This window comes from Colias philodice, chromosome 8 (assembly GCF_061535455.1).
Source record: "Colias philodice isolate Cphi_HAF_F1 chromosome 8, ilColPhil1 Martin Lab GWU primary, whole genome shotgun sequence".
Lineage (NCBI taxonomy): Eukaryota > Metazoa > Arthropoda > Insecta > Lepidoptera > Pieridae > Colias > Colias philodice.
The window spans coordinates 10,759,542-10,831,630 of NC_143093.1; the positions used below are offsets into that span (position 1 = coordinate 10,759,542).

General features: G+C 33.9%; 1 protein-coding gene across 1 annotated transcript; it reads left to right on the forward strand.

Annotated features, from left to right (window-relative positions):
- Positions 1-3,997: 3,997 nt before the first annotated feature.
- LOC149486806 (uncharacterized) lies at positions 3,998-43,473 on the forward strand. The gene is made up of 12 exons (XM_089697899.1): positions 3,998-4,025; positions 5,037-5,142; positions 13,796-13,907; positions 15,888-16,054; positions 16,502-16,585; positions 22,092-22,190; positions 22,986-23,104; positions 26,347-26,502; positions 27,830-28,064; positions 36,329-36,541; positions 39,075-39,327; positions 40,208-43,473. Exons 1-12 carry the CDS (start codon positions 3,998-4,000, stop codon positions 41,426-41,428), a joined length of 2,793 nt encoding a protein of 930 aa, XP_089554025.1. The 3' UTR covers positions 41,429-43,473.
- Positions 43,474-72,089: the final 28,616 nt, after the last annotated feature.

Here is a 72,089-nt window from a genome sequence, read left to right on the forward strand (position 1 = left end):
TTTAAATCGAGAGACAATTCAATTTGTCCCCTTAATGTACCCTTATGTTGAGTAATAATCAGACGCACGTGCCTAATGAGGTATCGAGAAACTGAAGTACTTATTAAAACGAATCGTAGTTATTTGCTACGTATTTGCTGAATCATTATGTTATTTTAAATAAATGTGCTCTATTTTCTGCGTTGAAATAATACTGAAAATAGATGCATAGATGAAATAAATATCTGTAATAACTGAAGTTTACAATTATTGTTATTTTCAATTTAATCTAGTATGCAGTGTTTCGGGATATTATTTTGTTCCTATAACGTATTCTAAATATAATCTTTTTAGTTTTGTTTAACTCAACAACAACAAGTCGAAAATATATTGTATGAAATTGTTACTCAAAAGTGTCAGACAAGCTATCATGGACACATTCAGTAAGTCGATAAAAGCATAGACGTACAATTATTTAGCTTACCCGGGCAAATTAATTGAAATCATTTTAAAATTTTAATCAAATCAAACAAAACCATTCTAGTATTCAAACAAACGTATTTCAAAACATGATTTAAACTAGAAACAGTACTAAAACTCAAAACATAAAAAATCTAGATTTCAGACATTAAGATGACCTAAAACATGAGCGTGTCTAACTCGAGGAACGTGTGTCAAGTGCGATGCTTTCTTCTGAGCCACGTGTGTGAAAATACAAGGCGTTTTATACTTACTCAAAAGATGTGCTCATGATGTGCTATAATTTTTTAGTTTTAAACACCTTTGGTTAACGTTGGTCTTAAAGACATAATCCTTCCTTCCTTATTAAACTAGTAGTGTAAATGTGAAAGTATGTTTGTTTGTCTTTTATTCACAAGAAGCACACGTGAAGAACGTTTTATGATAATACTAGCTGTGCCACGCGGTTTTACCCGCCTTGCTCCGCTCCTGTTGGTATTAGCGTGATGATAATATTATATAGCCTATAGCCTTCCTCGATAAATGGGCTATCGAACACCGATAGAATTTTTCAAATCTGATCGGTAGTTCCTGATATTAGCGCGTTCAAACAAACAAACTTCAGCTTTATTATATTAGTATAGATAGAATATGTTTGCGTCTGGAGATAGTTATAAGAGGCTAGGGAGTGATAAAGATTATACTTTTTCTGAACTCATTTTTATGGGAATTTCCTTTATCGCGGTCAAAGCCGTGGGCGTAAAGCTAGTTTATTATATTTACATATCTAATCTACATAATATAACATAAATCAGTTTTTTTTATTCTATCAACAATATAACGTATATAATTTAAATTGAATACAATTAATTAAAATTTATTATTAAATTATTAATTATTTTAACGTGGTAAAAAACGAAGAATATTAATCTATGAAACCTTATAAAGATCTTCTCTAGAAACTTCTCTTGAATAACTAAAGACAATATTATCACATGGAGTCAGAACATTATTCCCCTTTTAGCGAATATGTCGCTACTCGCTACAACAACGCTACAGTAAACACGTGATAAACATTGGACTGATTTATTAGTTTGTACGCTCGTACACCGGGAATAACTAAGCAATTACTGCTTTGGTACGTTATTTAGTATGTTTTATATCATACGTAGACAAGTACAACAAGAAATTGGGTAGAACAGAATGGTAGATAGTCTTCAGTACTTCAAACGTAGAATAACTGGTGTTACTTTTGAATTTATGAATATATTTTATTTTTTAATCACACCTCAACGCAAAACAATAGTAAAAATCTAACTGCATCACAAGTGATAGTGTCTCATGTCAATTTATTTATATAATAATTACCACAAACCTTTAATTAATACTATCATCCTACCAACTTTAGCTATCCATAACAAAATATTACTTCAATTGAATACCATTAAACCATTTCATTATGTTTATACAGACATAATAGAGCAAAATTATCCACCATTGGACAAATACAGTTCATTTAAAGCCGATTCGCTAATGAAGTTTCATATATCTGGAATAACGAGCAGTTTTGGTGATAGTAGGTATAAATCCAGCAAGGTAAACATATTTTTGTACTTTTGTATATTTTTGTACTGTTAAAGTAACTGTTAAATTTATAAGGAAATCTTAGGATTGCTGTAGAAATCTCTTTAGTTACAAATAAAATCATATCTGAAGCGGATTTAGCGTATATGAACGGGCTAGTCATTCAGTCAAATAGCAGATTTAACCAGATGACGGCGACATAAAATACATTATCTGAATTACGAAGATTTTTATCAAGATTAAAAGTATTACTTATCTAACTGACAGACATCCTTGTACACTGAGCACAAAGCATTCCTCTCAAACTGATTGAATAAAATTTCAATGCCGAACGAACTACGACTAAGTTATTTATCGAATTTCTAAAATAGCAAAGAGAACCGTAAATATTTGTCCGTCTAGGATCCATTTACTGCTCTGTGAATATTTGAGACGTGATGAAGTACAGTTGGAAACGCATTACATCTGCTCCCGTACCATGTGTATTTCTATCTGTGCCCCGCGGTTTTACCCGCATTGCTCCGCTCATATTGGTCTTAACATGATGATAATATATAGCCTATAACCTTCCTCGATAAATGGACTATGCAACAGTGAAATTATTTTTCAAATCGGACCAGTATTTCTTCAGATTAGCGCGTTCAAACAAACAAACTCTTCAGCTTTATAATATTAGTGTAGATAAGACTAAACATTATATTATATACAAGCATAGTAGTACCTTTTTTTTTATGTCAGAGCAAGCAAAGGGGCAGGTGGGCCACCTGATGGTAAGTGGTCACCACCGCCCATAAACACTTGCAACACTTCTAGTGTTGCAAGTGCTTTGCCGGCCTTTTATGGACAAATAAGCTCTTTTCTTGAAGGCCCCAATGTCGTAGTTGTTCGGGAACACCGCAGGTGGCAAATCGTTCCACAGTTTCACCGTATGCGGAAGGAAGTTGCGGGTGAAGCGCCAACCATCCAGATGGTGCGGATGGAACTGATTTTTACGGCGTGTGGTCCGGTGGTGGAACTGTGCGGCTGGTAGTAGGTGGAACAATTCCTCAGAAACCTAAAATTTGTCTTAAATTATACACACAATAAACCAGTTGGAATAAAATGAAATCGCCCTATATTCTATTTATAGAGCATCTCTCTAGAACAACCCTTTTATAAACAGGTTCAACATAAAATCGATAAATTTTAACACGATTCGCTAAAAGGAAAAAGCTGCTCACAATTGTTTACTTATAACAAAATCTAGTTATAACATAGTATACTGTATATAATCTATACTAATATTATAAAGCTGAAGAGTTTGTTTGTTTGTTTGTTTGTTTGAACGCACTAATCTCGGGAACTATTGGTCCGATTTGAAAAATTCTTTCGGTGTTAGATAGCCCATTTATCGAGGAAGGTTATAGGCTATATTTCATCACGCTACGGGCAACAGGAGTGGAGCCCCGGGGGTGAAACCGCGCGGAGCAGCTAGTGGCTTTATATTTTCCATTACGCTTCGCTTTTCTTTTTAACTATCTCTCTATATTATTAACTCCATTGTCGAGCTAAAATTATGGACTGGAAAATGGGAGTTTATAATTTTGTTTCGCAATATGGATCGTCAATATTATCACTATGAATACAAGCTTGTTCTTTTCAGTTTTATGTTGCTTTTATATTTTATGTCAGTTATTGGTTATTGAAGCTTTAGATTGAAGAGGATGCATTTTAAAACTACGCCAATAGAGTCAGTTTGTTTATGAAGGACTAGTTATGCTCCGCGGTTTCAGCCGCATTGCTCCTCTTGTTGGTCTTAGCGTGATGATATATAGCATATAGCCTTCCTTGATAAATAGAACGCGCTAATCTTAGGAACTTCTGGTCCGATTTGAAAAATTCTTTCGGTGTTAGATAGATAGAGATAGGTGTTAGATATCGAGGAAGGCTATAGTCTATATAATATCATTATGGTAAGACCAATAGGAACGGAACAATGTGGGTAGAACCGCAGGGCACAGCTAGTAATGCTATCCTTCCTCCTAATATTATAAATGCGAAAGTTTGTGAGGTCGGATGTTTGGCTATATATCATCTCGCTAAGACCAACAGGAGCGGAGCACTGCGTACTGGTAAAACCGCGGAGCACTGCTAGTCTGATATAAATGCGAAAAAATCATTCCGAAAAATGTTTTTCTATAACTGTATACAGTTGAAAGTTGCCCAAAAATATTATATGAAAACATCAGTTGTAGATCAGCAGTTAGTAATCTATCAATCATAATGTAAATTGTTAAACCAAATTTATACATAGGTACAAACAAACAATTGAACTAACTCCTTTTAATGAACCTACAAAACGAAAACAAGGATAAAGACTCATCTTTTTGCACACATAAAGTTCTCAAGTTAATCATCTCATTACAACACAAGCTGCTAGCTATAAAATGGCTCATAAAATCCTTCCTCAAGACTATTAAAGTACATCGCGACAAATACACACATGTACACACGTAGCAAATTTAGTGTGTACGTGATGTTGCACTTAGTAAGATTTTCCTTAAATGTTTTTGTTTATTAACACAATATGTTGTAACTTGTAGGGTAAGAGAGCTAAGAACTGAGTTAGAGCAAAAATAAGAATTGAGAAAAAATGCGTGTGCAGCAATTAATTTATTTTCACTAGCTGCGCTTCGCGGTTTCACCCGCGTGGCTCTGCTCCTGTTGATCTTAGCGTAATGACAGTAGCCTATAATAGCCTTTCTCGATAAATGGGCTTCCTAACACTGAAATAATTTTTCAAATCGGACCAGTAGTTCCTGAGTTTAGTGCATTCAAACAAAAAAACAAACATACTCTTCAGCTTTATAATATTATAGTATAGAATATAGATTATTCATATCAATACTATCCTTCTCATCTTCTAATGACTTTTTTCAAGTTTATAAATTTATTTTTTGCCTTGTTCAGGCACCAATCCTAATCACGTTGCCAACTTATCCATAAATTATTAAATTTAATTTCCATTGTTTCAGATTCAAAGCGAGATCACTGCAACAAGACAGTTGAGATATATGAAGATGTGTCGTCTCCGCCCGTCACAGCAGAGAACTTTGGTCGACCGCTCACTTGTACATATAGGTATGATGCTAAATTTAATATTAAAACAATTATATAGGAAATTAATTGAAAATCAGTCAATAGAATGACTGGTTACATAGATTGTATGTTCTTGAGTTAAGGTTGATGTTCCGACCGTCCCTCCATACATTTTTGATTACCTCTAAACACTTAACACAGACACTATTTCTTTAAAACTAATCATTTTATCACTTCTCTATAATGAAATGTGTGCGCGTTCGACCTTTTTAATCAATAATTTACAATATTTACTTAGAAAAACAACAGTAAAATACCGGAAAAATTTGACACTTCTACAGTAGTGTGCGTGACTTTTGCCAAGCGAAACACGACATAAAGCACGACATCTAGCGCATAGACTATATACTTATTACAGATCTAGCGCGTCAATGTCTAAACGAAAGGCGATGTTTAGACATTGACGCGCTAGATGTCGTGCATTCGCGTTCGTTATCTTATGCATAATGAGCATAATTCTAATAAATCAAAGTTATGTGTAAAAATTGAGTAATTTCATTTCCAATCGTTCAAAGAAAATAACAATAAAATAAAATAAAACTAATGACCTTAGAAACTATGTTTTTTTTTATTTATTACTCATTATTGTTCGTCCGTCGTAGGTCTGTAAACTGTATTGTACACTGAAGGTAAATGGTACTGTAGGTACTTTAGTTCGGCGTCGTCGCTCGTCGGCTTGATATAAAATTACATTCTTGATTTCATTGACACGCGCTATGATTTGCGCGCGGAATTTCTTGTGTTGTGAATTTATTTTTGTATGCTATGCATTTTAATTGATTCAAATTGCAATGTTTCTCTAGTATGCATTTGAGACTATATTGTAAATTGTAATAATTGATCGTGGGTATAGTAATTAATTATTCTAATAACGCAATTAGTAATATATGTATTTTCGGTGGGATTCAAAACAAAAAATTGGCCCGTGATTTTTATGAAATTTCACCACATTGCAAATCACATCAATCATAGTTCATACACATGTATGACGAAAGTGATTAGTATTGTGGCTAACATTGACTCATCAGTTCATCACTGAAACCAGTGATAAATCAGTACCTATATCATATTGTGTTTGAATATTTTTAAACAATGATATAAGTATACAATTATTATAAATCGGTAAACTATCAAAGTAACCACAAACTTGCAAACATTGGTAAAATGTCCAGTAGTTTATGAGCCTATTCATTACAATCAAACAAACAAACAAAGTTTTCCTCTTTATAATATTAGTGTAGACAAACACTATGAATACGATCACGAATGCAAATTCGGGGATTTTCTAATTATTGCTAAATAATAATTGAATTCGTTTTGAAATACTCTATAATTTTTAGTGTATAAATAGACATTTATAATGTGGTGCTCATTTTTTTTGTACTGCTAACGCTATTGTAGGTACCTATTTTCGTTGTTTTATTTCAAGTGAACACGGCCATACAATTTTGTCACGAGCCGCCTATGATTGTAGGTACTTTTGTTAGGCTCCTTCGTCGTCCGCGTCGGCTCGAAAGTTCTTGATTTCATTGTCACGCGCTATGATTTGCGCGCGGATTTTCTTGTGTTGTGAATTTATTTTTGTATTATTATTATTTTTTATTTATTTTTTTATTTTATTGATTCAAATAAAATATTTCACTAGTATGCATTTGAGACTATATTGTATTATGTATAATTTATCGTAGGTATAGTTATTCTTATAACGCAGTTATATTTTCGGTGGGACAATTTGACCCGTGATTTTTCTGAAATATCACCACGTTGCAAATCACATCAATCATACACACGTATGACGAAAGTATAGTGGCTATAATTGACTCATCAGTTCATCACTGAAACCAGTGATAAATCAGTATATCATATTTTATTGTGTTTGAATATTTTTTAAACAACGATATATACAATATTATTATAAATCGGTAAACTACCAAAGTACTTCCGAATTTTCAGACAGACAAACAAGTAGTTTGAACACGCAGTTTTCTTATACTAGTAGCAAAAATCAAAACCATAATATTATGTTTACCTACTATATTTTACTAAAAGTCGAGTGCGTCGAAATCGTAAATAATAATATGTTTTTCACCTTCCTGGTTATTTTCCCATAGTAAATAGTGTTTTAGGTTTGTTGTTGTAGGTAGGAATAATAATAATTATTCTTACATGTTGGTTATGAAATGTATATTGAAATAATTTACTTTTACAAATCATTAGTGATATTAGTTTTGAGTGAAAATGCTTGGATCAGCATAATATTATATGGTACTTCAAATACATGTTTTGATAAAAAAAACAATAGTGTAATAAAATAAAACTGCGTTTTATTGTAATCAATGTTGACAATTTTAAATTCCAAAATTATTGATCAATAAAATAGTTTACACCAACAAATATAACTTTTATTTTTATAACAATCGTTCATAATATAAACCGTAGCAGGTGGCGTTTTGAAGTTCTGTCTACTCATACAGAAAAATGGAAAACTTGTTTTTTTTGTAAACAATTTATTACTCATGTTGTTTGGCAACTCGAAGCGTGGTCGTCCGTCGTAGGTACTTTTGTTCGGCGTCGCGTCGTCGTCCGCGTCGGCTTGATATAAAACATTCTTGATTTCATTGACACGCGCTATGATTTGCGCGCGGAATTTCTTGTGTTGTGAATTTATTTTTGTATGCTATGCATTTTAATTGAATCAAATTGCAATATTTCTCTAGTATGCATTTGAGACTATATTGTAATAATTGATCGTGGGTAGGTATAGTAATTAATTATTCTAATAACGCAATTATATTTTCGGTGGGATTCAAAACAAAAAATTGGCCCGTGATTTTTATGAAATTTCACCACATTGCAAATTATATATTATACAATTACAATTACAATTATTATAAATCGGTAAACTATCAAAGTAATTACAGACTTGCAAAATACGCTTTTCCGAATTTTCAGACAGACACACAATTTTATTAGTTTGTTTTAGCAAAGTAGGTACCTATACCTATACGCTTACGTCGCGCGTCGCGTCGTCGAAAACGGTGCGCCCAGAAACAAACATACCTAATTCAGTTACAATCCTTTTTTTGTTCCGTAATTTATTGTATTTATTCTAATACGATTTTTTTTATTCGTCGGCCAGTTCTACTAGGTATAAAAAGATAAAATTGAAATATAATTATTGTAGCGACAGCCATATTATGTTACTATGTTTTCGTAAATATGTTTTTCACCTTCCTGGTTATTTTCACATAATCTTATCTTCTTATATATAAAAATGAATCGCAAAATGTGTTGGTAAGCGCATAACTCGAGAACGGCTGAACCGATTTCGATCATTCTTTTTTTATTATATTCCTTGAAGTACGAGGATGGTTTTTATGTAGAGAAAACGTAAATATTATGTACCACGGGCGAAGCCGGGGCGGACCGCTAGTATATATATATAAATGAATCGCAAAATGTGCAGTGTTGGTAAGCGCATAACTCGAGAACGGCTGAACCGATTTCGATAATTCTTTTTTTATTATATTCCTTGAAGTACGAGGATGGTTCTTATGTAGAGAAAACGTAAACATGTACCACGGGCGAAGCCGGGGCGGACCGCTAGTCTAATATAAAAATGAATCGCAAAATGTGTTGGTAAGCGCATAACTCGAGAACGGCTGAACCGATTTCGATAATTCTTTTTTTATTATATCCCTTGAAGTACGAGGATGGTTCTTATAGCTAGAGAGCTAGTTAGTTTAGTTTTAGTGCAGTGGCAGTGTAAATGTTGTTGTTGAGGTTATGTAAATTTAACACTTTAGTTAACTACCAAGATATAAAGAAATGAGGATAGGACACAATAACTATTGGTTGAGGTATTTATAAACTCATAATATACTTTTAAAAAAATCACGTTTTAATAAATTTCTAGAATTAAATTAGAACAGCTGATTCAAAATAGCCTAAAAAATCTTAATAATAATAATTACGCTTCACAGCAAGAAGAAATGTACCATATGTACCCGCACAAAGTCGATATTGTGTTGCCTACCGTTCGACTCAATGGCTAGGGTTGTAACTACCTTTAATAATTATTACCAAACTAATAAACCGAGTGATGCGAAATAACCATAATTCTTTTAGAGTTTGATAAAATGATCAGGCAGGTATTTTCTTTAATCCTCTGAATTCTCGGTTACTAAATTGTATCGTTGAAATTATTCTTAATCGCGTAAATTTAATAAATAATCATATGGAAAACACTTTTCATTTGTTTTTTTACTTTCACGCCCAACTACTATACAATAATTACGTTGTTTCGGTATTTTGACGAGAAAACGCAGGAAACATCCGTTGTATCATTTTAGATAGATTGTATATTTTGTATCTGTAGAATTGAAATCAAAGCTATGTATATGTTGTCTCCATTCTTTTCTTATCGGATTGTTGATCCCAATGCGAATGCGTCACTTAAATTTTATAAAAGACAATTAAGAACATCAAAAATAAAGTGATACGTAAATATTTCACAGTGCAATATATTATGTAATTAATAATAATTATATATTTATGAAAAAATAATTACATCAGATTTAATAATAGCAATTGTTTTGAATGTACATAATATGAATAAATGATTACATCATGATAGTAATAATCACAATTGTTTTATTTCCCATTTGTTGCAACCCTAGCATATTTTCATGTAGCAGCAGAAGTACCTACACTGGCGGCGCGGCGGCATCGTGCGACATCAAAGGCATTGCCTTACTAGGTAAGTTTATAATGACTCATTTCTTTTATTATATAATTTACGTTTTACTTTTACAGAATCCGATTCAATGGATTATGAAGACGAGTCACACAACGCCATACGATAGTGATGATGAATGAACATTTCAATAAATGCATGCGTGTTTTTTTATGTTGTTTTGTAATTGTTAATTGTTTCTTAAATAAAGAAATAAACTAAATATTTAAATGATGATTTGTTATTTGCAACACAACTTTATATTTGAGATTCTTTACAAATGTATATTTAGTTTTGTATCATCAAATTTATAAATTTTATTCCATAGTTTTCAAAATTAAATGTAAATGACCATAAAAACATTAATAAAGTAAATCATTGATGTAAGGTCAGGGAACGTAATACATATATACATCTGACCATGTAGAAGCTAAGTTTTGTTGACTGCTGAAGTCTGTAAAGTTTTGTTGTCTGCTGAAGTCTGTACGCAATGAAAATGTCTGCCGTTTCGAAAATAAGTTTTTAAGACCCTAATAAATAAAATATATGAATGGCAGATCTGGTCAAATACTTTCAAAATTGTATTTTTTTCAGCACTTTCATAAGTGTCTGCCAGAATGTTATCCGCGTGATAATGGTCTGCCATTGTTATTTTCCGATAGTAATAATAATCTATTTTCAAATATCAAAATGGCAGACGTGGTCAAATGGTTTCAAAGTTCGCCAAAAATTTCCACCTGTCTTACCTAAGCGCGCGCCCCGTCCACCACTCTGGGCTTAGTGACTCCTCATCTCATGTATAGTAGGTATAGGGGAATCAACACACAAAAATCCAGGTCTGGTCAAATACATACAGGTAGCTTTGCGCTAGCTCTCTAGCTATTACTTCTTATGGAGAGAAAACGTAAACATGTACCACGGGCGAAGCCGGGGCGGACCGCTAGTAAATAATAAAATAATAAATAGTGTATTAGATTTGTTATTGTATCTTGTATACCTACGAATAATTATTCTTACGTCTTGTTGGGAAATGTTCAAATACCTACCTATTGAAATAATTTACTGTTACAAATCATTAGTGTTATTAGTTTTGAGTGAATAGGCATGGATCAGAAATTCAGAATATAATATGCTACTAACTACTCAAATACATACATGTTTACACAACAAACACCACTGACCTCTATAACTATAAGTTATAGAGGTCAGTGACCGTCAGTGACAAACACTATGGATACCTACGCTCGCGAATGCAAATTCGGTGATTTACTAATTATTGATACCTAGTCATTGAATTCGTTTTGAAATAGCCTGTACTTTGTAATTTTTAGTGTTATAGACATTTATAAAATGTGGTGCTCATTTTTTTTTGTAATAAATTATCCTGCTACGCTATTGTATTTTCGTTGTTTTATTTCAAGTGAACACCCATACAATTTTGTCACGAGCCGCCTCTGGCCTCTGGGTGAAATCAACCAGTCAAATGATTTTTGTTCTAATTGTATTTTGGTAGTAGTTTGTTTAGAATTTACATTACCATTGTTTAATTTTTATTTTGTATTTGCAGTAAAATAAAAAGATGAAAAACTTCATTAGGTATATTGTACGACACCTCACTCTGAATCGCGCTAGCGAAATTTTTTCGTTACAGAGCACATATACAACTTTCGGACAATCTTCATTGAGGCCGGCCGGCAAATCGAGTATGTCGAAAAACTTCACTTATTCGATGGAGGTATTCTACCTTCCTTCCTCCACAGTTGTGGGACCCCGACGTGCATTGAACACGCAGCTTACTGATACTAGTAGCTAAAATCAAAACCACAGATATGTCTGTGATCAAAACCATAATAATATTTTTACCTATTATTTTACTAAAAGTCGAGTGCATCGAAATCGTAAATATGTTTTTCACCTTCCTGGTTTTTTTTCCATAGTAAATAGTGTTTTTGATTTGTTGTTGTATGAATAATTATTCTTACTTGTTGGTTATGAAATGTATATTGAAATAATTTACTTTTACAAATCATTAGTGATATTAGTTTTGAGTGAAAATGCTTGGATCAGCATAATATCATATTTGCTACTTCAAATACATGTTTTGATAAAAAAAAAACAATAGTGTAATGTAGGTAATAAAATAAAACTGCGTTTTATTGTAGGTAATCAATTTTGACATTATTTATTTCCCAAAATTACAATAAAATAGTTTACGCCAACAAATATAACTTTTATTTTTATAACAATCCTACTTCCTACTAATGCGAAAGTTTGTGAGGATGTGTATGTGTGTGTTTCACGCAAATACTACTGATCCGATTACAATGAAATTTAGCACACATATAGAACGTAACTTGGACACATTGAATAGGTTTTATCCCGGAAACCCCACGGGAACGGGAACTATACGGGTTTTTTTTTGAAAATGCGGGCGGAAAGCTAATCGTTCATAATAATATAAACCGTAGCAGGTGGCGTTTTGAAGTTTTGTCTACCCATACAGAAAAATGAAAACCACAGGAGATTGCCCAAGTGACTATGGCACTTGGTATCGCAATCAAACTTATTGTGTCAAGATGAAATATAGCTCAATTTAAAGCTTGATGTTAGTACTTTTAGATATGATTAAAGTTTTTATGTAAATAAGCCGCAGTTCGCGACAATAAAAATAAAACAATAGTTTTATTCAACACTTCAAAAAACTACTTAATCGAGTTTAAACTAACGATGAACGTTAAGTTTTACATTTATTACATAGGTAATATTTTAATTTACAAGACAAATGTGAAAAGTAAATCGTAATTTAAACATTATTTCAAAATAACATCGAACAATGCGTCGAACACATTCATTTGACATTTCAAATAGAAACTATGACATATGACGTTTGCAAGAGAGATAGATATAGGTATGTGTCAAAACAAAACTTTTACTTTTATTTCTATTTATTCGGTATAATTACAACTTAATAGTGATAAATATGATCATTATAAATACAAATAGGAATTAACAATATCACGAACACGTGACACAACTAGTATTTTACCGATTCCATACGTAGTCATACATGTTTCAAAAGAAAAACTTTTACTTTTACTATTATTTCAATTTATCCGGTTTAATTAAGACTTAATATTGATACATATGATCATTATAAATACAAATAGGAATTAACAATATAACGAATACGTGGCACAACTAAAATTTTACCGATACCACCCGTGGTCATTCTCCTTTGTGGGTCATTTGTAACAGGATGGCGGTTCTACAGCGAAAAAAGAAAAATGATGGTCAGAACGCTGATACCGGATACCTTAAGATACTGTAATATAAAATATTACTAGATTAGATAAAATATTATAGGTAGTATCTTCACCGTGTGTGACGCGCTTTACATTCACGCCATCTAGAGTTAAATCTTTATCATTTTTGTATACGTCTGTGTGTGTCAACGACCCTGTATGCAATGACAGATGTTAAAACGCATAATTTTACCGAATTGGGTGGATTTTAAGGCAATGATATAACATATTTCAATAAAATATAATATTCAGTAACCGCCATGACTATTCCTAGGTTTGATGACTATTCCAATTACGCAAAAACTCAAATAAACTAGAAATGTAGAATTCAGCGCCATCTAGCGGGATATTGGCTGGGAACAGATCGTAGCAATCACCTTAATGAATTAAAACCAATCACTTATCGCTGCGCTATTTTTATGTATGTTTACCGATTAAGTTTATCTTGAAGCTTAATATTACTGAATTGTTTTTCTTCTAAGTCTATAACCTTGTACGAATTCCCAAAAAGATATTTTAAGACTGACCAGTCAAAGAAACCGTTAGTATCTGTCCTATTACAAGGAAGGAAAAATATTTAAACATGCTATTTTTGCAGGTTTAGAGCATTCCGCGGGTCACCAAAAGACTGGATATTAAGGATACGTTTCAAGAAGTTCAAAGTGGGTAGTTTAATAAATGGCACCACTTGTCACAAGGGATATATGCAGGTGAGTTCTGGAACTTCGCAGACGTTAAGTGTCGCGTCAGATTAGAGCTAATAGCTCTGAACTGCACAAACTTGCAAGTTGCTATTCACAAAACATTGTACGATTAGAGACCATTATGAAGATACGATGGTATACGCATAAACCAATTTTTCGACATAGTTGTTACTAAGCTTTTGTAGCAGAATAGGTAGGCAGCAGGAGGATTCAAACAACTAAGCTATAATAGTAGGATAGGTAGGATACATTATATGCAAAGGAAGATAGAGAAAAAATTATATTTAAGTGTATCAAACCGTATGCAAACAAAATATCTTAACAGACTGTTAGTATAAGATTAGTAGAATGTGGATTCTTCAATAGATGTGGCTTTCCATAGAGGTGATATTTATTACAAACACAAACTGACTGACCAAACACAGAGGACGCAGTTCTGGACTCAATCCCCAACGGAGGACTTCATATAAATGTTTGGTTTGGTATAACTTCGGAAAACAAGATATAAAACAGATGTGGAGTGCCCCAGTTGAGAGGACAGTGTATTTACTTATTGCTATAGACTATCCTACTCAAATATACCATACTCAAAAGGCTAAGTTCTTAGAAAATGATTGTTTGATTCGTTATAGAACCATACGTCGTATATTTTAGTTTGACCATAAATGCGTCCACTGTCAATAAGGCATCCTAAAGCATCCAATAAAAGATGATGATACACTGAGTGGCAAGCCTAATTATGGCATACATATTTTATTGAAATACCTATTTATTTTATCTCATTGTACATTTTTGTGTCCATTATAAACGTATTTTCATTTCATGCTATTTCAATGCATTACTTCTTTTCACCGACGATCATAATATTTCAATATTGTCATTATTCTAATGATATTCCCGTATAGAGCTCTGTAGACCATATATCACAGTATTCTTCCTACAAACACTAGGTATCAAAATTATCATAATAATATCTAGTACAAGTAACGCTTATACAAACGGACAGAAACGAAATTGCTCCAGTCCATTCCAAAAGCTCAAAGCTCACAAATTTCAATAAGAAATCACGATCCAATAATCTCCGAGCAAATTGGTCTTCCGTACTTTTACCGAGTTCAGAATTAATTAATAAATTCGACCCAAATTAACTAACGCACCTTACTGCGCTAGTCGTAGCGTAATTTCACGGCTCAAAAATTTTGACCTTTGTCTTGAAATTTCTTGATTCGATTCGCTCGGATTTAATGGGATTATTAAAATACTGAATCTAGAATCAAGTTTTGTACTGAAAAATTGTTTAAATAAGACGTATTGATAGATAGTTTGTTGGTGTTAGATTAAAATTTAATTAAGTAACTTTATGACATTTCAATATGCAACTACGATATATTTGCCATGATAACAATTTTGGGATGAATAATATTTATTTTCTAGCAAATAAATATAATTTGAATTTGAATTTAAAATGGAATTTTCCATGTTTGAATTTCAAACTAAACTCACACTATAACTAACATTACAAAACTGACAAAATATTGACGGCTATGTAAGCGCTGTGTGCCGAACATTTATCTCTTTTTCATTTTTTCAACGTTTAACGTCAATATTTATTTTGTTTCAATTTATAAGTCAATTTTGCACTCCAAAATCCATTGAAGTTTAATATTTTTCACAATATTTTTTGTCACTTTCATCCTTAGAAAATGATTTATATATAATATATATTATGTTTATCAATGATTTTATTAAATTTGGTAACAATTAAGAAAACTGTTTTGGTCATTTCTATAATAAGTATATACATATACATATATACCCATTTCTGTATTTGCCTTTGGTAATATTATTTTTCCATCAAATAGATCTCTATTCCTATTCTAATTCTCCACAAAATTAGTTAATGGTTGCCATAGCAACGCACACACACATTCTCATACTATGACGTCACTACCACCATAATTATTCTACACAAACATTTTGTTCCAGATAGTCGATGGGAACGCAAAAACGGACGTATCAAACAGAAAAGAGCCGGGTCTATTCTGCGGGGAGATAGAACAGCCGCAAACCTTTATATCCGAGACTAACTTTGTGAAAATTGTCTTCCACGCTGATAACTTCACCGACCAAACTTACTTCAGCTTTGACTCAAGGTTATTATGAACTAGACTTGTTAAGGAAAGCAGCTTGTATGTGTATTATGTAGTCCATGGCATCATATAATTTGAAATAGTGAAAGAGAATGATTGATATTATACATTATAACTTATTATAATAACTGTTAAAAATCTTCAATTCAATTTATTCTAAGTGACGCCGCGGCCGTGTCGCTTGAAAGATTTCTTGGTCTGATTTTAAAATAACTAGTTATATAAAATATCAAATTCAATTAAAAATAAGTTTTGAGCCAAAGTAGAAATAATATTTATTTTACCATAAGTCTTAAATTATTTTCTGATTAGAATATTCCTAGCAAGCAAAATAAGTGTTTGATTTATGAAAATAGTATTCCTGTTTCAAATTATTGTTTTTATAAAATTGTATTAACATTTATTCAAATTTAGATTCTAAACTTCTCTACATAAGGAACAATTTTACAGAGCAGAACAGCAGTTCGAAGTGTATCTCAGATATGGACAGCATCCAGAGCTATACCCGAATAGAAGAGGAGAAGTTGTGGCTGGGTAAGTTTCTACTTTATTTAAAGCTTCATATAGTTGATTTTTCATTGGCAATTATATTTACTCTGATTGTTATTGATTAAGTTAAATATAAGATCGAAGAACGATATTGAAGGCAGCTATTGTCTAGTGTAACAGGCGGTTCTAGACATTATTTATAAAGCCTATCTTTCCGTGAAAATTGCTGTATCAATATAAATGATTTAATATGTGGCATCTTTCCAATTTAAAATACCTAAATAATGTATAGGATGTACACTTTAACATTAAACCAAGTGAAAGTTGCACGTTCTTCTCAACTTGGGACTAAATTAAACATTTTTTATCTTGTTTTTGCTATGCTATAACTGCAACACATCGCAACTAAATAACTACACAGAACACACTCTCCCACTATAACTGCGTTAAAAACAACCGACTTCAAACTTGCACTTGCAACATTTACAAATACAGACAAAAATGCTCATAAAATAAAAACTACTGGGCCTATCCGAATAAAATTTTTATGGGACCAATTCGACACCATCCCGCATCGAACAAAAAAAGAATCACGTAAATCGGTTCAGAAACCACGGAGTAATCGGTGTACATACATAAAAAAAAAAATAAAAAAAAAAACATACCGGCCGAATTGATAACCTCCTCCTTTTTTTTGAAGTCGGTTAAAAATGCTCCAACAACAATAGCACACCAATACATCACGAGCAAGGATATTTAAATCGCGTTGTTCCACCAATACATCTGAGTTGATTACAAGTTATAAATCAGAGATTGCAATAATAGGTGGCCGGGTGGCACGTCGACAATTCAACGCGATTTATTCACAATTTTGGTCACGTACCGACCAAAGTGCTAGCCATTTGGAGGCTGCCAGAAAATGATTCCACACTGACAGTTCAGTTAAGGGTCTTAGTAATTGCTGGGTCGATTTATGCTACAATAAAGCTTGATTGGTGGTCGAAAAATGGGGATGTTTATGCATGTTTCACTGCAATGCCGTGATTGTTAATGTATTTATTTTTTACTGGTATAGTTTTCTGTTAAACTGACTTTAAATAGGTTGTTGATACATTATAATGGAATATACATATATGGAGAAGATTTTATAGTGGGTGCAAAGGATTGAAATGTTGTCTTATGTCTTGACGCTAGGCGCTAGCTGCAAGCATGAAGCTATTAAAAATCTAATGAGCATTTATGTCATAGGCAAATTGTATAATCTCGCCGTTTACAAACGGCGTCTGTCACTTTACAAAGGTTCTTGTTTTTAAAACTACCTATTTCTGTGTAGTTTTAAAAACAAGAACCTAACTTACCCACCAAAAAAATTTATCCAAACCAAAAATTTCTGATTACGAATTTTCGGCATATTACAAAATGCCGACCGTTTGTAAACGGCGAAATATTACAATTTGCCTGCGACATTTACTCAATATCCTAAATCAAAAGATATACCAAATTAAGCAAACGTTGTTGAATTATGTGTGTAATTGTAAACCAAAACATGCTTCGGTCGTTCTGTTACCATTACTATTCAACACGATAATTCTGCATGTGTACGCAATTTACAATTCAACAACAGTTGGAAGACAAAAATAGAAGAAATAAATCAGCCATAATATGTCAATAAGAATAAAAGACAAATAATAGTGAATGTGCTGATCTTTCTCGGAAGGAGTGAAATTACTTAAAGGTACGGCTTAAAGGTTCATAGGTAGCGACAACTTTCCGGAAAGTGAGCTGCTCTTTTTGTGTTAGATACCTACATAAAAAGGTATTTTGAAATCACGTAGTTATTAATATTTGTAGAAGTTTACCCAAACAGAATTATTTCACAAGGAATTTGAATATTTTCATAAGTAAGATGTTTTTTTCTATTCTATTTCTTAAAAAAATCTCATTTGTAAAGCATTTGAATACTATACCTAAAACTACAATATTATAACTAAAAAAAAACACACGTTAAAATAGGTACAAAAAATAGCTTCAAGATGGTCTGACTTTCAATATCAAAAGACGTCCCCAAATTCGAAAGTATCGGCAATTTAAATATACCTTCATATGAAATATTACAATCGAAGGGGCACAGATTTATGTCTCTAATCAAATGGAGGAACGCTGACATCGGGTTCTATTGGTCTGAATCAATATTAGCTGACGTTACAAAGTCGACTGTATTCTTGGGATTTTCATTTCCAAAGTGACTTTGGTATTTGAATAATGTCTTGACTAAATTATACTTGGTTGGTTTTGTATTCTATTAAGTCCATGTAGGATTTTATTTCTTGTCCAGTCTGAAGAAATTAAGACAGACCTTTCTGTTATGTCAAATAAATAAATATTTCAGGACAATTTTCACACATGGCACGATCTGATCCCATACTAAGCTTTCGCTTGTGTTATGGAAAACAGATGGCTGATAAACATACATAATACATATACAGGGTGTCCCAAAAAGTAGTGATATACTGAAGCTGGGAGGTAGAGGACTTAGAGGGCTATCCGAATCACCCCCATGTGTGTTATGCGATTTTTCGTATTTTCGGAGTTATTACATTTTTTTCAATTTTTCATCTATCGCCGAGTACGATGAGATTTTTATTTATGGTGACGTGAATTATTGCGCTAGATGCTTGATTTTTTTTGTGTGCTAAGCTGAAAGATAGGCCAATTCAGTATGGTAACATTTACTATCGTTAGATCTTCGAATGGAATAAAAAAAAGAATTAAATGCCAAGAAAGATAAAATTACCCAGTATGTTCATAACTTCAAGGGCCCATAAAAAAATAAAATCACATAAAAAAGGATTTCCATTTGGCTTTTAAAAACTTGCTCTATTGATCAGGTAGCTACCCTAAAAATTTCATTTTATTATTCTGAAGGCTTCAATCGAAAAATTGAAATCTAAATGTGGTAAGTGCAAATTTTTTATTAACATGATGATCATTAAAACCAATAAATAGGTGTTTAATTACCAGAATTTTTTTAAAATAGCCCCGCTGTTGCTCAATGCAAGTGCGACATCACCGTAAAAAGTTGTCTTTTAAATGTCTGAATGCTCTTTTATCATTTTTAATGGTTTCTTCTGCTACTATGAATTTCCGGGTTATTTCGTCCAAATTGTGGCAGTCTCTCGTCTTTGTAGTATCCCCAAGGAAAAAATTCAATAGGGTTTATGTCCGGAGACCGTGGAGGCCAGGCTAAAGGGCAAAAATACCCTGAAAGATGGATTGGTCGTTGCAGCCTGCGCATGCGCCGGTGACGCCTGCTTTAAAGCCTGGCCTCCACGGTCCCTCGACCTAAACCCCATTGATTTGTTTCAATGGGGATACTAAAAAGACCTCGGCTACTTGAGAGAATGCCACAATTTGGACGAAATAACCCGGAAATTCATAGTAGCAGAAGAAACCATTAAAAATGATAAAAGAGCATTCAGACATTTAAAAGACAACTTTTTACGGTGATGTCACACTTGCATTGAGCAACAGCGGGGCTATTTTAAAAAATTCTGGTAATTAAACACCTATTTATTGGTTTTAATGATCATCATGTTAATAAAAATTTTGCACTTACCACATTTAGATTTCAATTTTTCGATTGAAGCCTTCAGAATAATAAAATGAAATTTTTAGGGTAGCTACCTGATCGATAGAGCAAGTTTTTAAACGCCAAATGGAAAACCTTTTTTATGTGATTTTATTTTTTTATGGGCCCTTGAAGTTATGAACATACTGGGTAATTTTATCTTTCTTGGCATTTAATTCTTTTTTTTATTCCATTCGAAGATCTAACGATAGTAAATATTACCATACTGAATTGGCCTATCTTTCAGCTTAGCACACAAAAAAAATCAAGCATCTAGCGCATTAATTCACGTCACCATAAATAAAAATCTCATCGTACTCGGCGATAGATGAAAAATTGAAAAAAAATTAATAACTCCGAAAATACGAAAAATCGCATAACACACATGGGGGTGATTCGGATAGCCCTCTTGGTCTTCTACCTCCCAGCTTCCGTTCATCACTACTTTTTGGGACACCCTGTATAATCTATACTTATATACTTAATATTATAAAGAGGAAAAGTTTGTAATTATGTAATTATGTATGTATGTATTGTTTTCACGCATAAACCTCTTAACCGATTTTGAAGAAATTTGGCACAGACAATCTTTAGACCCTGAGAAAGAACATAGGCTACCTTTTATTGCGAAATATGTACCACGGGCGAAGCCGGGGCGGACCGCTAGTTTTAAATAAATTCATATACTATATCGATAATCAACACCTAGACACAGAGCAAACATCTATGTTAATCACACAAATATTTGCCCCGGGTGGGAATCGAACCTACGACCTCTGGCTTAGAAGGCAGGGTTACTACCAACTAAGCCAACCGGCCAGGCCAAATAAATGTTTTCGTAAAACATATTATTATTAATTTTCGTCAGCTTATTTTATTCGTCTTAATCTGTTTATATCTAGCAGAAACTGATTCAGCAATACGCATTCTTACATAGTCCCTATATTTTTTATCAATAACGCTTTTCACGCAACATGCCCAAATAACAAATATTTTGCCGATTACCAAGCAAGTAAAGATTTCTTACCAAGCACTTTCCTTACCCATCTACTTTCATTTATTTAATGAGTCTCGTTATAAAAATTTACTGGACACTAATGTTTTTTTAAGCTATTGCATAGCTTCTATTGCGGGCCTTGAGCGCGGGGACCGAATCCAGAAATTCCGTAACGAAAAAATCTCACGCTCCCCACTCCGACGGGCACGGAGGTGTGGCTTGAAGGCATAGCATGCAATAGCTTTACCGCGGCAGTCCCCGAGTGCCACACGTCTTTTTTATCAGTAGGAGTAATATAGAAGAATTGGTCGTATTTTTGGCTTTTTTTAACAAAAAAGGATGTAACACTGGTTTCCAGTTTTATTCCTTTTTCACAGAATACAGATAATAAATATTTATCATAATACATTATGCTCAAAGCTAATTGATAAATTAATTCATGAGGCAAGAGGGATTAAAATTATATCCGCATTATGGCGCCTCTCTTGAAGAACTCCGTTAATTAAAATACGTTTAAAATATAAAATATGTTTCATTAATACAAGATAAACGAAGTTATAATTATTTTGTGACCATTGGGTAAACCAGGAATATTATTAATTTTAGAATTAAACTTTGAAACCAATTTAGAATTGTTTCAAGACTATTTTAATTTAGTTATTAATTATTATCTACCCTTCATACGAAAATATACATCTGGAAAAACTCTATCTGTTAATTCTTAAATTACAACATGCTTGAACAAGTTAAATATTCTAAACTACTTAGCGTAAAATCATTAATCAAAAAAAATCAGCACTATGACTTGCAGAAGTATTACCATACTTATTATTTCTCAACATGTATCATATTGGAACAACTTCACACAGAATACTTCTTCCTAATAAAGCAGTACACACACGTCTTCAAATACATCTTCTTCACAGATCATATTGCGAGAGAGTGTTCAGAGACTGCCGGCTGCAGACTTGCTACGTGCAGTCCGCGGCCTACCCTGGGGTATACCCGAGGAATCTGCACTGCAGGTGGGTCTAATTAAATTGGAGAATTTCATCATCTTCATTGCCTATAGGCCTGGTTATTGAACATGGTATGGGCTACTTACTTATGGAATGTGGTCCAGATGTATGCAGTCGAGTCGTCGAATGTCCTTCATAATATTTTGTTAATAATATTTTTGAAAGAAAGTTTAGTATCATTGAACCTCTGTTAAATAGAAGCTCTAATATATACAGGGTGTCCCACTGTTGGTATACTATGCTCAAAGGAGGTTATAGTCTTGCATACGCTGAGTACGTAAAAAATACTTATAAAATTCCAGACGCAGTTTTTTTTCAAATAGATGAATTCTTAAAACTCTATGTGTACACCCATAACAAGCAACCCGCCCAGCTTTGCCACCAGCACGTGACCTATCGTTTAAAATTATGTTTTCATAAACAAAATGCTCACATTAGCAAAGCGATATATGCCGGCTGCGCGAAACTAGAGAATAAAACATGGATTTTCAGGAAAATTTTAGCAAAAAATTTTTGACGTAATTTTGTTGTTTAAGTAGGTATTTTTTACGTGATCAGTGTATGCAAAACTACAAGTCCCTTCGCGCTTAGTATACCAATAGTGGAACACCCTGTATAAAAGTAAATTAAAATTTAACATAAATACAATTAAATTGCTACCTGCACTACAAAATTAAGCTCGTCACGAAACTGCAAAAATGTTCATACTCGGCTCTTAAAACAATAATTTCCATCTGGAATCTTATCAACTTTAATTACATCATATTTAATTCGTCTACTAAAATTAATTTTTCCTCCCAGGTACCACCTAAACACCAGGCTCCCATACATAAAGCTGTACATAGAAAACGAAGAATTCAATATAGACGGTCAGCGCTGCGAGAACATTATGACGTGTCCCATGAGGCCTATAACATCAGGTGAGATTTGTACTAATTGACGTACCTCATCTAGGGAATCATATTTCATTTGTACTCTTGATTCTCAAGTGAATGCTTCGTTAATCTTGTTTATCCCTCTGGATGAATTGGAGACTTGATATCTATGATACAAATCCTGGATTGGGAAAATTGGATTAAACGATCAAGCCATCTAGACAAGATTTTTAGGCTTCATTACTATCTGATCCGATTTGTTGTATTGTTATATCCAACTGGTGAGATAGACGTAATGATAATAATCAATAATATCTTCTTCATTTCGATGTATTAAATTTGAAAAATATGTGGTTGAGCCGTAAAATTATCTGAAAGAATCATTTCTCTGTAACGACACCTACAGGGGTAAGACGATTTAAAAATGAACTATAAAATTCGAGAAATATCGACGCTTGAAATTGAATGTCAATGAAATTCAAGTAACACTTTGATATATTTCGTAATTTCATATACGGCCTTACTCTTTCTTGCCAATACACACCAGTAGATAAATTATCCCCATTAATTAGTATGTCGCAAGAACCATAGCTTCCAAGACTCAAAGCTCTAAGTCTTCATAATCGGCTTATATCCAGAACTTACGAGCAATATGGTTTGCTCTGCCATATTATATGGTAAGCCGTTTGATCATTCGTATCGTACCTTCTAACGGTTCTATGTATAATTGTTTCTATGAATACTATGGTCTTTACTAGATCGTTGATACCTATGAACCTATACCTATTAGTATAAACCAATTTAAACTAAAAAAAATCTGCTAAAAAATGCACATATTGATGTGCATTTTATTTTTACTGGAACTGTCTCTTCACGAATATACGAATAACAATTTATTCGTGATATTGGCAAGTGTAAAAACTTTTTCAGGGTGCCAGTCAATAGTCGCGTTTGGTAACTTTTTTCATGAAAATGTTTTGGTGTATTACAAAGTATTATGTTATATTAGCTTCATTCTTGAGAAGATAAAATGCACATGTTATTCGTGTTATTGCCAATTTCAACCAGCGACGTCAATATACTGTAATTTTATTAGAAAAGACCCTCGGTAAAAAGCCCTAAAGCCATTTTTGGTATTCGATATTATTTTGAGGCTATGGCAAGGGGTTGGTTGGCTTTCCTAGCTATTTTATAATGGATTATGATTCGATTATTAACTGAAACATTTTTCCTGCCAGAGAAAGGACATTGATAAGTATAGATTTTTTTATATTAATAAAATTATCTTCTGAACTGACGTAACCATTCCTTCATGACATACTTTCCCAATAAAAAGCATTTACATTCACTCAGTAAAAATTTATCGCGAACATAAAAAGTATCGGTCAGAACCTTCAAAGTTGTAAAATATAAAGCTATACAGAAAAATGATGGCTAATAAGCGGCTCGCTGTGTCAGAAAAGTTTTGACAGCGGGGAGCGTGGAAGTTTCCAGAATCGCTAAGAATCCGTGTCCATTATGGGATATTCGTTATTTATTATAGCGATAAATTACCGCACCTCGCGATAGAAAAATTATTGGATACTTCGGAGGCCTATTGGCGATATTGGCCCAGTTGTCTATCCCATTTGTTATGGCATAACTGTGCTGAAAATACTTTATGATCTCGATATTACGGTATAAAGGAACGTAGATTGAAAAATACGGTACATTTTAAATATGGAGGCGATTTTAATATTGTTATGTTGGGATCAGATCAGAATATTTTGTGTTGCGTATTTTATTTTTGCTTTTTTTTTTGACTGCGTATCCAACGTTTTTAAGGTATGCAAAGGTCTATTAGTATTTCAGAAAATATAGAGAACTTCTTTTATTCATTTACGCAATTTAAATTCTTTATTGATTGTGATTTAGTCTTCTTTTAAACAGAATATTATGGTTACTAAAATTTCAGTACACCGATTGACAATAATACTAAAATACTAAGTAACTTTATTAAGTATTTACTCTATTATGTCGAGAATTAATAACATTATTATCAACGACATTAAGAAGCAGTTAATGAACCAAAAGAATATTTCATTATTAGGTTATTACCCATAATAACGTTATGACAAAAATGTCGAAAAATTGTGTCAAACCGTGCCATATTACTATAGTTTGAAAGTTTATTTTTTACGTAACGTCGCCTAGTCGTTGCATTTTATTGCGTCGTTCGGTGGCGTGTCGCGGAAATGCTGTTACTGTAAATATTTCTGCGAACAATAGCGTAAAAATATTTGTCACAGATGAAAAATTAAATGGGAACTACTTTTATATAACTAGACGTTTGATTGACGGTCGTAATCCCATGTCCGTATTAGGTACATTTCGCTTTACTGGTATTTATGTTACTGGTGTATTTTCTTTACGAATCAGTGTTTCATCATTATCATCACAACTATCATCATCATCATCATTATCATCATCATAGTCATCACCATTATTAAACACTGTCCCAAACATAGGTAAAAAAGCAATGACTGCGACTCTAACCTTGTTATTTTGCGACTATATCTTGAACTAATATATTCAGATGAAACCACTCTAACAAAATTCCTTCGTGATTTAATACGAAGGTCACTGATTAGCATAATTAATGAGCTAGCCAAGTGCAATTCTGAAATCGCTTCGTAAATCTTGCCTATTATCAATTTTTCAATATGACGACTCATTGGCACTTTGATGAGAGCCACTACTAAAAAATAAAATTGAGCATAACTTTTTCCTAATGATGCTGTTAATATCTACATTATAATATTTTTTGATAGAAAAATTTACACCTAGTGTCGTATCGGTATAGTGATTTTTTTTTGGATAGTGAATTAGATGGCCAAATGATAAATAATATACAACTATAAGTTAAACATGGATTTGTACAACTATATAACAATACATAAAACTTACTGTGACCAGTAATAATATACAGGTGATACTAGACTTAGGGCTGATTTTTCAATCCTTGGTTAAAACTTATTCGTCGAATAATGTATAAAACTACCATTTTAAAAACGTACCTATTCTAATTGCCCGTATTTGACAGTTTACGTGACATTTTAATATTATCGTGTAATACTTTATTGGACGGATAAGTTTTATCCAAGCATTGAAAAATCGGCCCTTAGACATCAACATCATTAATGTGAACTACTATATTTAAAACTTCTTTTAAAGCTTTTAATAAAATTATAACATAACTAACTAAACAAGAACCACTCCTAACATATATTAACAATCAATACCCCCAGGTTCAGAGAACTGTCCATACGACTACATCCGTATCTACGACGGGAAGGACGAGTCATCCGCCGTGATCGGAACTTTCTGCGGGATGGGCAAATTTCCATACTCAATCATCGGCACTTCGCAGGACTTGTTTGTCGAGTTCGTCAGTTCGCCCGCAGGTATCTGCATAACTTTCTGTAACGTCTCTGTTCTAAACGGCCTTTAGGAATTGATTTATGTTCTATGTTAGATAAGGTTTACTTTGTTTGATGCATGTGGGGTACTAAAAACAGAAATTTTAGTAGTTTTTCTAGTCTCATCTTTATTTTCTTTACATTAGTAGTTTTTCTAATATTTTTAAAAACTTTTCTGTATCGGGTTCTTGCTTTTTCAATAAGTATGATACACCCGAAACACTAATAATTAGAATGACGTTCTAGTCTAGACCTAGTTTTTTTTAAATCTCAATTAACGGTATACTAAATCTATATACTAATTCGAAGAAAAGATATTATGATTGTCTGTCATGGATGAACTCATTAAGTACTTAACCTATTTTGCATTTTACACCGACAGCAACTACATTCTTAAGAAAACTAGGTCATACCGTTTTAGTTTCCATCCCAGACCATATTATATAAGCCATAATTAGAATACAAGTAAAAGTCCGAGCACACGTGTCATAAGTGAAACTTTTTTGATAAGATCAAACATACCAAAATCGTCGTCTTACGTGACGGTATTGCCAAGAAATTTTACTACGCGCCTGAAGAAGTTTCACTTCAAAAATGTTCAGAGACTCGCCATAAAAATGGCGACAGAACAAAGTTCAGTATTTAATCATTGAAAGTTCCCGTAGTTAGCCCAGTGAACTACTCCGCTCATCACATCCTCACGTATCTCGACTTTACAAGTTTATTCTGAAAGTTACAATTTTATTAACGCTGCTATACTTGGAGAATGGGAATTTATGTTGGATACTTAGTTGCAAGTTTATTTTGTTTTCGAATTAGGGCCGATTTTTCAATGCTTGGATAAAACTTATTCGTCGAATAATGTATAAAACTACCATTTTAAAAACGTATTCTAATTGCCCGTATTTGACAGTTTACGTGACATTTTAATACTATCGTGTAATACTTTATTGGACGGATAAATTTTTTCCAAGCATTGAAAAATCGGCCCTTAATAGAATAACGAAGTAATGGCAAGTTAAGATCGTGATAATATTAGGATTTAAGGGTAGGATTAAAACTAAAAATTGTGATTTATGTTACTGTGAAATTTCATAGTTTTCTATTGGTAAATGAAGTAATAAATCGAATCCCTTTTCTTGTAGTGGTGTAGATAAACATAAGGGTATATTTCATTTATTGTAAAAAAAAACAAGCCATTTTAAATAGTTTATAAACCTACCGAAAGGAAAAAGACACAATAATCCCAGCAAAAAACATGTCAATGCCTAAAAATTAAAGGTCACTTCACTTATCACCGTTTTCTTACCAGGCCCTCTCCTAAACACGGGTTTCCACTTCAACGTCGGCAACTGGCCAGGGCACGTGGAAGCTCCAGGCTCCAAGATCGGTAACTGCGACTGGCTCCTCACTGCGGAATCTCTGAAGAAGTCTGGAGACACGGAGGGCATATTCCTTTCTGTAGCGCACTGGTATCCACCTCATACGTCTTGTACGTATCTGATGCAGGGCTTTCCGGGTCAAGTTGTGAGGCTGTATTTTCCAAGGTAAATAAAAATATATGGTAGTATTATAAAGATGAATAATATGTAGTTTTATTGTGTGGTTGGTTCAAAAAGTTAACCAACAAATAAATTATTATTATGCTGGATAGTCGATTTAGAAACATTTTCATTGGTTGCAGAGAAAAGAAATAAGCTCGTTATTTGTAAAATAAAATATAATATAATATTATGTCCAATACTTGTAATAAGATGTTAGAAATAAATGGAATTGTGTGTTTGTATTTTTGGATGCTTGTGTGATTGTATTTTTGTATTTTTGGATGCTTTGTGTGTTTGTATTTTTGGATGCTTGTGTGTGTGTGCAGTTGTCAAATATAGAACAAATCGATAATGATTACCGCGAAAATACATGAACGATCTCAGATAAAAACAGCTAAAGAATGAATTTACGCGTGACACCTGAATGAAAAGAATATTTGCTATCCCAGATTATAAATAAATCGGTGTCCTAAATTTTATTCGGATTAATTCAGGCATACGATCCATCATCCCTTTTTGTATATTTACATTTTTTCTTAATGTTAAAAATTTATCTCATACTAGCTGCTCCGCGCGGTTTCACCCCCGTGGCTCCACCCCTGTTGGTCGTAGCGTGATGATATATAGCCTATAACCTTCCTCGATAAATGGGCTATCTAACACCGAAAGAATTTGTCAAATCGGACCAGTAGTTCCCGAGATTAGCGCGTTCAAACAAACAAACAAACAAACAAACAAACAAACTCTTCAGCTTTATAATATTAGTATAGATTTAAAAACGTTGTATAAAATCTATCCTTATATTATAAAGCTAAGTTTTTGATTTAAAAAACAACAAACACAATTTAGTGTTTGATAGCCTATTTATCGAGAAAGACTATTACGCATCACGCTAAGACTAATAGGAGCAGAGCAATGCGGGTAAAACCGCGGGGCACAGCCAGTCTTTTCTATACTCGTATTGAAACTACCGTAGCTATAACTATAGTCTAGCCTTTTAAAAAGTTCACGTCAATGGAGACCCATTTTTCCCACTTAATTCATCAAAGAGTGTGCTAGTGGCCTTTCATGTTACACAGGACTCGATAGGTAACCTATAATATGATACCTATACCTAGTACCTACATCATACATGTATATTGTATGTAGCTGCTTGAAGTATGAACATACTTTTCATAGACACTTATGATATAAATTTTATAGTGTACATAAATCAAGAGAGTCTAACTTCTCATAAATTTTCTTTATATTTTAATTAACAATTTCCAAGTTCTCGAGAACTAATTTATATTCTTTCCTCGTACGTTGATGGTACATTACTTTTTATATTAGTTTCACCTATATGTTTGTGTGGAACTTTTAGAGTCAATTTTCACAAAACAGATAGAATGAATTCAAATACAAGAATTTTATCAATTTATTGTTTTAAAAGTGTTTTTTTTTTTAACTATTATTTATTCTTATTTTTATAACATCAACTATTTACCAGTGAAACTGCTTTCAAAATTAATAATCCAGACCCAAACTATAAAACCATTCGTACTTTAATATCAATAATGTCCCTTTAGAAATACATGTCATTAAGTAAAAGGCTCTACAAACGGACACGTGGAATGTCTTTATATATATATGTCAATCAGTAATATAAATAAACAGTCCCTCAGGAAATAAATGACTGATCAAAATCGATGACACAGACTTGAAATGCATCAACCCCGTATCTGTACTTTTATTATTTATTTAGAGCTGTTTTAACCGACTTAAAAAAGAGATGTTTCGAGAGTTAAAATCCTTTTTATATTAAGAGTCACATAATAGAGTTAAATTAATAATAATATAACAAGAAATAGTTGGTCTTAGTCGTTATTTAATTAAATCTTATATATAAAATTCTCGTGTCACAATGTTAGTCTGCATACTCCTCCGAAACGGGTCGACCGATTCTCATGAAATTTTCTGTGCATATCGGGTAAGTCTGAGAATCGGCCAACATCTATTTTTCATATGTACCACGGGCGAAGCCGGGGCGCACCGCTAGTAATATATATGAATTAAAAAGTTAAATTGAATTAAATGGTAAGCGATAAGAAATCTCCAATAATAGATAGCTTTTACATCAACAAACATACTACGCCTATAAAATTTTATATGCTTGTTTGCTAGCCAATAGACAATTATATTCAGTAGAACCATACTTTTATTATGATTGCTGAAGTTTAGTTTGCGATTGAATGTTTGCTATTAAACGGCTAAACATATTTTGATATAGACACCTATTAGGTAAATGCTACAATTCTATTGTTCATATCCTATTTTATTAACATACACACGTACGTTTCGCTATAATAATAAATAATAATAATAAAAATTCTTTATTGTACTTACACAAAAAGAGAGGATAAAACAATTATACAGCAAAGTACAGAACAAGTACAGAGGGCAGCTTCGAGCTATAATTACTTTGCCCCGACTTCTTTCGGTTTGACCCGGTATTGAATAATTAAAATATATTACTTGGTAAAGATAGCCTTTTTTTTTTTTTTTTTTTTTTTTTTTTTTTTTTTTTTATTGGTAATAGGGAAGCGCTTGACCACAATCTCGCCTGATGTTAAGCTGAGATGTGGTCTAAGATGGAGCGCGCTTCCCTAGAAGGTACCTGTTCACTCTACGCTTGAAGACCCCCATATTGTACTCGTCGGGGAACACAGACTCAGGAAGCATGTTCCAGTCCCTCGCGGTTCGGATAAAGAATGTGGAACCAAACCGCTTAGTCCGGGTACATGGAACGTCCACCATATGGCGATGCCTAGAGTCTGTGCGCCTCGACGATCGATAGAAGAACGGGGATGGCGGAACGATATCGTGCAGTTCCGCAGCGCACTCTCCAAAGTGTATCCGATAGAAGACCGATAAGCTGGCCACTCTGCGGCGGTGACCGAGGCTCTGGAGCTTTTTGCCTACTAGGTCATCGTCGTTTATGAGCCTCTTGGCACGCCTCTCTATCGCCTCAAGCGCCTCCAGCTGGTACTTGGCGGAACCGTCCCAGAGGTGAGAGCAGTATTCCATGCACGATCGGACTTGTGCTTGATAAAGGTTGAGCAATTGTCCTGGGCTGAAATACTGTCTCACCTTCGCCAGAATTCCAAGCTTTTTTGAGGCTACTTGGGCTTTTGATTCAATGAAGGAACCAAAGTTCAGAGTAGGCGTTAAGGTGATACCAAGAAGCTCGAGGTGGTTAGTTATCGGCACGGACACACCTTGGAAATTCGGAGTCAGGTGGAATGGACTCCGTTTAGCGGAGAATAGACACGCCTGGGTCTTAGACGCATTGAACTTGACCAGATTGGCATCGCCCCAGTCGGAGACCGCCTGTAAGGACAAGTTCATGCGATCAACCATCGCCTCCCGTAGAGACTGAATTTGTGCCGTACTGGCTCGCGCGCTGGATACATATCTCTCCACAACAGTGCTATCGTCTGCGTACCCATAGATACCGGGTTTCAGCAGATCGTTGATGTGTAGCAGGAAGAGTGTTGCGGAGAGAACTGATCCCTGAGGGACTCCGGCATTTATAGCCATTTGGTCGGACGAGCAGCCGTCAACGACTACCCGGAGCGACCGGTCCCTCAGAAAATCTGAGATCCAGGCGCAGAGACCAGTTGGCAGACCGTAGGATGGAAGCTTGCCAATAAGACTATCATGCCAGACCCTATCGAAGGCCTTTGAGATATCAAGGGAGACAGCAAGTGCCTCACCATGATTCTCGATGGCCTCGCTCCAGATGTAGGTGGCGTACGCTAGAAGATCCCCAGTGGACCGGTTTCGGCGGAACCCGTATTGACGGTCACTGAGGAGGTCGTTTGCTTCTAGGTGTGCCAGGAGCCGGCTGTTCAGTACACGTTCCATAGTCTTACAGAGTATGGACGTGACTGAAATTGGCCTGTAGTTTGAAGGATCGGCACGACTGCCTTTTTTGGGCACAGGCTGCACGTTGGCAAGCTTCCATGATTTCGGAACTATTCCAGTCGTCAACGAAAGGCGAAAGAGGCGTGTCAAAACAGGAGCAAGTTCAGGCGCACAGGTTTTAAGAACTATGGCTGGAACTCCATCAGGGCCACTGGCTTTATTCACATCAAGATTCCGCAGCGTTTTAAGAACCTCCGTCTGACGGATGCGAATTTCCGGCATTTTCGCCTCGCATCCAGGTAGACTGGGAGGTATCGCGCTTGCGGGATCCAGACGAGAATTTTCCGCAAATAGAGAAGCAAATAGGTTCGCTTTCTCTACGGCGGTGTGAGCCAGCGTCCCGTCAGGTTTCAGCAGTGGAGGAAGTGAGGGGCGGCAGAAATTCGATTCAACCGACTTTGCCAGGGACCAAAACGCTTTACTACCGGAGGGGTAAGAAGCCAGTTTGTTCCCTATGCGGCTAACGTGGTCGAGTCGAGCTTTCCGTAGAGCCTTCTTGCAGGACTTGGCAGCCCGGTTAAAGGCTTTCTTCTTTTCAGAAACGTCCCTCGCTTTGCGGTGTCGAGCGTCAACCCAAGCCAGATACGCCTCTTGCTTTAGCGCTTCAGCGCGTCTGCAATCGGCTCTGAACCAGGGCTGAGCTTTGCCGGACATGGCTACGTCGGAGAATGGAATAAAGTACTCCATTCCCTGTCGCAACACATCAGTCACAGCATCCGCGCAGGTCGAGGGGTCTTCAGAAGAAAAGCAGACAGGCCGCCAAGGATATGATGCAAAAAAGGAACGCATCTCATCCCAATCTGCTGACTTGTATTGCCACACGCGCCGAGAGCCCTTAGGACTGGGATCGGGCGGCGAGTAGACAGATACAGATTTCACCAGACAGTGATCGGAGCTGCCAAGCGGCGAGGAAATCGCTACCGAGTAACGGTCTGGATCTGTTGTCAGCAGAAGGTCCAAGCAATTGGCTGTGTGGCTCTCAACATCAGGAACCCGCGTCGCTCCTTGAACCAGCTGGGTGAGATTCAATGCTATAGCAAGTTTACGCATCTCTCTCCCAGCGAGGTCAGTGCACTGGTATGGGTATAGCCACTCCTGGTGGTGGGCATTAAAATCCCCCAGTAACACAAGCTGAGCGGAAGGGTATTTGTGTTGAGCAGCGTCCGCCGCCTCACTTAGGTACTCTGTGAGCCTGATCGTCTCCTGGTCTCCGCTGTGCGCTCGGTAGACACATGCATAGAGAAGTTTCTCTGGGCCTGTGTCCACCAGCATCCATAGTACGGAAAAATGGGGGTCTTCAAGATACCGGAGACGCCGACAACAGATGTCGTCTCGGACGTACGCGCACACACCTGACCGAGCTTTAAAATTGTGGACCTTTTAAAAAACAAGGATTTATTGATATAGGTCGAGTTTCGGTTCATTATAAAAAAATAAATAAAATCAATATTTCTGCTTCATAACATTACATTTAGTTATATTTCAAAAGCATTCAATGCCATTACTTTGAATATCCAATAATTTCCCGCCAACCGCATTTACCTGCATTTTTCATTCAGAAAATCAGATGCTATTGAAAGCGAGGTATTTCTTGCAACTTATACAAATAACGTAAATTTATAGAAAAAAAGACGTGTGGCACTCGGGGACTGCCGCGGTAAACCTATTGCATGCTATGCCTTCAAGCCACACCTCCACGCCCGTCGGAGTGGGGAGCGTGAGGTTTTTTTCGTTACGGAATTTCTGGATTCGGTCCCCGCGCTCAAGGCCCGCGATAGAAGCTATGCAATAGCTTAAAAAAAAGTACTTCTCAGAATCTAAAAATGAACAAACTTATTCAAAGTTCATTAACCTGCATGCGATATTTTCATGTTTTCATTGTGTATATGTTACCGGAAATGTATGAAATCAAGGAATTGTATACAATTCCTAGGAAATGTGTACAATTCCGATACCGTTTAGGAAATGTATAAAATATTGTTTTTAATGCATGCATATCCTAGGAAATGTATAATCTGCCTAGGAATTGTATACAATTTCAATATCGTATTAGGAAATGTGTAAAGTAAATGCTATCTGTAATGAAACACGTTGTTATTTGTTTTTATTATTATAGCTCTTATTGATACAATCGGGTAACAGTCATACCGTAAAATTGTAATAATATTATGTTCATATTATTATCTTACTAATTAACATTTTAAAAATCAACTATCTAACTTTTAACGTAAATATCACAAAATCAACTTATATTTATTCTTATAAAATAAAATTTTCATTTGGCAAGTAATCAGTCCTCTCGTCCCGCTGTCCCCGCGTATATTTGGCGCAGTCGGATTGTATAATCCGCCGTATTACGTAACGGCTAGCTGTTTTAATATGCCGAAAATTCGTCTTTTTCCAAAATTCTACAAAAAGACGGTCGCGAGCCGACGGAGCCCCACTACGTGGGGCTCCTATTTCTGTGTAGTTTTAAAAAACACGAATCTAACCTAACCCACCCCCTTATCCAAACCTAAAATTTCTGATTACGAATTATCGGCATAGTTACTACAAAATGCCGACCGTTTGTAAACGGCCAGATTATATACAATTTGCCTGCGATATATCAATATCTTAAATGTTTTACATTTCCGATAGCTATTTAGGAAATGTATAGATTTCCTAGGAAATGTGTATAAAATAATTTATTTCACACATTTCCGTGCGATTTTAGGAATTATATACATTTCCTAGGAATTGTATACAATGACGGATTACATACATTTCCGGTAACATATACATAAACTAAAACGAACAACCCATTTGTTTGCCTTTTAAAGTGCGTGACATTTTTCACCATAAAGCTCTATATATAACTACACAATTCTAAAATAAAAACTTCCAAAACTTTTTCATGGCATCAATAGATAAAAGGACGATATACATAAAAGTATCACAGTATTCGGCTGCGGAACCCTAAAATAGAACAAAATGGCGAGCTAAAATTTCCAACTGAAAATGTAGCATCAATATTAAATCTTCATTATTCTTGAACAAAAAATATCACAATGACCGACATCGTAAAATTAATATTAAAAAGTTTTGTAATAAAAATGCCATTTCACGATAACGTTTTCGTGATAAAATTTATTGCTTTTCATATAAAAATCATCTGTAATGTACATAAGTACTAAATTGTTTAATTAAAACATTAAAATTATATTCATTTTAAATTCATAAACATTGATGATTCATATTAAGTTTATTGAAGTAACATAAATAACATCTTATTTTAAAAGGTTGCTACATTCATCAATATGAAAATCTGATTCTATAAAATAGAAGTGTTCTCTAAGAAGCTTCTAAATGGATATAATGTATATGAACACCAAAAATGTTTCTTTCGCTCTATTAAACCACTATTAGTAAGTAGGCAAATTAAATGAATTTAATAATTTAGAAACTTGATTGATATGTAATTTTTTTCAACTCGAGGTTTCGAACACTACAGCGAGAGTATATTTCCGTTTAAAATCTGTTAATAGTCTTTAATTTCTAAATGTATAATACTAGGTTATAATAATATTCAATTAAAGCAACTTCAATCTATCTTATTCCACGTGAAAGCTTGACCACATTGAAATATCAGTTCCCTGTTCCTCTGTTTCAAACCCTGGGTCCATTGAACCGAACATTCTTGAGGTTATTGCAAATATTAACCACGTAACACAAACAGGGGACTGACGTCCTTACAATCTACGTCCATAAACTAGCGTATACACAACACAAGCCTTATTTATTACCAAGTTATTACAATAAACTATTTTCGATACAAAATATTAACAAAAGGAGGAAGTTAGACTTCAGCCGTACAGAATTCATCATTATTCTTTTGACAGGGAACTGTGGCGTGGTTCTTGTATCTAACTTAAATATTTATAAGGACTGATAACTGTTTATTTATTCATCTTGGAACATTCGATTGGTGCCACACTAGCTGACCCACGCAATTTCTGTTAGCAAAAGGAATATTTTTTAACATTTTTTATCGCTGCTCCTATTAGTCGTAGCGCAATGTATCTAATACAATTTGTTTTTCCAATTCATAGTTGCATATCTAGCTACTAGAGATAAGCGTTTTCAACCAAATAAACAAATTCCTCAGCTTTTTAACTTCAAACTAAACTACAAACAACATAATATTATACATTTACAATTTTTTCTCTTTGTATCTGAATCTAAATCGTCACAACTTTAATTATAATTTATAAGCAACTTTGAACCTTCACCCCCAACTATAACGTACATTTTCTCAACAGCTTCCGAATCAACCGGATAGAATCACCCATAGTGCCATGGACAGGGGACTGTGGCGAGTCCCTGACGCTGTATGACGCGCCTCGACCTGACGACGCTAAAATTATCAAGACGTTCTGTGACACATTCAGCAGACCGATGGAGAAACATGACTTTGTGTCCACTGGCAACGCGATGTTTGTAAGATTTGAAAGTAAAACTGGCAGTTATAGCGGGTGAGTACTTTAGATATTTTATCATTTATTTTGTTATTAATAATTTACCTGAAATTTTTAAGTGAAACCTCTTTAGGCACGTTGAGAGTAAAATTTCAATGTCGCGTCATGGTAATACCACAGTCTAAAAAATCCTTTTAAAATATTTATACTGTGGTAATACTGTCACGTCATAGAGTAAGGCGACAATTATTATTTTCACTTCTGACACGTGTGCTCGGCACACACGCAATTTTATTGAGTAGCAAAACTTTACTTACGTTAAATATTTTATATCAAGGCGGGATTAAAACCCCCGTCTTTCTCCTTAAATAACAACGCCTTAGACAGTTAGGTCACTCAATAACCCTCGTCAATGATTGAATTTGTTCGATCTTTCTATTTATAGGATAAGCCTTTATACACACACACACATGATATATTATTTCATGGTGCTTATATACAATCTATTTATCGTAAATATTAAATGTATATGACGTAGGAAGCAATCTTTATTTTATTCTCTTTTTTTTATCGTATCCGTTATTTTCTAGAAAGAAGAAAATATTTTCATTTCCAAATGAACAGAGCAAACTATATTATGTAATTTATATAATTTCTAATCATCTCCAATCATCTATTTTACAACCACTAACAAATAGTATAACAAATTATTTCATAATAAGATGCCCTCTATACTCGAGACTTTACCAATACGTATCGAATCACAAGGCACAATAACTCAAGAATATGCAAGATTCAATACATCATTCCTAACATAGCAATCAATACGGAATAGTTCAATAGCCGGGTCTCTACAGAGCGAGCATCCTCGCGAAGCAGTACGCCCGAGGAAACTCAAACTCAAACTCAAACATTTATTTATTCAATTAGACTTCTTATAGAAGCACTTTTGAAACGTCATTACATATTTTAAAATTTACCACCGATTCGGAAAGCAGTATCTACGGAGAAGAACCGGCAAGAAAAAAGAAAGCGCATATTGTGACGTCATTTGCCTCGACCAGCCACGTTCACACTGACCGAGCTGTGTGCTAATGATACTATGATTAAAAAGACGTAGAAAGGTTACCAACACAACATTCGATCTTCAAAAACAGCACCCAAATGCACACACAATTTAAACAAAGTGAGATGGCATAATTCTACTATCGTGATCGAAAAAGAGACATCGAGAATTAATTAGCACATAATATAAAGGTCAATAGATTCGTTCGCAAAAGCGACGTACTATGCGAACAACTATTGCTTCGCGAGGCTGCTCGCTCTATGTGCCGCCAATCAATACGGAATGGGTCAATATCGTTTCTAATCATGTAATTGGCGTCCATTACAGCGTTGGCTTTTGTTACTACCCTCATATTATTTCCAACGTTAGCGATAACATCTTAAGCTCGGTTATTTAGGTTATATTGCCCGGTAATACGGGTGTTTTTTGATCGTTAATTGGATTGTGATTTCCAAATAATGTAATGGACGTACGTTTGGTTTGAGGTAATATTATTTACGGCTTCTTTGGTACGCTCCATTATTTCAAATTCGTTGATAAATTATAACTGCATACAATTTGGCGCACCCTTTTCATGATTTTTTAAGCGTTGCACGTCCAAATATATTTACATAATAGCCCGTTGTATAATTTCATTAAAAAATTGTCAAAAATACATAAAATGAGTAAATACATATTTTAAGTAAGATGTGTTTTTTTTTTGTAGAGTTGCCAGTCTGTCAAACAGAATACATGAAGTTTCCAATTCTAATAAACATTAAACTCAAACTAAAACTTAATTTATGCAAGTTCTTACAATAGATCTTGAAATGAAACAAAAATTACGCAGATGCTGCTAGACAGTATCTACAGAAAAACTCAAGAAACTAAAACTAGTAGTTGTTCTTCTCTAGTTTTGTTCAAACTCGCTTACAATTCAGTCCTTTGGCAAATAGACTGTTCTACTTTCATCACTTTCGTGTCGTCACTACGAATCGTAATGTGAACATTATTTAAATATTTTATTAAAATATAAACATGACATATTATGAGGTACTTGGAAATTCATTCATATATTATGAGATTAAAGCAATTATGTATTCATACATTATTATTAAAATGAAAAATGTATAAAACGTTGAAGTTGCTAGTTAATATACAATTAAGTTTATTTTAAAACATATTAATGCAATTTATTTAAAAAAATCTGATGATATTTCATAACATCAATCGAATTACGTAGGTAAAAGTTTAAAAGCTTCATCCTGAAACAGTTAAAAATATGTATCTATAATGGGGCGGCTTTATCACTTTTAACCTCTTCTAGGATTCTCAACTCCTCATTACACTTATATGCAAAACAGAACCAATACAACAATCCACAGCACATCCCTCTACTCTTTAAGCCTGTGTGGCTTTAGTTTCTCCAAATATATTATTTGTATAATTTAAAAATTTTCAACAAAGATATGTATCGACCAACAGAACTAAAATGCAATAATTCATTATAGAACTACCCGTATTAACAAAAACAATATTCCACAGCTCATCCCTCTACTACTGGGCGCACTACGACTTTTTCAATAATACCCGCTTTGGTGAACCGGTACCAAACACCGCGTGCGATGAAGTCATCGCGTCATGGAAGCAGAGGGCAGGTCGGCTGCGTTCGCCGCTCAATACGTTAGTTTACAAGCAGGCGCCGCCAGGAGAGGACGTGCATTGCTTGTACAGATTCGTAACGGACAAGCGGATATATGCAAGGGTCATATTGACTATAATGAGTGTTAATTTTAAGGTGAGTTTATAATGTAGATTTACAGCGTAAATTGTACATTCAAATAAGACACTTATGAGTAAATAAATGATGATTTATGAAATGTTCATTGCACCTAATGCAAATATTAATTTGTGTATGAACTATTGTCATAAGCAAGTTTAATAATTGTAACATCATTGAAATATTATATGATTGAAACATCACCCTATTGCCATGTGGGTAGTTTATTAAAGAACACTATATAATCGCTTATCTACCCATGAAAACATTATCGAAATACCAATTACGTTAACGGTTCCAATAATAATTTATGATAACCGCGGTAATATATCATTCATTACCATAACTTTAAATCATACGAAACAAAATGTTTCAATATAATTTTCACTACATAAATAATATTCGTAACTGAATCTGTACTCATAATTACAGGCGTAACGAGTGCCTTTAATATATGAAAATCCGAACGTATTTATTTAAATAGTGAAATATCAGTATCAGACAGTTGTTTACTCCGATATTCACGGCGATTTAATAAATAGCTGATGTTTTGTTGAAATTTTATTTACTTCTCGCAATGAAATTGATTCATTCACGCTTCTCGATTTCCAATGAAGACGATTTATTTATTTTCAACGTAGAATTGATAGCGACGAGTAGTGATTTGAATTTAACTCACTTTATGGGCTTTGTTTATTTCGAAATGGACATTTAAATTGCTAATATTTTATGTCTCGATAAAAACTTTGTCTTCAATTTTTATGTTACAGAATTTAAAATGATAATGAGAAATGAAACAGAATGGAAACTTTACTATTTCATCAATAACCATTATTTCGTCTACTATATAACCAAGTCAATACCATTTTAACATACTTACATTATATATTTTTTACAGGAACACCCCTACACACCAGTTTCTTGTCAAAACTGCTACGAAGACAGAGCCGATAAACTGATCATATGGGAGCCTTTCCCTGGAGGAAGGGCTGCAAACTTATCACTTGGAATGACAACAACGCCTCTTCCTTTACATTTAGCCGTTCAGAGATCTGTAGGATCATGTCTTTGCGCAAAGCACGCAAATACAGTATCTCGTGCAAGGCCTTACAGAGTAGTTTCGTCTGGTGAAACTTTAAACTTACAATTAATTGTTGACAATGCTCATGCTGCGGCGTCGTACTTTAAAAATCCTTCTCCGCTCTTTGAAGCTAGATACGAATTCGTCCATGGACCGCTTTGTGGACCAGCAGTTTTAGCCGCTGCGTCTGATGGGGAAATAGTATATCCGCATTTAGAAGCACTGGGATACACAGAACCACCTAAGAGAATACAATGTATATGGGACCTAGAAATAGAGGAGAAGAGAGATATTTGGCTGCACTTTGATAGCATCAAATTTGCGTCGCGACACTGTGATGATGGTAACATTCAAATTTATCTACCAGGTCGTATAGAACCATATTTATCAGTGTGTGGTGAAAATGTATCCTTTGCTCGGGAACTGCCTATTCTATCAGCTGGCGAACTTGGATTTGAATCTTTAGATGATCCATTAATAATTGAAAAAGAAAAAACGAGGTCTATCAGAATTGTGTTCATTGGAAGTGCGTCACCAGCGCGAGCAGCTTTCAAAATTGCTTGGACAGGGTTATACCATTTACCGAAAAACTCTGACGGAACGTTAATGACGTCACGTTTGACCGACAGTGGTTTGGGTAGCCCTGAAGGGCACAATTGCGATTTCATATGTCCTGGAGAAGAAGCGCTATGCATCCCAGCTAGTTTAATATGTAATGGGGTTGTCAATTGTCCAAATATAACCGGCGGGGAGAGAAGATTCTGGACGGCCGAAGAAAAACGAGCAAGGGAAGCGTATTCAGAAGACAGTTTGCGTAGACTTGGTTACTTGGATGCGTTAAGTGGCTTACAGTTGGGAAAGTTGCACGATGAAGCTCCAGAGTTGTGTACAGGAGCGCGAATGAATGGTAGTGGTGATTGGCTGGCGCCTGCTCTAGGAGCAGGGCTGGCTATCGCTATATGTGTATGTGCGTTGGGAGCTGCGTGGAGGTTGTGCTGCCGCAAGCGGTCCCCAGATGAAGAGTCCCTGGATTACTGACACGCGGCCCGCGGTGCGCACGCGCCGCCCACGCTCCATTCTCGCTCAGCATCTAGGGATCTTCCCTTGGACTGGAGTTTACATTGACAGACACTATATTGAGTGCCGGAATCGTTTGTTGATTATTGAATTAACTTTACATCACGTTACGAGGTTCTTAGATTTGTACAAAGTTTCGTATTTTCTGTGTTACCCTGTATGAATTGTTTGTATGTTTGTGTTTAGATCATGCGATTTATTGGTTCCAGAGATTGTTTTGTGACCCTATAGTTGTTTATGTGATTAGAAGTTCATTAAATCTGCATATACATATAATAATATTAATGTTTAGATCTGGCACTCAAACCTTGTTGTAATTAGTGTATATACCCTCTAGTTACCCTGATATTGAAGGATGCTTGAAGATCATAGGTTAGTAAACGGTGATAGTAGCCATATTGATTGGTGATCTAAGTTAGTATTAAGGGTGCCATTCTATCAGAAATGTGAGCTAGACTAGAGACTGGATAGATTAACACATTAATACTTTTCTCTTTGTTCTTTGTATTCAATGCTATTGGCACGTTATTTTAACCTTTCCAACAATCTGGACTCACCATATTGAAAACGGTTTTTCCTTAGTTCATCGTTTGTTTTATCAAAAGGTCCTTTCTATTTCCTTCTCTTATACCATTCTTGAAGTTCGTGGTAGCATAATTATAGTCTAGCTGGCATCTCTGTCGAAGCATCCTGATAGTTGATAATTCTGGTGGTATAAATCTGTTGAAATTGATAATGCTCATTTGATTTTTAATAAGACCAATACTGCCGACTGATTACAATCATATTGATAGCATTTATATTTTATTATTTGATTATGTGAAGTAAAATAAATTTTTTAATTTAATTTTTTTTAATATTATAGGACATTATTACACAAATCGACCTAGTCCCACAGTAAGCTCAATTAAGGCTTGTGTTGTGGGTACTAGGCGACGATAAATATAATATTTAATAAATACATATTATATAGATAATAACACCCAGACCCAAGAACAAATAATTGAGTTTATCACACAAATAAGTAAAATAAATGTTGAAGTTACGTGGCTCATTTAAAATGTCATATTTATTAATAGAAAAAATACCTATTATCTGTGCATGATATTTTAAAGCTGCTAAAGAATGCAAAATCGCAGTATAAATTTTATAATGAACATGTTAACTTGGATAAACAATAACGTGACTGTGCTCCTTATTCTATATTGTTCTTAGATTAGTTCAGAACCTTATTATGTTTGTTGTAGTTTCATTTAAATGCAATGTATGTTGTATATTAATTTATAAAGGAATAATAATTAAAGTCTTTAGGTGTCTCAAACAGATTTTTTTTCTTCACAATGTTATAATTTTTTGTACATTGTTTTTTTGTTCAAGAGCAGTACCGAACTAGCAAGAACAATGTTAAATTGCAACTAATATAAGTATTAATCAAATATATTAAAATATCGTGTACATATAATAGGTTCAGTTGTTTCATAGCTTTACTAGTTTGTTTAAAACAGTTACATTTTCATTTATAAATAATATTAAAATACTCAATCGCACTATTTACGAGAAAATTGTTACTAATATAGTATTTAATAATGTCGTAGCCAATAATTACCGAAAAAGTATTACCTACAACGATAATAATTAATAGCGGTAAAAATGATGTTTTTCACAGGAGAAATTTTTATTATATCGGTTATACGAAAAACTTCAACTGGTATGATTAAAAAAATTCTCTCTTCTTTTTGAACGCATTTTTCGTCACTACATTATGCTTTAAAAAGCTGCCTTGGTACAGTGGTTGACGCGTGAGTGTAGCACAGAGGGGTCCTGGGTTCAATTCCCGGTGGAGACGAATAAAAAAATGTCTCGGTCTGGTAGGACACAGAAGGCCACCTACTTGTCCCCAAAGAAAATCGATCAGTGAAACAGATGTATAATGCATCTGCCCCTTACCCCACTACGGGGACATAGGACTTCACATTATGCTTTATTATATTGTAGTATAAAAAATGTAAGTGCTTTTTAAATTTTATTATTAACTAGCGACCCGCCCCGGCTTCGCACGGGTGCAATACACTACAGATAATAATAGTTTAAAAAAACTAAAAAACACGCTTTTTATAGAAAACCGAACTAAAAAATAGAAAATTTTATCAAATTAGTGTATTGTCATCGGTCCTCAATAAATCTACAAAGTTTGAACGAAATCTGACCGTGGGTCAAAATCGCGCCCAAAGAAGTCGGTTACAAACATACAAACATACAGGTGAAGCTAATATAAAGCGTGTAAAAACACGTTTTTTATAGAAAACCGAACTAAAAAATAGAAAATTTTATCAAATTAGTGTATTGTCATCGGTCCTCAATAAATCTACAAAGTTTGAACGAAATCTGGCCGTTTAAAGTGGGTCAAAATCGCGCCCAAAGAAGTCGGTTACAAACATACAAACATACAGGTGAAGCTAATATAAAGCGTGTAAAAAATTGTGAACGTTGTATATAATAACATAGCGGCCCGCTCCGGCTTCGCACGGGTATAAAATAGATAGCCGGGCGGCCGGCCGGTACCGCCGCAAACGCTACGTCCCGCAATTTTTAAATCTGTAATATCTTCGAAAAAATTCACTTAAATCATACGGTGTAAAGGGCCATATAGATCTATATTAAATGAACAATGTATTCAAGGTATTTAATTTGTTAAGGATTAATGCTGTATTGGTTAAAATCGCATCGAAAATTAGCCATTATTTGTCGTAAAAAGTAAATGACAAAAAAAAGTTATTGTGGGTTATCCATAAGAGATAGACATATACCATCGCGGACTTTTCTGTAGACCTTTTCAATTTGTATAATACTTAGTATATTATTTTGATAAAACTCGTAGGGTTCAGCCTGCGTTTGCAATGTAAGCGAAAGAAATGTAATTTTTTACGACATCTCATTAGAAACCTCAAAAATAACAGTACTTCTCCACTATTTAATGGATATTATTATACATATAAACTTTCCTCTTGAATCACTCTATCTATTAAAAAAAACCGCATCAAAATCCGTTGCGTAGTTTCAAAGATTTAAGCGTACAAAGGGACATAGGGACATAGGGACAGGGAAAGCGACTTTGTTTTATACTATGTAGTGATGGGAGTACAATATTACGTAAAAGTTTTAAAATTAACTGGCTACGATATTATTAAATGTAAATATTGTTAGTCATAAAATCCTACCTGTAAGATGCGTTTTTGAACGTTCAAGTAAATTAAGCAATATAGTTTTTTCCTTCAATTTATGATTTTTTTGTATGTCTCTCCATCAAATGAGAATTAGTAGACAGATTTTTATGTATCTATAATTTAAGGTTTGAACGTTACATGCTAATGCTTATTGTAAAGCGGAAAGATAAGATACAAAAATCATGATACTGTGCTCACATTAAGTATGTTTATATTCGATTTAATTATAACTTTTCTAATGTTTTGCTATTAATTGTCTAGCTTTGATTAAGTATTTTTGCCCTTTTTTAATTATGAATAATTACGACGAAAATATCAAACTTAAAATGGTAAAAATAGGATACCAATTATTGTTTTGCAACACAAAATTATATTTTTACATACTACAGATATACCTTGATCCGTCGTTCCTATTTTTTTTTAATTCGCAAACTGCGTCAAAATAACATTTTGTTTTCGGTTCTTTCAATGTATTATTCAGCACCAGGGCTACCGAATTATTGTTCCGAAGTAGATCAAAGTTATTCATTTTATTTCTCATTTCGTTGAGAAAAACTTCGGAGGAATTCATTCAGTTATTGTGGAATTCAATAAGTCCGCAATTTCTAAGAGAATCTCGGCATATTTCAATATTTTTATGACATTCCCTGGGATTTTGCTGCGTATTAAATTTGAAATGATATTCCTCTGGGAGGTTAAATGTTTTTGTCTTTTAATTAAAATTATTATTGAGTATTAGTGTTATGGTAATTAAGTTATTATAAAAATGTAATATGGAATATACTGTGTTAATGTAAATTAATTTTGAAGCAATTTTTTTTAGAATGTATACTTAAGTACGTATTTAATATTCCCTTTATAGATTCAATATTAATTGTTTGGTGTAGATAATTTCATGTTATAATTAATATAATTTGTAAACTGACAATAGCATAAATAACTAGAGATGGTTTCTGAAAAGATAAATGGATTTGTTATCAGATTTTCAATCTTAATAATGTACTCTTACGCACAATTTTATTATGTAACCTATTCATTGTTACAATACCTACTGAAGTTGATTTAAAATAGTTTTCTACATTATAGTCCGGGATACATCGCCCATTTTTGCAAGTGATTACTATCAAGCTAATTTTTCGTGAGTAGCTTTATTTTGATGAGATGCCCAATAATTTCATGTACAAAACTCTTGATTGTGGTAGCTACCAGAGGAAACAAGGATAAAATATTTTGATTTGATGGTTCTCAAATATTAATTACTAACTGAATGTTTTTTTTTGTTCAATCTCAAGATAATTATCTAAATTATTCGAAAAAATATTTGTCCTACAAAATCTATGGTTTGATCAAAGAGTCCCCCTTTCCAATGTGTATCGATAACGAAGTCATCATAAATGATTACTAACCAGCTGATTTTTTTATTTTCACTTATTTAATACTTATATAATTCAACAGACATATTGTCCTACAAATTGCGTAATAAATATTTGAGAACCGTCAAATCAAAAATTTTTATCCTTGTTACCTCTGTAAGCTACCACAATCAAGAGTTTCGTAAATGAAATTATTGGGCATCTCATCAAAAAGCTACTCACGAAAAATTAGCTTGATAGTAATCACTTGCAAAAATGGGCGATGTATCCCGGACGGATCTTAGGTTTATATTTTTCTTATTGTATTTTTAAACGTCGTGGTAATATGAGTGGATTTTATTAAATTTTTAGTTCTAATAATAATAACTGAAAAAACATATTTAAGCCTATTTCATACAATCTAAATGCATTATTGTAAGCTATCCTATAGTTAACCTATAATTTATTTATTTTTATTACTTTAAAAAAATGTTTATTTTATGTTATATCCTGTTTATCAGTAAGCGAAATTGTTGTGGAAACAATTGTGTTGAAATTATCAATTAAAACGTTGAGATAAATATATTTTATACAAAATAATTTTTGTGTTTTATTTTTATAAGCCAAGACATCAAAACAATTGAATAAATTTGAAGAAGGTACCTTCCTACCTATATCTAAATAATTCTGATGAAGCATCGATATAATTATTACTGCATACATAATAAAACCTGTGAGCAAACATAATTTATGCAAAAATTGCCTGTTGCTTGTCTGTTTGTTCCGGTTAATCTTCACGCATCAACCACTGAACCGATTTGGATGAGATTTAACATAAAGATAGTTTACCTGTGGCTGTAGCCTGTAACATAATTTTACAAAATTAACAGCTTATCATTACAGTAGGTCCTTTAAAACTATTGTACCTACCGAGTATGATAGAAGTTCTAGCTACTCTCTATACCTACTAAGTTAAAAAAACAAATAAGGCACAATATTTTACCATTATAATAATTATATTTAGGAAAAGTAAGTTTTAATGACTACATTTATTGCCTATGATTAGATATTATGAGCAACAATTTTTTAATTAGAAGGTAGCATTCATTGAGATATACATATATGGAGACGACACCGCCTACATCACTTATGTTCCGCTCAACATACGCCACATGACGTATGTAGAGCGGTATTTTTTAATGGTTTTAAAGTGAAACGCATCAAATATGCCTTCGTGTGTGTTACGATATTGCACAAATAATACAAATAATACGGAAATGTGCAAAGGAATAACTTTCATCGGTAAGAACCTAACTAGATAATAATTTTTAAAACTTAGTTAGAGCAAAAAAATGGCGCACAGATTTTGTTCGTGGTGTCTCCTCCATACGTATAGTAATATTATCTCAATGGTAGCATTAGTTATTTTTTCAAATGTTTTTAAGTTAAGCGACAGCTTTATGCAAATCATCTAGTTATAATTAAAATTTATTTTATGAATGGGATAAGAACTAACACTTCTATATAATCTTCACATTCCTACATACAAAAAACATTATATAAAATACATCTACCATAAAAATGTACAAAATAATGTTCCAACATAAAAGTACGCTGAATAAATTTCTCGAACATTCCAGATCATGCACTTTTACCATCTGATTCCGAATTCCAACTTATTTCCAGTCCGATACGGAATTTTCCATACAAACGCACACTTGTCAACGATCAAAAGATATTTTATAAGTCCCCGACTATCGCTTGAAGCGAAATTTCACAACGAATAAAACTCGAATGTGAATACCGATGTATTGAATTTGTTTTATTCATGTTGAAAGGAACTTTGTTTTATAATTGTTTAACAGTGCATTTAGATCAAACGAACATAGAGCTAGAGCAAGAGCATTATTTCGTGATCTTTTTATGCAAACGAAAAACTTGAATTCAGTATTGTTCAGTATTAGAAAATTGCATAGAATCTATTCGAACTCACTAAGAAGAGCGAAGAATGCTCTACGCCTGTTCACACTTAAATAATTTGACATAGTGGGGTTAGAATGAGCATCGTGTGATGTAGGTAATTGTACCGTAACATGTTGGTGATTTAAGATACCTGGGTCCTTGCAGTGGGTACAAAATAGGATGAAAATTGATGAAAATGATGATGAGAGAGTTGACAATTTAGTATCGTTTATGAAAGAAAACTTATACGAAAGGAAAACCTTAAAGATCTTACTTGAAAAAAAGCTCTACATAATATATAAAATTCTTGTGTCAAAATGTGAGGTTACCATACTTCTCCACGCTCCGAAACGGTTGAACCGATTCTCATGAAATTTTGTGTGCCTATTGGGTAGATCTGAAAATCGAAATATATTTATATACCCCTACGTGATAAGAGTAATATTCAGCACAACGTTTGCCAGGACAGCTAGTTATTTTATTAAAAAAATTGGTTATCTGTAAAGTCGGTTTACTGACGATAGTTGAACTTGACAACGTCCAATTGTGCTTCTTTGTCGCTCGTTCCGCGCTCTCGCTTGCACTTCAAGCCTTACATGGAACGCCTCAGAGCGAGGTAACGCCGCATGAGTCATGTTTTTTCGTGTGTGCAGCCGGCTCTATCGAATTATAAGACGTTGTCACGTCAAACACCTATTTTCCTCAGTTTATGTCATTTCTTGTTCATTCAAAAGATTCTTTATCTTATACGAGGATGAAAATTTAAAATATCCTCACTCAAAATATAAGTCTTAAAGGGATACCCCTGAATAAATTCAAAGAGGATTGCTTAGCGATTAAAATGGATGCCTAAAATTAACTTAAGTGCCTCAGACCGGTTGAAACTGGAAATAAATGGGTAAATAATTTTCTTATCTTGCAGATGAAATTCTCTTTGTTAGAACTTGTGATCTTTAAATTGTGCAAAATTGTAGGCTTGATATAACTCATATATTTGTTTAAGTATGTACTTTCTATATACTTACCTTATTACGTAATTCAGCTTCGCTTTCGGAGTCCACATTAAATAAAATTACATGCCCTTATATACCTACCATATTTCATCAAAATTAATACAGTTAAGGGTCTGTATATTTATAAGAAATACTATCATGTTATTGGCATCATAATATCTGTCCGAGGAGACGAGAATTCAACCCAAAAGACAAAATGGAAACTTTATTTACATAAACTATTGTATATCTTCTTCTTATATATAAAATTCTCGTGTCACAATGTTAGTCTGCATACTCCTCCGAAACGGGTGGACCGATTCTCATGAAATTTTCTGTGCATATCGGGTAAGTCTGAGAATCGGCCAACATCTATTTTTCATATGTACCACGGGCGAAGCCGGGGCGGACCGCTAGTATTATAAATAATTTACGTAAACACTACTAGCTTTTCGCCCGCGTAGTAAAGAAAATCTTGCATATTTCCCGTTCCCGTGGGATTACTGGGATTAACTTTCTACTATAAATAAGTCCTTTCTCAGCTATCTCTGTACCGAATTTAATCTAAATCTGTTCAGTGGTTAAGAAGGTAAGAAGAGACAGAGAGAGTTTCTTTCGCATTTATAATGTTTTCAAGTTAGGGTTGTCTATCACTAGAACGTTACAAAACTACCAAAAACTGTAGACAAAAGCGTTTTATTCGAATTTTATTTATGTTGCACGAAACTTGAAGTCTGAGAACTTTACAAAGTCCTGTCCTTTATACGGAAGTGACTTTTCCCGGATGCGCTGTTTCCTTATTTTGTTATTGGAAGTTATGTTTTCGCCTCGTCAACAGCTGGGGTATGATTAAATTAAGTATACATGCTTTAATATCGACAATAATTGTATCGAAATTAATGTTTCACAAGAGATGGCAAAATATAGATCATATTATTTAAAAGTCTTGGTTGTATTGAGACTTAGAAAAAATCTCGATCTAGCAAAGAATTTACTTTTTTCAAAAGAAATCTAATATTAATGAAATACCTTACGAATTGAGCATCAAAGTATTTTCTTCTTAAAAAATACAAATAAAAAGAATCGATAGAGCGCCTATTATTTGCATATTTTAACACATTTTGAACACTTTGCGTATTCACGTTGTAGTCAGTCAGTTGTGCCGTCAAACAAAACATGAAAATCGAGAAAAAAAAAACCCACTAACAAAAACTCTACTAAAATATAATGTGCCAAAGAAAATAATGTAAAAATCACAAACCAAAATACATAAGGAAATTTCTAGAATATCACGATTCGTCAGAATACTAATGTAAATAGGTACAATAAATTTAGTTCTATTACCTTTTGTTCAGGTGAGGGTGATAGGGAATCAGTAGGAATTTATGGCGGTAGTAAAAATTAATATCGCCGATTCAGCCCGTTATAATGACTGTTAACTAAGTGCGGTACCAGGCATAAGCATACAGCTTATGCCTGGTAGTTTGCCACTTAGTTTGTTTAGACTGTATGTTATAACTTATAACCTATGGTTATAACCGACTTGTACAGTAAAATTAACTGAAATAGTAGATACCTACCACCAACAGACATTGTATAGAAAGGTAGTGTAATAATGTATATCTTGTAAATATTATAATATTTTCCGCTCAAATACCGAAAACGGAAAAAAGCTCAGAACGCGTCGCGCTTTCAGAAACAGGTCCATAATATTATTATCATGTAATGATCGTGTAATGGCTTTTTTGAAAAAGCCCACGACGCGTTCTGACAATCACATGCATCATGTCGTGGCTGTCATGCTAATTGACCCCTACACGCTATGGCAATGAAGAAAAGAACTAAATTATTAACCAAATAAAGCACTGTTTGTTTTCATTTGTTCCACATCCCTGGCATAACGTAAAACTTTAGCTTCTTTTATTCTAAGCGAAACACCACAATTTTTGACAAAAAACAAATTCACCCGCTATCGTCCATACCTTGTACCATACAAGTAATTCGCTCGCTCGTAAAAAATACTCTAAACATCCGTGTCGAATAGCAAATGGTCGTCTGTAAGCGCCCCTTCAGGTGTTTCTAAATATTCATGGAGCTTTTATTGCCAACTAAGGAATTAACTGTTTGCAGTGTTAGCACTTGGATGTAATTAAAGTATTGAAAGTTTTTGGACGTCCTAAATGCGAGTTTTTAGGGTTTCTTAGGAAAATTGTGCTAATAGGACTATTGAGGATCAGTTTTTCTGTTTCTGGCTAAGTGTGTTTTGTTTCGATCTTTACTAATATTATAAAGCTGAAGAGTTTGTTTGTTTGAACGCGCTAATCTCGGGAACTACTGGTCCGATTTGAAAAATTATTTCAGTGTTAGATAGCCCATTTATAAAGGAACTCGATAGGCTAGGATAATATATTCATTACGCTACGATCAACAGGAGCGTAGCATTGCGGGAAAAACCGCGGGGCTCAGCTATTAATGGATAAAATAGAGATAAAATAGAATACATGCAATTTGGCTTTAGTTGACTAAAAATGTTGTTTTAAGCCATTCTTTGATCTTTCATTTGACGTAACAGCCTTTGATTGGACAAACAATATTATTTGACAGTTCAAAAGTCATTTGGAAATACTTAAAATATACTTGATAAGCGATCTCGCACGATTTGATCATAAAACACTAGTTTAAATTTACGTTTATTTAATGAGATCGTTTAATCAAAATTAAATGAACGCTTATAATACGTAATTGGGTTTTATGTTCGCAAATTAATATACCTAATTGTAATTTTTTTTATTTTTGTTATATTGAGTAAGCTGTTATGATTGGCATAGTTTAGGAAAATTAAAATTATCCAACAAAGTGTACAATGAAAAACTTATCGTTCAGTTGTTCAATTGTATTACATTAGGTTTTTATTTATCATTTAAGTGTAACTTTTGTAAAGTAAATAATTTAGCTTCAACGACTATAAATAGTGCCCCATTTTACCTTTATTATAGTACTAGCGGTCCGCCCCGGCTTCGCCCGTGGTACATATTTATGTTTTCTCTACATAAGAACCATCCTGGTACTTCAAGGAATATAATAAAAAAAGAATTATCGAAATCGGTCCACCCGTTCTCGAGTTATGCGCTTACCAACACATTTTGCGATTCATTTTTATATATAAGATTATAACCAAAATAACTGCTCAAAACATACATAATACATGCATAATACAACTTATAACCGATCAATCAATAAGTCCAAAACTGCCCCACTAATTTTAATATCAAAATGTAGTCCCATGATAAACCCATTACGCTATCTTTATGCTAAGCGAAATACAATTTTATGTCCATACACCGTAAATAAATAATGCTGTACACAGGTGTTACATCAGACATCTCCATTAACTAATGAAAGGAAACACTACTATTTTGTTTTACCCTGCTAAAAGGGTGACCAATATAAGGTGACCTAGGGTTATATGGAACTATCGTCTTATCATGGGTCTGGGGTAATTGGTTTTGTTTTTCGCTACGATAATCATAATTGGGTGCCTTTGTCATACATCGATTCGCTTTCACAGGTTCATATGGTCAGGTAGAGTCGTAATATAATTAAGTAATTTAATTAAAATTAATTCACCTTTAGGTAACTTGATTCCATGATATGAATGTACTAGCTAATAATATGGCGAACGTTGTCCTGCCAGGAGACTCTTATGACTTAGGAATATTAAAAACAGTTAACAAACTTCCCACTTTTTTTCCTTAAATTCAAAACAAAACGAAAGACACAAAATGAAAGCACTATAGGTAATTTCCTAATTATAAAATGAAGTAATTTAATTGAAAAGTTGAGCATAAATTAAATTTAACATCAAAGCCAATCAAGCAAAACATAAACTACGAAATTAATAATTAAAATTTAAAAACCACTTTGAATCCACAAACAACCATCATATTCGCATTCCTTTAAAAACATCCATTCCTTTGATGCATAACTACAATAAAACTGTCACACTATCCGCTTACCTAAAGTTATTTTGACGCAAATTAAAATAAATTCGCCCTCATACCGTTTGTAACCGTACCTACTCACCTACCTGCAGCAGGGGCAATATTGGAATTGCTTAATTGGCTCCTTAATTTTGATGTGTATAGGCAAGCAGGGGCAGAGAACAACTGAAATTGCTCCGACCGTCGTGCAATCGAGATTGTTTCAACATTGCCCCTGCGGCAGGCGCGTGAGTAGCCGTCTTTATTTACATGGTGTTCTATTAAGCACGAATTACGCTACACCGTATCGTGACCGGGCCGTGCCCCGTCCAGCGCTCGATCACACATTATTGTATACTTTTTGTATGAAGTGTTTCGTGCCTGAACAAGGCTCGGGCATGCACGGATGGGGCACGGCGTTGAAAAGTGTACAGATATTGTTTCGTTTCCATGGCACGGCTCGTCCCCGGCGCGGTGTAGCGTAAGGATGCTTTCCACCAATAATGTGCGAGGATGTGTAATGCGGAACGTGTTTGTAAATAACCAATAGTGTCGCTTCGAATTTCAAACTAAATGAAGTGATTTTTTTGGTTCTTTAAGGCGCGGGTCAAACACGTCGAGACGGCACGCCAACGTTGTGCCACGGTTGCGCCGCCTTTCCAAAGTTATTTCATACAAAATGCCAATAGCGCACCCGATGCACGCCGGCAGTGCGCCCGATGCGCGCCCGCAGTACCTACGCCCGATGCACGCCGCGCCGCTTGTATATGTCCCGCGCCTAAAACACATTCCTCGCTACACATCCAGATGTGAAGAGGTGAAGAGCCAGAGGTGAAGAGCCCTGGGGCACATTATTGATGGAAAAGCACCCTAAATCATGCTTTTGCCTCGCTATCCGCTCAGCTAAAGTTATTTTGACGTAAATGAAAATAAATTCGCCCTTATACCGTTTGCTTATTCACGTGGTGTTCTGTTATTTTCGGCTTGTTCCACACGGCTTAGCGTTAAGCCTCACTAATTGGGACTCGACAGATTTGCCGGGAACGGGAGCGGACGTTCTACAAATTGTTGAGTAAAAAATGTTGTTACAGATGCTGGTTTTAATGGATTTGTACGCGATTTGTTGTTTATTTACTGTATGTTCCTTCTCGTATCCTTTACTTAGCAATCCTATCATATCCTTGGCATATAAGTGTCTTTAATATCATCCATTTAGAGCGACGTAAAGTATCTTTATAATATACTAGCTGCGCTCCGCGGTTTCACCCGCGTGGCTCCGCTTCTGTTGGTCTTAGCGTGATGATATGCCTATCCTACCTTCCTCGATAAATGGGCTATCCAACACCGAAAGAATTTTTCAAATCGGACCAGTAGTTCCTGAGATTAGCGCGTTCAAACAAACAAACAAACAAACTCTTCAGCTTTATAATATTAGTATAGATTTATGATCGGTTGTGGTCACTTATCATCAAGCAATCCATCCGTTCTATTGTCCGCTTTACTTTAAAAATTAGTTCGATAACAGATCCAATTTTGAGAGGTCCAATTTCCAATATCATAAAATATTAATGGAATTAAAAATGTCATTAGAACACCCTTTTGCAATAGAGAGCATATACAGCTGATCTTGCACCTGATCCCTTCGTCATTTGAGGGAGAGGGAATATGGAATGCGTTTTACTAATAATAAAAACGCGAAAATTTGTAAGAATGTATGGGATGTATCTTTGTTACTTGTTCACGCAATACAGCTGATCTGATCTATGAACTACGAAATTTGGTATAGAGATACATAGATAATATTCTAAATTAGCATTTGGCTACTTTTTAGCCGGATAGGTACAACGCGAGTAACCCCACGGGTTCCAGTTGTAACAACAAAAGTCGTGTACACGTGATTTGATATTACTCATTAACTCAAATTTAAAAACTTATATTGTAGATAACCTTATTCCACTTGTATGCCACTTAATAAAAATAATAATAAGAGAAGCAGGAAACGTCGAGTATAGTCGGATTAAACCACTAGTGAACAATAATCATCTCGCTCTAACACTAATCTCGAAATGAGCCTTAGCTTTAGTTCGGTGATACAAGTGTGATTGTTTCACTGCTTTACTATGTTACCATAGATATATCACAATAGGATAACCAGAGATAATTAATATGACTGTATGGAGAGATAAAATTAATTATATTCTACGGAACACATCGAGAATGAAAGAGGGTAAAGGAAAATAAAACAGCCAGTATTATCATATCGTATTTATTTTCTTAAACAGTGGAAAACGCCTTTGATGAAATCCGTAAAGCATCGTGTTATAATAACAACAATTGTTATTATCTTGTAGAGACAGGAGAAATGGCTGGGATGTTTAAAACACGACAAAAAATATCACATCATCAATTGAACTGATGACCTTTTTCAAGTTTATGATTAATTACTGTCACATAAATACAATTATAACAGAAAAAATACTATATGCCTTGTATTAGTCCGTTTATATTTTGTATTTTTAACAGTCTTCTCAATATTTAGCATAATTAACCAAGGTCTTAATCAACAAAAAGAATCACACAAAACGCTAAGAACACTTTAAATGCCATTTTGTAGGAAATGTTCCACTGAAACAGGTGTGAAAGCATTCCCTAAATCCCATATGTAAATAATATATGTAGTATTAATTTCTTAGAATCAATCGTACACGTGTATCCTATTTTTATATACATATTCAGTATAATTCTGAGCCCCTTGACAAAATATTATTTTGTTAACGTATTATACATTTTGTTGAAAGTGAGCAATTATTTGCGGAATCTCAAATATGTACCTACCTATGTTAAATGAATTCTTCTTTTGGTGTTTACCCTTTATTTTTGATATTAATCAAACCCACATAACTTCGCCTGTTCTCATTTTTTGCACAATTTTTCGTTTCTATAGGTCGTAGCGTTATAAGGTGGGTCCATGTATTTTCCTTGGCCGAGCCAAGTCCACACTGACCGAGCTGTTTTGGGCAGCAATTGCTTCACGAAACTGTTCGCTCTGTGAAGACCCACCTATTAACAGCAATTCTCATTGAATAAACTATCAATATATTATTACAAAAAAACATACCTTAGCATTTTCTGATATTAGCTTGTCCATGTAAACAATAAACTTGTTAGTTCTTTATTACAAGCACTGGGAATCGAACACACGGTCACTGCGCAAACAAACACACGAACACGTCAATCACACTAATTGCATAATACATAGAGTCCATTAACAATATTGCTTTTCGATAATGAATATTTACTTAACTAAAATCATTTAGTTACAATCTATTAGTGATAATCTGGTGATTTAGCAAACATCGGACGCCATTGAAATCTGATAATTGTAACTGTAATTAATATTTTGGGACCTTTGTGAAAAGTTATATGAAATAATAATCAAGGGTTTAGACTACTTCAGAGATTCAACTTCGTAACGTTTCTTAAGCACGTTATTTTTTACTGCTTTCCGATTTTTATTCTACTCTTCGTATCGTGGGTAGGACACGAAAAACAATAGATAACACAACTAACAATAGAAACTCTTATCAGTACATAGTATAAATAAAGTCGCTTTCTCTGTCCCTATGTCCCTATGTATGCTTAAATCTTTAAAACTACGCAACGGATTTTGATGCGGTTTTTTTTAATAGATAGAGTGATTCAAGAGAAAGGTTTTAGTATATAATTTATTATGTTTTAGACAAAGCGGGCGAAGCCGCGGGCGGAAAGCTAGTATTATTATATTCCATAACAACTCTACATATATACCAGATAGAGTTGTCTATTCAATTTCTTCTTAATTCAATGTCTCAAATCGTTTTTTAATGGTCATCTATAAATGGAAATAGTATCCTTAAAAACAGCAAGAAATTCTGTATCGATTGTGAACAAATTTTGACAAATAAAGAGACCCTGTACTCCTGTTAAAATTAGATGCATCGCATTGCAAATGCAACCTCTCTTACCTGGGCCAGTCGTTATCATCCCGATCCTGTTCTCGAACCCTCGACTTTTCGATTTGAAGTCCGAGGTCCTCAGCTCAGGTCCCGTGGCTTCGCCCGCGTGGTTCTCGCATAGTTCCCGTGGAATTTCCGTGTAAAAACCTATCCTATGTATAAATCTACCCTCTATATGTGTGCTTAATTTCATTATAATCGGTTCAGTAGTATTTGCGTGAAAGAGTAACAAACACACACATACACATCCTCACAAACTTTCGCATCATCACTACATAGTATAAAACAAATTCGCTTTCTCTGTCCCTATGTCCCTTTGTATGCTTAAATTTTTAAAACTACGCAAGGGATTTTGATGCGGTTTTTTTTAATAGATAGAGTGATTCAAGAGGAAGGTTTTAGTATATAATTTATTAGGTTTTAGACAAAGCGGGCGAAGCCGCGGGCGGTAAGCTAGTTTATAATATTAGTAGGATTTGGAAATGTAGACACGTATGTAATAACAAAACATAATTGCTTTTATTATAATAACCAACATTAAATCTATTGTTTAATTTTCAATTAACACCTGCTAAAAGCGGAACACAAACAGTATTTGTTAAAATTAATGAGGTTATTATTGTTTAAGTAATGTAATATTTAATTGATATTATTTAATGTATGAGAGATTAGCGATTTAGACGCAAAAATTAATTTAAAAATTAATTTTAGCTAATTCTAAGTTTAGATATTATTGTATTTGTTTGTGTGATTTTTTGACATAAACATTTGGGATTAAGTCATTAAGACTCTTAATAAGACTTTATTTACAAAACTAGCCGCTAGTCCAAGTTTCTCCCGGTTTGAACATATTATCAAATACAGCGTATGTTAATCGGCGCAGATAGGAAGATATAATACGAACTTAGTTATTTAACTGTAAAATAATTTCTGAAATAATTCTAGTACACTTTTTAGAGGTAATTAATTTTAAGGGTTGAGGAACATTATTTGCTCTATGAAACTGTCTATCAGCCATTGTAATTATTAATATCGGTTCTGCCCTTATAAGCTTTCTTTTAAGATTTGATTTAAATGACAAATTGTTGTTTATAAACAATAAATACTTATTTTGAAATCACTATTATTTATATATAGGTTTTATAAATATATAGGTAAAATACGAACAAACCCGCAGGGTATAACTAGTGTTTTAATTTTGCACCAAATACGAGAAAGCAGTTCCACACACGTGTTCCTTTGCTCAATATTCCATTCAATGATAATTATGAAACTTTAATCTAAATTTAAAATTCCCTTTTTGTATTCGCTTTATGTATTTTTAATTTTTACGAGTATGAATCTGGAGAAATTTTTCGCTTTTTTACTCGGGGTTCAGAAACAATTTAATTATAATTTTTATTTAAAAATCTGACTTACTTTTTACCTAACGGGATGAAATATGTGCTTTTATGATTTTTAAATGTGTGAATTACATTTCATGACAATTTTTTATTTTAATTTTCTCTATTAGAAAAGAAAAATAAACATCTTGAAGAAGACCATGTTGCGTAGGTATGTATATATTATAATCTACTCTATCGATACAAATATTAAAAATGCGATTGTCTCTCGGCCTATCTTTCACGTCTTTTTCTATTTTTTTTTAATTTTAATTTTATTTTGTATTTCTTCTTTTTGTTTGTTTTTATATAATTACCTTATTTCTGTATAATGTGGTGCCAAATAAATGAGTTTGAGTTTGAGTTTGAGTTTGAGTCTTCTAAGTTCACAGCAAACCCAGATTCAAACAGGCTATTTTTTCAAAAATCAAGCCCAATAGGTACTTTTGCTTTTGATTTGTCCCCAAATTACTATAGCTCTACTAGCAAATAGACTAAACATAAATAACTCTAAAACCAAAACTATTTCATTTAAAAACAAACCGAACCAAAACATTATTAAACTCACATCTATAAGGGAAAAACGCAACATTCCGCTAAACGATGGCTGATGACTTTCTGACGAGGGTATGGCATGCACGTAATTGCTGTAACTAATATGGATTACTTGCAGTTGCTGGGAAAAGTAGCTGGGCTTTATTTGTGAAACCAATTTCTTAGTTTTAATCAAAAAATTTAACATAGTCACTTCTCTAGGATGAGATATTATAGTATACATTTTTAATCGTATATAATGTAAATTCTACTATTCTTTTTAAAAAATTGGTTGTCTGTAAAGTCGGTTTACTGACGATAGTTGAACGTGACAACGTCCGATTGTGCTTCTTTGTCGCTCGTTCTGCGCTCTCGCTCGCACTTCAAGCCTTACATGGAACGCCTCAGATGAGTCAGAGCGAGGTAACGCCGCATGAGTCATGTTTTTTCGTACGTGCAGCCGGCTTAATCGAATTATAAATTTATAAGACGCTGTCACGTCAAAAAAGTTTTGCATGTTTGTTTGGTTTCACTCCAAAACCACTGAATCGACTTTTTATAATATTTAGAACAACAATAGATAGGACATCGGTAAACACCCTTATCTGCCTTAGGCTTACTTTTTTCACATCTCATCATTTTATAACCTCAATTTGGATTTTACCCTTTTTCATAACCCCATTTCCACCTCCATATTTCAGTCATAAACTAAAAATTGACAATATTCGCTATCTAGTAAACTACGGGCTTCAATAAAAGCGTAATTTAAAAGTGACAATCGCCGGTCATACATCAGCCTTTCTGCCTTTGTAACACTGACATGACGTGATGCCTGGCCCATTCGTTTTATCGCATAGCACCTGGTGAAATTAAACATGGACGGTTTGAGTTCTTCTTAGCTCTACTATTTTAAAAGGATACCTAAACTAGTTTTATGTTCAGGACATAATGGACACAAGAATTATAAATTAGATAGATTTAATTTTTTATAACTCTATTACCTACTAGCGGTCCGCCCCGGCTTCGCCCGTGGTACATATTTACGTTTTCTCTACGTAAAAACCATCCTCGTACTTCAAGGAATATAATAAAAAAAGAATTATCGAAATCGGTTCAGCCGTTCTCGAGTTATGCGCTTACCAACACATTTTGCGATTCATTTTTATATATATAAAGATTTTAATGAATATAAGTACAGAAATAGATATTCTATCCCTGCAACACGCAGTGAATGTTTGATATGGTAGGTACATACCCATGTACCTACCATATCAAACATTCACTGCGTGGAAGAAGTTATGGGGTTCTGAAAGATTTTCAATATTGAATTTACTTAATCTTACTATGACTCTCGCGAGAAGAAGGAGGAATGAAGTTATATTTCAACATATAGGCATATTTTAAAACAGACGTCTATAGCTATGAGGTTTAGCAATGAGCTCTTAAAGAAGTATATAATTTCCAATTTGGAAAAGTGGCTGAATTATTACTGCTTTTAGGATTAAGTTGGGAAAAAGTTCATAGCTATTCTTTCGAACAAAATTGGGGCCAAGGGCGGATCCAGCTTTAGTGCCAGGGGGGGGTCACATAGACGTGGTCAATTTTCAAAAGCTATATTTTGGTAATTTAATTGATACGTAGATTTAAAAAAAAATGGTCAAGTGCGAGTCGGATTGGCGAACCAAGAGTTCCGTACAAACATTTCTATATGTTTTAATATTAAATTTATGCTTTTTGCAATTTTTCCTTTATCTGTGCTTTAAGACGTAAGTTTCTATTAAATAAAGATTAAATATCAAGATTCTGTGTTCACGGGAAATACCCTGTAGGTTTTGATTCCTGGCAACACTTGCAAATGTTGATAAGCATGAAATGTATGTTTTAGCAATTTTTCCTCCATCTGTGCTGACATTGCTTTTAACCAAATTTCAGACCTCTGTGTTCACAGGCAGTAGTACAATACCTATAGATTTTGATTCCCTTGCGAAGTTGCGATAATGTCGAAATTTGCGATAATTTACGGCATAAACGGCTGTATCTTTTGATTGCGTTGGCTTATAAGTTTGATTTTTTCACAGCTATAAGGAACCGTAGATTTGAGTATTCGGTATGAATTTCAGATTGATACCTCCACGCGTTCCTGAGAAAAAGGGTCTTGATAGGCAGACAAACTTGAAAAATATATATTTTTTGCAATTATTCCTGTATCTGTATTATAAGATGTTGCTTTGTACCGAATTTCAAGATTCTGAGTTTACGGAAAGTACCCTGTAGGTTTTGAGTTTTGATTTCCTTGCGAATGTCGAAAGTTGCGAAATTTTTCGGCATTTACGGCTGTATCTTCTGATTCGTTGACATAGAAGTTTGATTTTATTATAGCGTAAAGGTATAATAGACTTGAGTTTTTGGTATGAATATCAAGTTAATACATGTCAGCGTTCATGAGTAACAGGGTTGTAAGTTAAAATTTTTTTTTAATATTTTTTTATATTATAATCTAAGGAAAAATTCATGCTTTTCGCAATTAGTAAACAAAGTCGTTGTCTCTGTGCCTATGTCCCTATGTATGATTAAATCTTTAAAACTACGCAAAGAATTTCGATGCAGTTTTTTTAAAGATAGAGTGATTCAAGAGGAATAGTATATAATTTATAAGGTTTTAGAGAAAGCGGGTGAAGCCGCGGGCGGTAAGCTAGTCTGCGTTATAAGACGTTTGATTGTACTAAATTTCATGACTCTGTGTACTCGGGAACTACCCTGTAGGTTTTGATTTCTTAGGGAGTGTCGAAAAATTTCAGCAATTACAGCTGCATCTTTTGACTGCGTTGGCTAAAACGTTTGAATTTTTCACAGCATCAAGGGACCGTAGACCGTAGACCGTAGGACTTCGACATTAGCAAGGGAATCAATACCTGCAGGGAGCACCCTGTCCCGTAAACACAGTCTTGAAATTGAGTAAAAAGTATCGTGTTATAGTATGCTATATGTAGTAATAACTGCGAAAACCCTAATTATTTAATTAAATTAAATAAAAATATATTTTTTAAATAATTTTAAACTTACAATCCCTTTACTCATGAACGTCTACATGTATTTAATTGATATTCACATCAAAACTCAGGTCTATAATAACTTAAATCTGTTATTTAATTCAAATTCTATGTCAACGCAATCTGAAGAAAAAGCAATTAGAGCCGCATATTCTGTAATTCGCAACTACTTGCAAGGGAATCATCAATCAAAACCTACAAGGTACTTCCCGTGAACACAGTCTTGAAATTTGGTTAAAAGCAACGACTTAAGCAGTAAGCACTTACAAGCACAGATAAAGAAAAAAATCCTTTAAACAAAATTGTAAGATACAACATAATGAAAAAATATGTTTGCTCGGAGTCCTCGGTGCGCGAGTCCGACGCGCACTTTGCCAATTTTTTGTTGTAATTTGACTGTATCTCTATTGTTCATTTAAAAAAATTTTTGCTATTTTATGTCTTATCCACGAACTGGGATATTTCGATATTTGAGGTTTTGTGTGAAAAGTGTAACAGCAAAAGTTGTAGAAAAAAAATTAATTACATACAACTTTACCATTACACTTTATTCCGCAGCTGTTATAGTTTTTTTTTAAATCGAAAAACCTGTTATTTGTCCTTAAATTACGACCACAGGTCGACCCTAATAAACTTTCTATAATTTTTGTTATATTCTCTACCGTTACCGTTTGTAATTGATTTCATTGCTCTATATTACTTTTATGTCTCAAAATTCAATAAAAACATCATATTGAACAGTATTAATTTGTTAATTTAAAAAAGTTAATATTAAATTAGCGGTCCACTTAGGTCGCGGACCTAGCCCAGGGGGGGGTCATGACCCCGTGACCCCCCCCCTGGATCCGCGCTTGATTGGGGCTACTAGAATACAAATATATTTAAATGTGAACAGTTAGTAGTTTACACATTTAAGCCCGTCTAATATTATAAATGCGAAACTTTGTGAGGATGTGTGTGTGTGTGTGTTTGTTTGTTACTCTTTCACGCAAATACTACTGAACCGATTACAATGAAATTTAGCACACATATAGAGGGTAACTTGGATTAACACATAGGATAGGTTTCATCCCGGAAATCCCACGAGACAGGAACTATGTGGGTTTTTCTTTCGAAACGCGGCCGAAGCTGCGGGCGGAAAGCTAGTATCATATATTTGTATATTTTGACAGACGTATAACTCCGTCACGCACGTGACACCAGATCCTGTCACGGTATAGTACAAGCCGTGACGCAAAATTAATTAGACACACAAATTAAGGGCTAGCAGTGGAATTAACGCGACATTCTAACGTATTACAATAGTGCTGAGCTGTCGCGTGAAATGGATTCGTATCACACTGAGTCGCGGTAGTGAAATAATTGTCTCGTTTGTGGTGTTTAATCTCATGATTTTAAGGGTAGAGTACCGAATACTTCCAGTAAAGACATTTTTACAATATATAATATTATCCCAAGCTTATTTAGATGTCTACAATCACTGCGTAAACGAAACAGATCTTGAATTCATAAAAATTTGCATTGCAAGAATATTCACTTATATTGATACTAGCTTACCGCCCGCGGCTTCGCCCGCTTTGTCTAAAACCTAATAAATTATATACTAAAACCTTCCTCTTGAATCACTCTATCTATTAAAAAAAAACCGCATCAAAATCCGTTGCGTGGTTTTAAAGATTTAAGCATACAAAGGGACATAGGGACAGAGAAAGCGACTTTGTTTTATACTATGTAGTGACTAGGATGTCTAAAAAAAGAGCGTGTGTGCCGAGCACACATATCACAAGTGAAACTTCTTTGGCAAAATTAAAAGATACAAAAATCGTCGCCCTACTCCATGACGTGACGGTATTGCTATGACGCGACCTTGAAATTTTACTTTGAATTTCCACTTCAAAAGGATTTGACAGTATAAAGAAAAAGTAGGTACTACCTTTATTACTTATCCCAACTTTATTTTGAAGTCTACAATCACAGCGTAAACGAAAAAGATCTCTTGTGAAATTTTACAATGAGTAAAGAAAAAGTAATTTTGCATTACAAGAATATTCAATTACAATATTAATGCTATGAAATCTGAAAGAAATTACTTTAATTAAACATTTATATGCGGTACACAAATCTCAGTACATAGAATATTTGTAGACGACGTAATAAATATCGGCATTTTTTTTCAAAATAATTCCAGTATATAATACTATCTATGTAGATTAAAATGTTGAACCTAAATTATCCTTAATCTGTCGGTCTAGGGACAAACCGACGGTCCATGTTGCAAATGTCGAACTTAACCTAAATACAGCGACCCGCTATTATTTATTTTACTCTTAGTAGCTTGTCATTATGAAAAATGTCTAGCTATTTATTACTTGGTTAATAAACTCTATAAAATCCAAGATAGATTTTTATAAAGCTCAGGCTTAAGAAAATGATTTACAGTACTGTTACGTCAACAAAAAAGAGCAAAATAAGAGTGATGTAATACCTAATATCGTTTATTTCCTATAATTTTTAACATAGGCTTATACATAATAGGCTAATTTAATTAACAATTTATTTAACAATAAAAAGTATATTTGGCATATTATGTAGTTGGATATAAGTTACATATTATGTAAATTTATTGACATTATTTTAAAAGAGCAACTATGGAGTTTCTTGCCGATTCTTCTCCATAGATACTGCTTTCCGAATCGGTGGTAAATGTTAAAAATACTATGTAATGACGATTCGAAAGTGCTACTAAATAGTAGTCTAATTGAATAAATGAATGTTTGAGTTTGAGTTTGAGTTTATAAGTGGCCCGTTTAAGGCTAAGTTCATAAGCCACCAGCTTCTCCCAAGTACGTAAAAACTTGAAAAGTAAGTTATATCAATATGTACAAACATAATATACAAGGATGATATAATACAATATACTCATTTTTCTTAAAAAAAATCTAATTCAAAGTGATAATAATATTATTCTTGGCAAGGGCCGGAGCCTGCCGTTTGTACCCACTACTCACTATACAAACAAACAAACAGAAACTCAAACATTTATTTATTCAACTAAGCTCCATTCGCTTTGATCACCATAGAACATATTATTATTATTATTTTACATCGGCTTGGAAAGCAGTTTCTACAGTGAAGAGCCGGCCAGTCCTGCCAAATTATATCCTTCCATAAATATTTTGAACATAAAACTAAACAGCCTTATAATGACAATAGACAAAATTTAAATGGGACCAATGGCACTAGTTTTCAAATAATATAAAAACAGCAAAATCGATTCACCCAGAGAAAGTTAACGAACTTAAAAAATATACTATCGTATTGAATTCCTCCGCTTATTGATATCGTATCACCCCTAAATTATAATGATGCCAAAGTAAATTAGACTTTATTGACAAGAAAATATTAATCAATATTACTTTCTTCTTATTAGTTCAAAGTTCTCTCGATATTTGCTATATTAATTTCAATAAAATAGTTCGATTCGATCGTTTGTTGACAGTTTACGTTGCTAGTGTTTGCGAAACCGTTGAAACAGAGCTGTGCTGACTAATATATTTTATTAAAAATTATATTATTGAATATGGACTGTAGTTTCTCTAAAATTGAGGTTTTGAACCATGTTACAAGATCACTATTGGTACTTGAAAAACATTTGTTGATTGAACTAAGATGCTATCGAAAATACTTTAGAAATTAGAATCATCAATTTCTATAGCGAACAGTTAAAATCCGTAACAGTTAAAAATCTTTGTTCTCTAGGATCGAGAATTCAAGAATTCAATTGATTAAATAACCTTTTTTTATTAAAATGAAGCATATAATTATAACGATAGCAATAATTTACTCTGCATTATTACAATATCTTTGAGGAAGCAATTTAGAATAACACAATACTACTAATAAGTAGAACAATAGATATAAAAGTGTTATACTAAGTTAGAACGATTAATAAACATTGGTGTACCCCAAGTATCCATCCAATGTCCGCTACTTTAAATCCTTTACGAAACTGTCAAACAATATGAATACTCTGTCAGCGTCTAATCTAATTTACATTCAAAAGACTCCCTAGAGTCGGAGTTTATTAAATTTATAATGCCAAAATAACTTCCCGAGTTAAAATGTTAGAGGTGGATAATTTCAGAATATTGTTGTTTTAATTTTAAAGGGGTTTTCGTTTGGATTAAGTCGAATGTCTGTTTCGTTAGATAAAGATTGATTGAAGCTGTGTAACATTGATGAATGTGTCAAAGTTGGATTGAAATTTAAGAATTTAAATAGAACATTTTCTTTTTCGCTGAGAGCATTTATGTATTTTGTACAATAATGTTTGCCTATCTGTATAAAATAATGTTCAAAATTACTTCGACAAATTAGATACATGTAATTTAAACTTTTTGTAGTTATGTTCGTTTTAAACTTTTTGTAGTTTGCACTAAATTTAACATGGCGGTCTGTAGATGATAAAAGATGTTAGTTAAATGTTAAAATATGTTATGACGATTCAAAAGTACTTCTAGAAGTCTAATTGAATAAATAAATGTTTGAATTTGAGTCTGAGTTATCACTATTTCGCAACACTTAATCTCAAACACAGATAAAAATATTTTTACGATACGATTGATACGATTGAAAGAAGCAAAATATTTAAAACTAGCTTCCGCCCGCGACTCCGTCCGCGCGGTAAAATTAAGAAAAATTAAGATTTATTTTTTTTTTCTACGTATTTTTCCGGGATAAAAAGTATCCTATTTTATGCCCAGGATAATAAGTATACCAAGTTTCATCGAAATCGAACCGTTAGTTTTCACGTGATGCCTTCACATACAGACAAACAGACAGACAGACAGACAGACAAAAATTTTTTTAATCACATATTTGGGTTTGGTATCGATCCAGTAACACCCCCTGCTATTTATTTTTTCAATATTTTCAATGTACAGAATTGACCCTTCTACAGATTTATTATATGTATAGATTTAAACGATATTAATACATCTTTAATACGAATTCCATATAATTAATTGAAATATTTCCAGAAATATTCCGATAAGTTTCATAATTGGAAATATCGCTTGTTAAAATTATATAAAATGTTTATCTTTTTGCGAACAACATTTTGCCGGTAAGCTGAAAATAAACGAAATAAGATCGTTCAGAACAATAATTCTTAATTTTATTTTAAAGCAAAGAGAAAATATTTTATTTTAACTTCATATGTGAAACTGTGTGTGAAACGATGCTTGTTTCACTGATCTAGTGGATTTAATATTAATAAAGAAATGGTACTGTATATTTTGGGCTTATTGTAATGTTAATTTCTGAAGTTATTACTTACAAGTCTCCAGATTTAATTACTTATTTCAATTACAGATACAATTTATGAAAAACAGAATAGTTCATGTACCTTGTTAATAGGTACCCATTTGACGTCTAAACATGCACAAAGATTGAAAGGAGTAGAGACTGTCTTTATTCATTGTAATAAAAAACAGTGTTAACTTCATCAACAAGCTTTTTAAAATTAGAACTATGTACTTTATTTATTTGGCCTTCCAGCTATAGAGCTCGTAATTTATTAAATAACAATCCATACTAATATTATAAATGCGAAAGTAACTCTGTCTGTCTGTCTGTTACTCAATCACGCCTGAACTACTGAACCAATTTGCATGAAATTTGGTATAGAGATATTTTGATACCCGAGAGAGGACATAGGATAGGTTTTATCCCGGAAATCCTACGGGAACGGGTTTTTCTCTAAAACGCGGGCGAAGCCGCGGGCGGAAAGCTAGTACCAAATAAACCTAAAACTGAGTATAAATTAGTCGTATCCACATCTGCAGGAAAACTGGTAGATAATAATATTCCAAAATATTTGCATACAAATCTCGAAACGTATACTGCAAACAAAATAACGTTTTTTCCCGCTCCATGCAACCATAATGTTTATTCTGTATGAAGACAAACTAAACCCTTGAAACTTTAATAAATAACCCACATTCTCATACACTTATTTACATATCCGCTTCGCGCTGGCTAAATCCGGTAAAAACCGGTTCTGTGCAGTTTTTGTTAACGCTCCGTGTTGCGTTTGTTAGGGGATTATGAATTTACTGTTAAAATGTAGTTTAAACTTTTTCGTCAGTACTTCGATTGTGGATGAAGAAACGTAGGTATTGTGATTCGTTGTATATTTTACTGTTGTGAATTTGAATTCGCAATCTGATATACTTTCACAATAATTTTACTGCACTTACACTTTTTATATACTATTTATACTAGCTTTCCGGCCACTGCTTCGCCCGCTTTGTCTAAAACCTAATAAATTATATACTAAAACTTTCCTCTTGAATCACTCTATCTATTAAAAAAACTGCATCAAAATCTGTTGCGTAGTTTTGAAGATTTAAGCATACAAAGGATGTCCCTTTGAGGGACAGAGAAAGCGACTTTGTTTTATACTATGTAGTTATTATATCCTCATTTATTTTTAGACTACTCTACTACTACCTACACCGTCCATAAAGACAAAGTTCTATACAACATTACAATCGCAGCTGCTTATAAAACTAAGCTATGCAAGGCAGTTACATTTGAATCCTCTATCTAGATTCAGCTTTGCCTTGTCTCTATAAAACATGTGAAAATTATACTCGAACAACCACATAGGAGCTGTATATTTTCGTGCGATTTGCATATTTGCCGGTTAAATCCGGTAAAAACCGGTTCGGACGTGTGTTAGTTTTTGTCGACGGTTTGTTGAAGGGAACTGCCGGGATTATATTTTCACTGTTAAATGTAGTTTAAAGTTTTTGTTTGGACGTTGATGCGGAGCTTTTGTTTCAGTTTTAATATAAATAGTTTGTAAGAAAAACCCAGAATAGTTTATTGACCTTATGGTGCAGTGGGGAGGCTTTCTCGTATACCAGCAACAGAATTATATGCATTTGAAATTACTAAAAGAATATAATGGTATGGTAATTATTTATATACGTAGTTTGTTGATTTTATAAGACATCTTCTAGATAAAAAAAATATTGATGAATTATTTGTATTTATAACAAATATACATAGTTTGTACTAAAATAGCATATATGCGAAATTAATTGGCTAGTAATAATTTCAATGCTTTGCTACTAAATTTCCAGGGATACACTTTAATGATGGGGTCACGGACGAATTCTACCAATACCCGTGGCCCCGTCGTTGATGCGGCTTGACGGAACACAGTGGGGTTTTGGTCGGTAGAAATCCGAAATAACCCACGGCCCCTTCCCTGGAGGCCGTGGGTATCTATGCAAGATTTCACCACTATAAAAATAAAAGGTACACACTTCAACAAAAGTACTTTTCCCTTAACTAAAAAACCTTTTAAAGTCCACATTACGCAACAAGCAAAAGCAATATGAAGCATAATCTCTTCATATCACGATGTTCCACGATCACCAGCCATTATTTCAGAAGGGAAACAGTGTGAGATAATAAAGATAATCCACACAAGGTAATTTTTCAGGCTCATTCGCATCAAGACCGATGAGGGATTAGTCGCGCGTGTGCACGGAGCCTAATCCCGATGATGACGTCACGTAATTCTAAGTAATAGGCTCCGTTCGCACTTAAGGCTGCAGTAATCCTTTGTAAGAAATGCCACGTATCTTTTATCATTGTATAAGGGCCTAAATATGGTCGGTTCCTTAGTCGATTTAGTAATGTTGGGTGGACAGTAGTTTAAGATTTATTTGGTTGATACGTCAGTGCAAACAAATATATAGAAGCTCTATGTGACCCAGTCGACGTTGTTCTGCCAGGATCATTTTAGTGTGAACTAGCGGTCCGCCCCGGCTTCGCCCGTTGTACCTACATGTTTACGTTTTTTTTCATAAGAACCATCCTCGTACTTCAAGGAATAGATTCCGCAGCGCACGCGATGACAGAATTTTTATTAAGGAATTTTTTACATCTTGGGTTACATTATTGCATTTTTGGTAAGGATCACTAATTTTTTTGAAAATGCAATATAGCATATGTTGCTTTGAAGATGCAGCTTTCTAATGGTGAAAGAATTTTTGAAATCGGTCCAGTAGTTTATGCGTGAAAACATAATTACAAACCTTTCCTCTGTATAATATTAGTATAGATATAGACAGTATAGATAGAAAGTTTACGTCGACGTTTTTCAGATAGATAATCCTACTACTATTATAAAGGCGAAAGTTTGTAAGTATGGATGTATGGATGTTTGTTACTCTTTCACGCAAATACTACTGAACCGATTACAATGAAATTTAGCACACATATAGAGGCTAACTTGGATTAACACATAGGATAGGTTTTATCCCGGAAATCCCACGGGAACGGGAACTATGCGAGTTTTATTTGAAAACGCGGGCGAAGCCACGGGCGGAAATCTAGTATTACACTAAATATACCATAATAATCGGCCTAGATATTTCTGAGGAGTTTGGTTAAAAACACTGTGAAGAAACCAGGACAAGAACGTAATGTAACTAAAGGGACAAATTTTTTAAAGTGTTTAAAAAATACTGCTTTCAACCTCAAAAAAAGAGGCGGTTCTCAAAGCGACTGTATTTTTTTGCGTTTTTTACATCAGAACTTTCGACTGGGTAAGCCGATCTATATAATTATTTTTTTAATCAAAAAAGCAATAGACCTTCCGGTTGGTCCCATTTAAATTTTGTCCAGTTCTGACCATTTGAAGGAATCTTCCAATCCTCACTACACCTAATGTACTAAAATACCAAAATTAACATAATATATCGCTCTAACCGAAGTAAATTAGAGACCTCTAGCTAAATGGACAGACATTCTACATTTTACGAATTCTAGTAATTCGTAGGGTTTAAATCATCCAATTTGTAGCGAATTCCTGGGGACATTGTTAATTTCTGCGGTAGCCTGGTATTCCTGATGCCTGATTTTATAAATTGAAAACGTTTGGTGGGTTTAAACTTTCATCTTGTTCATTATAAATTAATAATGTAGGTAAGTAAAATATTCTGCAAGTTTATGAACAAAATATGTCTCTTGGTCGTTTTCAGTTGGTACATACCAACTATTATATTATAATAATTATAGTTGGATCTACTTAAAAGAATGTTTTAAATTATTATTAGTACCTTGATTTCCTTTTATTTTTTTTTAATTACGATACAAGAAATTGGAAAGCATTTTAGAATAATAAGGGTGCGTATAAAGCAAAATTACCAATCTTCTATTTGATGATACGTGTAATATTCAAGACCAAATCTAAAAAATAAAATATATATAAAACTAGATGATATGTTCAACGATTCTGTTCAATCAAAAACACAGTGACAAAACCAAACGTTTATCTCGAGAAAAAAAGAGCGCCAAAAGTGGTTTATCGCAGATAAAACCAAAACTAAAAGTAATTACACAAAATGCTCTGACAAATATCTTGCAAATGTTTTAATATAATTGTTTATGAAAAAAAAATCATAATAAGTATTACCATGTCAAGTAGAAAACGTAAAAGTGTGAAAATTAGAGCTAACTTGGTGATTTTTTTTCATCGAGTAAATTTTAATATTTTATGTTTTTGATTGAACAGAATCGTTGAACATATCATCTAGTTTGATATATATTTTATTTTTTAGATTTGGTCGTGAATATTACACGTATCATCTAATAGAAGATTGGTAATTTTGCTTTATACGCACCCTTAAACGTTATTTGTTTAGCCGAAGTTCCTAGCAAAAATCCTCATTTAATGTGAATTTTTCTTACCGTAGTTTACCACAAATATTCCATTAACCATACAATCAACATCCATAAACGGAATTGTAAACAAAATTACGTCTTATGCTAGGCGTCCATTAGAGACGGATCGGGGCGGGTCGCATCGCAACGGGCCGTCTCTAATGGACGCGCTGTTTGCTCCTGCGTCCACCTGTACGGGGCGCGGCGGACCGCCTAGGCGGATTTTATCTAACAGACGCTCGCCGCTCACATCCGCCTGCCTGCGTCCACTAGACGGGTCGGGGCGGGCCGGGCCGCAGCGCACTGCCGGCAGAAATCCGCCTGCGAAGCGATATCCGCCAATGCGTTGCGGCCCGCCCCGACCCGATCCGTCGCTAATGGACGATGTTTCATACAAAACATAGGCC

Coding starts and splice junctions, on each gene's coding strand:
- LOC149486806 (XM_089697899.1), top strand. CDS start 3,998: ATGTGGGTAGAACCGCAGGGCACAGCTA. Junction 4,026..5,036: donor AGAACCGCAGGGCACAGCTA/GTAATGCTATCC, acceptor CCATTGTTTCAG/ATTCAAAGCGAGATCACTGC. Junction 16,586..22,091: donor AGAGGAGAAGTTGTGGCTGG/GTAAGTTTCTAC, acceptor TCTTCTTCACAG/ATCATATTGCGAGAGAGTGT.